The 72,089-nt window shown below is 39.5% G+C and overlaps 1 long non-coding RNA gene across 1 annotated transcript; it reads right to left on the reverse strand.

Moving 5' to 3' along the window:
* Positions 1–36,004: 36,004 nt before the first annotated feature.
* Positions 36,005–59,986, reverse strand: LOC106148674. The gene is made up of 4 exons (XR_001234317.1): positions 59,687–59,986; positions 58,724–58,918; positions 41,546–41,688; positions 36,005–36,101 (listed from the first exon to the last, which is right to left on the reverse strand). It is a non-coding gene; the product is annotated as an uncharacterized LOC106148674 (long non-coding RNA).
* Positions 59,987–72,089: the final 12,103 nt, after the last annotated feature.

Raw genomic sequence — 72,089 nt, forward strand, 5'->3', positions numbered from 1 at the left:
TGTCCTCATTTTACACATGAAAAATATGAAATTTGCCCAAACTAACAGCTTACCAATGGAAGGTGTCATGGTTTAGATCAAGAATGACCCCAAAACTCATCAGTCAGAGATGGAGCTTTTGGAAGGTGATTGGATCACTGGGGCACTGTAGCTGTCTTGCTGTGAGGAGGTAGGGCCTGGTTAGAGGGGAGTGACTGAGGACGTGACAGGAAAGTGTATATCTGCGTTCTCCCTCTACTTCCTGGCAACTACATGTGAACAGCTCTTCATCTACCATGCCTTTTTGCCATGTGATTTTTGCACTGGAACCAGCTGACTACGGTGGAAAACCTCTAAAAACCGTGAGTCCAAATTAATCTGTTCAGGGCTGGGGATTTAGCTCAGGGGCACAGCGCCTGCCTGGCAATCATAAGGTTGTGAGTTCGATTCCCGGTACTGGAAAAAAAAACAAAAACAAAAAAAAGAACAAACAAATTAATCTCTTCTCTGCTAAGACAAAAGGTGACCCTAGGGCAAAATCCAAGAATCTTTTGTTTTGTTTTTTTTTTTTTTTTTTTTTGGTTTTTCTCCGGTACCAGGAACCGAACTCACGACCTTGCGCTTGCCAGGCAGGCGCTTTTGCCGCTGAGCTAAATCCCCAGCCCCAGTCCAAGAATCTTTTGACCCATTCAAGTTGAATGTGCTTGACAGTCCAAGGTAAGACTTCCTTCTACTGAAGGAGTTTCTTCTATCTTTCTAACAGTTGAAGGAACTTTGAGATGATATACACTAACATTTATATTTGTGTTTCTTACTTACAAGGCTAAAAATTCTTTAGGAGCAGAATCCTGCTCTAGTCTGATTCATCTTTAAATCTTTGGGCTTTGTAAATAGCAGGCACTTAATACATAGTACACATTTGTGAATGATGAGCAAGTGTGCCGTTTTTATGAAAGTCATTATTACATTTTGATCATTCCCCAATATTCTATATAGTTATTATGTTCTGATATACAATCTCAAGCCACATCTAACAGCTTTCAGGAATATACTCTGATAACTCTGGGCTACCTATAAAGCAAATCTGAGGATATCAAAAGAAATGATGAAACAAATACCAAAAGTCATGTCATATTACCATATCTCTTGTGCTTATACCTTAGTGTCACACCATTTGTTTATCAAGTAGAAAAACATAGAAACTGATGGTATAAATAAACACTTGATATTTTCTTGGATAAATTAATTCACTGAATAAAACCCTGGATTCTCAACAAACAGAATATCTGGAAGAATCAGAGATTACTAAATTAAGAAATTCTGGGAAGCTATGTTGATCAGGAATATTGACCATTGAAAAACTATAGTGTATAATGCCTTCTTTTTATAAATTTGAAATTTTTTTAGATTGACCAAAAATATACAGTGATAACTAGTGAGGCTTATTTTGGTGTCTTGAATCAAATAAGTGCTCTTATTTGATTGCAGATGGTATTAAGAGGTGTACTGAGCTTTGAAAAATGTTTAGAATTTTGGGAAGGGGAAGAAAGCTATTAGGACTTAAATGTAAGAACAAGGGCTGAAATGTAAGAGCCACCCACTTTCCCACTGCCACACACCTATTCCTCTGTCCCTGTGTGAGTCTTGGCTCCCCTCCCACATTTACTCCCTCTGCCTAATTGTACCATGTTTTTCTTCTGTTGCTGTTCTTTTTCAGTCTAACGGGAGACGGAGATTAGCTGTCCATGGCAGATACTGCTGGTCAACCTGCTCTGTGTTCGATTCTATCTTGGAACAAATACTAAATGCGGCTCTCTAGGGTATAAACAGAAGTAGTGTGCACCTTCTGTATAATATCCTTCAGGGGAAATGGCTCATTCCACCCCCACCGCAATCTCCTTCCTGCTACTAGGATGATAGCATAAGGTCAAAGCTGGCTGTTGCTGAGAATAATAGAGCCCTAAGATTTACAAAACAGAAGTCTGACAGCAGGAGTGCTTGGGTGGGCCTGGACTATCCTCAGACTTCTTTCATGTGAAATAGAAAAAGGCTACTGTTAATTTTTTTTTCTTTTGCAGCTGGATCTAATGGTAATTTTACACTCTAGTCCTGGGACCAACTTCACACAAGGAAAATTAGTTTTGGTAATGAAAAATGATTATGCTTCTTAAAAATTTAAAAACTGCAAATAAATAGCATTGTAACACTAATTTATCTAACTTCCAAAAAGGAAAGAAAAATCTGATAAAACTCAATGACAATTAGGCTTCTGCAAAATTGGTAGCATGGATGACAAAGTCATAAATTGATATATAAGATAAAATAAGCCTTGTAGAAAACCATGTCCATTTAATTCATTTGCCTCAAATACATTTTTATACTGATATCAATAATCTAACTCACAGATTATAAAACATACCATAGTTAATAAACTCAAAGGTAAAAATTTGTAAAGATGTTAGTAAAGTTATTCTAACAGCAAAAAACCAAAACTGCTTAAATGTGGCACTATGGGGGAATGATAAATGCTGACCTGTTAAACTGATAGGGAATAATGCAGTCATTTAAAATAATACATGACACATACTGTGAAATAGCTTGCAAAGATATTTGTAAAATAATGTAAAAACATTTCAGAGAACTGAACTGAGATCGGGATGGTGGCTGTCAGTGCTGACAGTTCGCCTAACCTTGTGCCGCTACTCTCACTTCATCCATCCACATATCAGTGACAACTGACTGTCCAGATGTGTTCATTCCTAGTCCTGTGCTGTGCTGAACGTTCTCTTGGCATTTCTTTGCTTTTTCTTTCTTTCTTTTTGAACCTTATTGGTTCTTAAATTGGAGGTTCTGAGTTTTCCAAGGTGGTCCCTCGTAGCACATCTCAAGTAGCTCAAAGGGCTTCTAAAAAATCTTAAGGAGTTTCTTAATCAAGTATGAGGAAATAAAAGAGATGTCAGTGACAGAAAGAATTACACATGTGACTTGGAGGCATGTGGTAACTTGACTGAAAATAAGAGAAGATCCACATTTTAAAGAGAGTCTTATTGAAAAAACTACCTAGCCAGATGGTGTTAAAAGAGCTGAGATTTCACAAATGTAAAATGGCCTTTGGGGCCCTGATTTTGATGATAATGATGATGACGATGATGATGATGATGATGATGATTCTGAGTACGAAATACACTCAAAAAGCTATTCAGCTTCCAGTGAGAGCTACATCTTACAGAAGAAGAAACCTGTCTCAGGCAGCCTCTTCAGATGGCAAGGCCAAAAGCTGGGTGAAAGAGCGATCGTGACAGAAAAGAGTGGATTGAGGAGCCACCAGGGAACAGAGCTGAACCCCAGAGTAGAAAACCTGACAGCACATGTCTGGCAGGACTCCAAAACTCTTACGAATTCTGATTGCTCACTGCGCCTTCCTTTAACTCCCTTTAAAATGGAAATATTTATTGCTATTCTCCTGCCCCTGACTCACAGAGTCGAGCAAGTGCAGAGCATAGAGCTTGTGTCTTCGGTTTATAGGTCTCTGAGTCCTGAAGAGCTGCAGTCAAAGAGTGAGGGCCTCACTTCTTTGGGGCTGGATAACAGTCTCAGGGTCCTGAACTTTGAGCCTAATGCTATAACTGAATGCAAGTCCCAGAGCTGGTGTATACATTTTTCATACAAAGGTGCATGAATAATTGGAATTAGAGGGAAGGCTGTGGTCTACTTTTGTAGAGATGGTCGCCACTCTAGTAACCCCAACCCACACTGACTGTGTGTGTGACCAAGGCCTGACTTTGGCCAATGGAACATCACTAATTGGGATCCAAGCAGAGGTTAGGAATAAATACTGCCAATTGGCGCTTGGCCTCTTGCTGTTTCCATGGACCTCTTCCACTGCCACATAAACAAGCCCAGGCTAAAGTATTGGAGGATGAGTATCACGTGGAAAAAGAGCCCAAGCTATCTAAACCATTCCAGCTGAAGTTTTAAAGACATGAGTGAATTTCATTGCAGCCAACCAGTCCAGACTAGAAGAAAAAATTTTGTTATTCCATGGAATCATTTCCATGTATTAAATCTTTCAGTACATGTTATGGAACAAACCATAATAGGAAAGCTCAAAGAAGAATAAATCCAGTATCAAGATATGGGAGGTAACATTGAGGAAATAGAGAAATCTTTACAAAGAGTAGACCTGAGTGTACGGGAAGTTTCCCAAGACAAACTCAGGCAGTTCATAGGGAAAGATCATCTTGTATCCATTAGAGGGCTGGGAAGAGGGAAATGCCAGAAGTCAAGTCCAATAGGAAAGTTGAAGAGAGAAGGTAAAGCATGAGCCATGAGTTTAGGAATCTGTGGTATTAAAAAGAGGCAAAGTGCTGGCATGAATGAAAATATTTTGCCTTTTTTGTTATATTTTTATTTTTATTGCTATATCTTTGTAGTACATAATGATTACAGTCCTCATGGGGCATTGGTACATGTATGTAACATACCTTAATTCTGTTCTCAACCCTTCCCACTTCCCTCCCTCCACACCCTTCCATCTCTTAGTCCCCTTCTCTTTTGCAAAAGATTTATCTCCTTATTTCCCACTGGACTGCTACCTCGGTTCATGAACTTAATTATTCCCATGATTCTGGTTGCAAACAAAACTGGTGGAGAACTAAATCAAATTCAATGGTTAGATTCACTATGAACCTCAGGGGGTTGGTTGTCATCCAATTCAGTTTCTGACCAGAATCACGGAAAAAATTAAGTTCATGAACTAAAATACCACTATCTTTATTTTGCTCCATATTTATATTTGGGTTTCTAACATAAAAGAAACTATGTGACAGTTAAGCTTGTGTGGCTGATTTATTTCATTTTTAACATTACAGTTCTCAAGATGCAACTACTTTCCTACAAAAGACTCAAGTTTGTCCTTTTTATGGCAAAGTAATATTCTGTTCTGCATAAATACACTTTCTTTATCCATTCATCTGCTGATGGACATATAGGCTGCTTCCAACAGTTATCTACTATGAGTTGTACTGCTGCTATAAACATAGGTATGCATGTATCACTATAGTATGATCCCTTTAATTCTTTTGAAAAGATACCTAGAATGGGAATAGTGGGTTGAATGAATTTCTACTTTTAGAATTTGAGGAAACTCCATTCTGATTTCCACAGTGCTTATACTAGTTTACAGCACCCCCCAACAATGTATAAGGGTTCTTTTTCCCCTCACAAAATCACAAAGATTTGTTACTCTTTCATTTTAAAATAATTATTTTTTTAGTACATGTTTGCAATATATGCAGTTCACAACCATCTTGGGGAGGTTACATGGACAACACAGCTTTTAAAAAATTCCTTTTGCCTTTCTTCCCCCACTTGACCCTTTTCTGTACTTGCTTGCATTTTTTGTCTTAGCTCATGTTATGGCATACAGTGCTAGCACCAGTTGTGGTTATTATGTTCCTGTGCATGGCACATCTTTATTCTTTTTATTTCCTCTTCCCCTTCCTCACCCTTGTTCCCTTTGATCACTTCCCTATTGCAAGAGATCTGTCCATTTGTCCTTTCTATCCATCCTTTATCATTTCTTTGTTTGTACTTTGCCTCACTCAAATGAAAGATACCATACAGTTTTGAAGATTGTGAGTCTGGCTTATTGCACTCAATATTATAGTTTCCAGATACATCCATTTTCCTATAAATGTCTCAGTTGTTTCATTTTTATAGCTGAATAGTATTCCATTGTATATAGATACCACATTTTCTTTATCCAGTTGTCTGTTGATGGGTATACAGGCTGTTGCTAGGATCTAGCCATTATGAATTGTGCTGTTATAAACATTGGTGTGCATGTATCACTGCAGTATAATGACTTAAATTCTGTAGGAAAGATACCTACCAATTGGATAGCTGGGTCATGTGGAATTTCTAATTTCAGTTCTTTAAGAAACCTCCGTGCTGATTTCCATAATGGCTGTACTAGTTCCCACCAACAGTGCAGGAGGGTTCCTTTTCCACTACAGCCACACCAGCATTTCTTATTGTTTGATTTCCTAATGATTGTCATGTTTGTTTGTTGGTTGGTTGGTTGTTTTTTTTTGAGCCAGAGTCTTGCTATGCAGCCCAGGCTGGCCTGGAACTTGTTCTAATCCTTCTACCTTAGCCTCTGAGTGCTGGGGTTACAGGCATGCACCACCACACCCAGCATAATTGCCATTTTTTTCAGAGTAAGATGGAATCTAAATGTTTTTTTTAATTTGTATTTCTCTAACAGCCAAAAATGTTGAATATTTTTTCATATATATTTGTATTTCTCCCCCTGTATGGTGTCTGTTCATTTCTCTTGACATTTGACGTGCCTTCAATTCTATGTGGTTTAATTTTTTTATTATTTTGTATGGTCTAGATATTAGTCCTCTGTCTGAGGAGTAGCTGTTAAATTTTTTCCCTATTCTGTAGGTTGTCTTTTTATTCTACTGATTGATTCTTTTGCTATACAGAAGTTTTTAGTCTGATATAATTCCATTTATTGATTCTTGCTGTAATTTCTTGTGGGATTATGGTTCTGTTTAAGAAATCCTTTCCTACACCTATGTCATCAAGTGTTTTTCTACTTTATCTTCCAGAAGGTTTAATGTTTCTGTTTTAATATTTAGATCCTTGATCCATTTTGATTTTAATTTAGTGCACCGAGAGAAATAAGGCTCCAGTTTAATTCCTGTGCAAACAGATAACCGGCTTTCCCAACACCACTTGTTGAATAGGCTGTCTTTCCTCCAACATATGCTCTTGGCCTCTTTGTCAAAGATGAAATAGTTGAATGTGTCTGGAGAGGTTTTTATATCCTTTGTTCTGTTCCATTGATCCATGTGTCTGTTTTTGTTCCTGTACCATGCTATTTTTATCACTACTGCTTCGTAGTACAGCTTGAAGTTAGACATTGCTATGCTGCCTGCTTTGCTCTTATTGCCCAAAATTACTTTTGCTGTTCTGGGTCTCTTCTGGATCCATGTGAATCTTAGGATTGTTTTCCCTAGATCTATAAAGAATGTCATTGGTGTATTTATTGGGACTCAGTGAATCTGTATAACAGTTTTAGAGGTATGGCCATTTTGGCAATATTGGTTACGCCTATCTACAAGCAGGGAACGTCTTTCCATTTCCTGATGTCCTCTTCAATCTTCTTCTTCAGAGAACTGTAGCTTTCTTTGTAGAGATCTTTCACTTCCCCAGTCAGGTTAAATACTAAATATTTCTCTTTTCTTGGAACACGTATGAATGGCATCGTTTTCAGAATCTCCTTGTCATTCCTTGCATTGTTGGTGTACACAGATGCTAATGATTTTTTGTGTGTATCCTACTAACTGGCTGAAGTTAGTTATTAATTCTAAGAGGTTTTTCGTGGAGTTCTTTGTGTCTTCTGTGTAGTGTATCATGTCATCTGCAAATAATGATAAATTTAATTCTTTTTTCCTGTATGTATCCCTTTTATTGCCTACTTGCTCTGGCTAATGTTTCAAGTACTATGTTAAATAGAAGAGTGGACATCCTTGTCTTGTTACTGAATTTAGGGGGAGTGTTTTCAGTTTTTAGTGTGTTGCTGGCTCTTGGTTTGTCATAAATAGCCTTTATTGCATCCAGGTATGGTCCTTCACTACCTATTTTCCCCAGTGTTTTTATCATGAAGAGGTGCTGGATTCTGTCAAAAGCTTTTTCTGCATCTATTGACAGGAACATGTGGTTTCTTTTACCTTGCTCCTGTTTATGTGATGTATTATATTTGTTGACTTACTTATGTATATTGAACCATCCTTAAATTTCTGGGATGAAACCTACTTGATTATGATGCATCATCTTTTTGATAATGTGCTGCATTCTATTTGCTAATATCTTGTTGAGGATTCTTTGCATCTATATTCATTAAAGAGATAGGCCTATAGTTTTCCTTTTGGGTTGGGTCTTTATCTGGTTTGGGGATTAGTGTGATACTGGCTTCCATAAATGAATTTCTTTGAAGAGCTCGAGGAGTATTGGTGATATAACATCATGAAATGCATTTTAGAACTCAGCAAGAATTCACCAGGTCCTGGGCTTTTTTAGTTGGTAAGTCCTTTATTACTGAGTCAGTTTCATTGTTCTCTTGGTGAGTCTGGCTAAGGGCTTACCTATTTTATTTATTCTTTTAAAGATCCAGCTCTTCAATTCATGGATCTTTTTATAGTTTTTCAGTCTCAATTTCATCGATTTGCACTCTCATCTTAATAATTTCCTTTCTTACTCTTGCTTTGAGCTAGTTTGTTACTATTTTTGAAGTATTTTAAGATTTCTCATAAGGTTGTTTATTTGTGCTTGCTGTGTTCCTAAGGTGAGCACTGATCATAACAAGTTTTTCTCTTAAGACGGCTTTCCTGGTGTCCCAGAGGTTTTGTCGAGTTGTACAGTCATTGTTACTAATCTTTAACGTTTCAAAATTTCTTATGTGACCCATTGGTTTTCGGAGTATGTTGTTAATTTTCCAGGAGCTTTTTCCTTCTCCAAAATTTTTTCTGCCATTGATTTCTGTCTTCATTGCACAGTGGTCTGATAGTATATGTGATAGAAATTCTTTTATATTTACTTAAGTTGGCTTTGTGGACTAGTATGTGATCTATGGAAAAAGTACTATGTGCTGTTCAAAAGAATGTACACACTGTTGTAAAGGGGTGGAATACTCTGTGTATATTCGTTAAATCCTTATATTCAAGGGTGTGAAATTTCTGAAATTTCTTTATTTTTTAAAATTTAATTGATCTATTTCTTTGTGAAAGTGGGGTATTACTGTCCCCTACTGTGATTGTGTTAATATTTATTTGACCTTTTAATTTCAACAGTTTTTGTTTCAGAAAGATAAGTTATCCAGTATTCGGTGTATACATTTTTTTTTAATTTTCAAGAGAATAAAAAAATAATAAAATAACAACAACATAGAAACAAAACAAAGCAAAAACAATAAAAATGATACAGGGTTTCAAAGCAAAATGATAGGAATTAACAGTGGTTGTTATATTACATATTGTTATCTTCAACGAAGTTGCTCAGATTACCAGATATAAGAATGCAAGATTGATCAAACCATTAAAGAGAATTTTTAAAAAAGAAAAAAATTAGAAACCCTTGCTTACTTTTAGGGTTCTGGTGCATGGAATATTGTTTTTAATCTTTATTTTTTAGTCTATGCATATCTTTTTGGATTAGATGATTTATTTGAATGTAGCAGATCATTGAATTCTTTTTATTTGATCCAATCTGTTTGCTTTTTTTGGTTTTGTTTTCTTTTGGGGATTTTTTTTTTTGAGACAGTCTCATTATGCAGTTCATTCTGCTAGATATTTTCACATTATTGGCTTCATTGTCTCTTTCTGGAATATCCTTGAGAATATTTTGGGGTGCTGCTTTGGTAATCTACCTTATTTATCCATCAATTTTGAAAGATAATTTTGCAGGATGTACCAGTCTGGGTTGGAAGCTGTTTTCTTTTAGGATTTGAAACACTTCACTCCAAGCTCTCTTGGCCTTTAAGATTTGTATTAAGAAGTTTGCTATGATTCTAATGGGTTCCCCTTCATAAGTTATGTGCTGTTTTTCTCTAGCAGCTTTTAAGATTCTATTATTTTATGGGACTTGTGATATTGACTATGATGTATTGTGGAACTTTTTTTTGATAGTGGCTATTTGGGGTTCTATATGCATCACTTATCAGCGATGTTAAATTCTTTCCCTGGTTTTGGAAAGTTTTCCATTAGTTGTGTAAACAATTTTTATCTCATTTGTGCTGTCTTCTTAATTCCAATTTATCTTATATTTGTCTTTTTTGCATCATCTAGCAGGTATTAAATCTATTGCTCACGTTTTCATGTTGTGTGAAAGTATCCCTGAGTATATGGACATTGATATCATCCCTGTCTTCCAGTTCTAACACTCCATCCTCACACTGGTCACTTCTGCTGCCCATACTTTCAACACAATTTTTAATATCCTGGCTTTTAGTTTGGTTTCTTTTAGTGGACTCTAATTCTTTGCTAGCTGTTCACCTTTTGTATCATTTTGTTTAGCTCAGCTAGCTTCTTAGTATCTTCAGTAAACTTACTGATTATTTGCTCCCTAAATTCACTGCTGTTTATATCTTCTTGAGCTCACCAAACACCTTATTGATCTGTTGTTTTTAACCTTAGGATTTCAAGGTATTTTTACCCTAGGACTTCAAATATCATACATTGTAGTCAAAATCTCAAGTCCACCACAAGGAAAGAATCTTAAAAGCTGTCACAGAAAAGCAACAAATCACTTGCAAAGGTAAACTCATTAGAATTATGGCAAATTTCTCAATAGAATGGTGCCTCTGTTCATGAATTTAATTCATTTCATGATTGTGGGGACAACGGCATTCATGTTCATGTAGAGAAGATAGCTGAAGTTGTATTCATCACCTGATGTGGAGTTCATGAATGGAAGCAAAATTTTGCCAAACTTTTTTGTTTGTAAACTAAATTGTTTACAAACAAAAGCATTTGTGAGCCAAGTATTACCATAAAAACCTTAAATGCCAAGACAACTTGAAGTACAGTGTTTTATGTCCTAAAAGAAAACAACTTCTAACCCATTTCAAATATTTCAGCTGTGTGGCTTTTGATTTCCTCTCCCTGATACTCCATGGATTAGTTCTGCAGAGGAGAGTTGGGCGTTTTTGGAGGCATTTTGTTGCCCTGTCTTATTGTCTCATGTTTCTGTTGGTTGCATGTGTGTATGTATGTGAGTGTGTGTGTGTGTGTGTATGAATGCATGCTGAGGCATATAGGTCAGTTATAGCAGAAAGATATCATCGCAAGTATGGAGATCTCTTCAGTTAGTATGTGCTTTTCAGTAATGCTCTGTGGGTGTTGCTAAAGATAGGCCTTTGCCTCTGTCCTAGGATCTAATCACCACTGTGAATTTATGAGGCAAGGATAGTGTAATTGGTGCAGCTCCCAGTTATCCAGGAATGGACTTCAGAATTTTTAATGACACAAAGTCAATCTAGATATGGACATACAGAAAAAACAAATTAATAGCAACAACTGTGCCACCCTGTCAATAGCAATAAAACCTGCAATAGCATCAAAGACAAGCTAGATATCATCAAACTCTGAAAACAATAACATGCTGCCCCTAACCTTAGAAAAGAGATAATTATAGTATAAACACTAAGACAAACCAAATGTTGACATTTATTTGTCTACTAAATGAAATACAAATATCTACTAAATGAAACAACTATATCTCCTATAACATTAGAAAAAAAATTCAACAGTAATATCCAAAGAATAGTAAAGCTCAATGGATATAGCAGTAAACATAAGGAGGGTAAGGAACAGGCTGATGAAAGAAGTGAAATTTGAAAAATTAATGGAAAATGAGGAAGAGAGTAAAGTGAGATAGAACATTCTATTAAGTAAACAAATTGATAGAACTTGACAAAAGTAATAAAAACAGTAAATAAGAAAAAGGAGTGGAAAATGAAAAAATTGAAAGGAATAAAAAGAAAAAAAGGAAAAGCCCTAAATCAATGAATGGGAAAAAAAGGAAATACATACCAAAAAAAAATTTCTCTGTGTTTTCGAATGAATGATTTCTTACCAGGGTCTGCAGTTTTAGAATCCAGTAAGTTACAGTTTTCCTGACCTAGGCTTACCACCTGTGGGTTTTGAGGTGCTTCCCCTGCTCCAGAGACCCTTCTGTTTGTACACCCCAGGCTGCTGCAACCATTTAAGCCAAGGTGTGTCTTTTCTCACAATAGTAGATAGAGAAAGCAATCAAACCACTTGTCTCTGCTGGATGTAGGCAGACTGCTGGACTTAATGTCAGCACTGTCATATCCAGCCACCTCTGAAAGCTGCACATACTGGGCCTGGCTGCTAACCATGAAGGGTGGACCCCTATGTCCTTCTCAGGCTTAGCTTAAACTTCACATGTTCAGCTCGCACATTCTCCGTGATTATCTCTTGTGGCCACCTCCCACCCAGTCACTGTGGAGGAGTAACACTAGAAATCCTGAGATGAAGTTGTTCTTTAGTTATTCTGTGGCTCAGTCTTAAACAATTAACCCCTTCCCAAAATGGCTCCTAATTAAACCCTCTCAATTGTGGCAGATGCTGTACTGGACTTCTCCAATTTTAGTCTGTGCTGTGGAAGAAGCCAGTTTTGGAATAAAACTCCATGCTGCTTTTGAAGTTTATAGTAATGATGTGCTTTTCTTGGGGCAAGAGCTGCTGGCTTTATCTGTTGCTTTTCCTTGGAGCTGCTGATCCTCCAGGATTACCTTGTGTCTGTAGACGAGTCCCTTTCCCTGGAAGCCAGGATGAGCTTCCCAGACTGCTTTGTTCTTTTCTCTGCATTGAGCTCTGTTTCTCCAGGTTCTTTGTAGTTTCTAGTTTTCCTGTCAATTTTCTCCAAACTCCCAGAGATCCACTTTTTTTTTTCTCCTCACAAGTGTTGTTTTCCAGGTGACTCAATTCTGGGTCCAAGAAGGGTTATATTTTGCTGCTGATTGCTAATTTACCATTTTTTTCTCAAGAAATAATGTTTTGAATAAGAGAAAGCTGTAGGTCTTTTTCAAAGGGAAGTAGCTAACAAGTAATTAGTGTGGTGTGTAGTAAAAATATTGAGTAAACATTTATGAGGGTGTGTTCTTAAAGCTGTGTTACTAACAAGCACCCCTGGAAATTTTAATCTGTACTTTCTTTAGAGTAACCAACCCTACACATCAAAGGGTACTGGAAGGGATAAACTCTCTCAAGCCACTGAAGTTCCTGTTACACCCTTTTCCCTAAGGTGATGGGTGTTCAGTCGCCTCCAAAATAAAAGGAAGATCAGAAATTTTTCAAACTTAGGTTCACATTAAAATCATCTTGGAAGCCTTTAAAAATGCCTATACCATACTCCACAGCAATTAAATCTGAGTCTCTGGGAAGAGAGTCTAGGTATTTTTAAAGCACTCTGGGTGATTAGATTATAGAGTGAGGCAAGATTCTAGAAGAATCCCTAAACCAACAGCCAGTCTATCAAGTTTCTCTAAAGTAAGAAATAAATATAGAAAGACTCTTATTGTCTTCATTTTCATGTGTTTAGTGATTGATCTAAACTGTTATTAACCTCAAAGATCATCTTAGGACCTGGTGACTAATGGCTATGTCTGAGTCAAAAATGAAATAGCACTTATTTGCATGATGTAATAAAAGTTGACTCAGACCCCATGAATCAGCAAATATGATCAAATAATCTATGGAAATACATTTGCTTAAGTTGTCCCACAAGATTACAAGATTTGTTTGATGTATTTAAACTACTTTTTTAAAAGAAAGAAAACATTAATAGTTAAATGAGTAACGCCACCCTGATGTTTGAGACAATAAAATATAGTGAGGAACTATAAAAATTAGATTTAGTGGGAGAGGAAAATCTTTGTACCAGGCAAAAACTGTTAAAAAACTGAAGGCTAACTTAGCTTAGGTTTCCAGCTTACAAACCTCTGAGTTGTACTACAAACCATTATAACGAGAAATAAACATAGATACAGAATTACAATAGATAAAGAGCAAGAAGACTTTTAAAGAAGGGATGACCCTGGAAACATTTTAAAGGACATTTTTTGGACATCTTTTTTTTTTTGGACATCTTTTAATTTAATTGTAAAAAACCTTTTCATCTTGAAGTGATTTCAGAAACATAATGCAAACTTAATATGAATAGTTCTGATATATTCTACTAAAGTTTTCCAGATGCTTTATCTAAGATGACCTCCAAACAATGATTAAAATCAATAAATTTTCTCTGACAGAATACTGTCTTCTAAGTTATAGACATTTATTCAAATATCACCAATTATTTTTTTATTTTAATTCAGGACCTATTTCAGGATCACACTCTGCATTTGGTTCTGTCCTCTTAGTTTTCTTTAATCTGAGATGGTTTTTCTTTGTCATTTATTTTCAAAGAGTGTTTGTCAACTATTTTGTAGAATGGTCTTTAACTTGGGTTCAAGTTATTTATTTAACTTGGGTTCAAGATGTTTATTCATGATTTAAACTCAAGCTGTGCATTTTTTGAGTAAATACCACAGCATGATGTTGTGTCCATCTTAGTGCATCATTATCAAAGATATATGATAATGATTTGGACCATCGTAATTATAATAACTTTGATCACCAAATTAAGATGTGCCTACTATATTTCTCTATTGCAAAGTTGCTAGTTTGCCTTTGCAATTAATTTGAAACTTGTGTGTAGATATCTTAAGATTATGTAGATATCAGGTGTTTTAGTTACATTTCTTAATGTTGAGACAAATGCCTGACACCAAAGATAAAGGAGGAAATATTTATTATAGCTCACAGTTTGTATAGGTTTCAGTCCATAGTGGGCTGTTTCAAAGGAAGGGTGGTATAGCAGAGAGGCATCACAAATCAGGCAGGCAGAAGGCAGCAAACAGCAAGCAACAGGTGACAAGTGACCCTCTTTCTGTCCCTTATATTTTTTTCTAGGCTACACACCCTTAGGGGAGGTTGTACTCACACCTAGGGTGAGGCACCCTTAACCCTACCCAGAACTGTGCCACACCAATCATTGGACTAATTAAATAATCACACACCACTGATCCCAGCATCACACACTCTAGATCCAGCCACCTTTGAAAGTCCCCACCTATGACCACATGAGGCTTTTGTGGGACATCTAGACATAGCCATAATATCATGTTTCACACCATTTGTTCACCGACTGTAGCATTCATCGGTGAATCTTGCCAGAGACAATTATTTTGGTGTTTGCCAAACAATGCTTTTCTGACTTCATTATTGCTGTTATGTTTGTGAATTACAGTTCTGCTGTGTTTTTCCTCTTTGTCTCTCATTTATTTTATTTCAGTATAGTTTTATGGACTCTAACTTTATGGATTACAATTTATTACTAGCAATATTTGTTTTGTTACTTAAATTGTCTGAGATTTGGACTATTCAGAGTTACTTCAAGTACCTTACTACATCTTTTTGACATATCCCCAACACATTTTTGAGTAATTCTTTGTTTCTGGCATCATAAGACATTCCATTACCATCTGTATCTTCCGTCTTACATCTAAAATCAATCACTTCTCCATAGAAGTCTAACAAATTTTATTGGAGAATAATGTTCAAACACCAAAATCTGGGCAGGATGTTTTTTCATTGGTAATGGATGTCTGTTACGGTTTAGATAATATTCCCCAAAAGTCTCATGTTCAGAGGTGGGAGTTTTGGAAGCTTGCATTATGGGAGCATTACATTCATCAGTGATGAGTTCACAGATGGTTGTGCTGTTGGGAGGTGGGACCGGGCCAGAGAAAGCTGGCCATCTGGGGCATGACCTGGAAGGGCGTATTCTTATTCCTGGCTCCTCCATTCTCTTTCTGGTTCCTGGCCACCATGCACTGACAGTTTCTCTCTGCCATGTCTTTCCACTATGCCATTTCTTCTCCGGAGCCAGTTAACCGTGGACTGAAACTTCATGAGCCAAGATAAACCTCTCTTCTTTTAAATTGCAGGTGTGAGGTATTTTGGGAAATGGGAATGAATATAATGGGAAATGAATAATAATGTCAGTGCTTCTAGGCTTTCTCCACAGACAGAGCTAGGAAATATGAAAGTGAACACACATGCACGTATCTATATCTATTTCTGTATCGATCTGTATCAAAAGCCACCAGCTCCTGTTTATACCTCCAGTTCTAATCCAACATCATGGAATTTATTCTACCTTTACTCCTTTTCTTATTTTTTAACTCTTCTCTCTGATCATGAGAAAGCTAGTTTTCATTGCTTATAATATATTAACTCATTTTCTCAATCTCACACAGAAAGTAGAAAGTGTAACTTCTTGACTGCTCAACAATGATATATAATTATCTTCCCTAGAATTTCATACCTGCATAAATTATGTTCATTCTCTGTCCCTAAATAATCAAAGTATCACTCAATTTTTTCATTTTCATTTCTGTATGGATGTAGCTCTTCATAGATAAGCAAATTTATTCAGTACAGAATTTATTTCAATACGGATGTAGCTCTTTGTGGCTAAAGCAAATTTATTAATCACCACCACATTAAGTATACACCAGAAGAAAAAGAACGCAGATGACTGTAGTAAATATCAAATTATAAAGATCAGAAAATTGGAGACACACATCCACACACACACACACTGGACATCCATATAATCAAGACACAATTCTCGTATAAGTATTAGTACTGAGAATGAGAATATTACTTTAGCATTCTAGTTAGCATGAAACTGGAGACACTGAATAGGAAAAACTGATGCTGAAATTCTCTTTCTTTCTCTTAGCATCACGGTTTTGATAAAGCTAGCAGCAGAAGGACATCTCCATCAATTAATCTGGCAGCTTCAGGTTTTCTTCTCTGGGAGGCAACTCTTTGTTCCCTGACCTCTGTAACCAAATCTGGAAAAGTTTCCCTTTCCATGATATTCCCAAAGGGCCTGAGATTGCTTTCAGCTTACACAGTCATACATCATGGTTATCCAGGATTGAGATTTCTTTAACAATATAGTTCCTTTTCAAACTTAGTTATCATCAAGATATTTGACTAGTCACTTATATTGGTTATGAGAGCCTGTCTCCAGTGCTTAAGAATTTCTACTGTTTAAAAACAGGCCTGCATTCTATTATCATCCCTGAAGGCATTAGTGTAGTGGTTGCTACTATTATCTTGGTCTCTGTTTCTGAAAAGTTTCTGACAATAGCTTGGAGCATAATGACTTTCTCCCTATCTTCAAGTTCCCACACAGCTGCTCTAGTTTGCTTCGTCAGGTGGAACTGTTTAGGTAGAAAGTATTTAGGAGTGTCTGAAGCATTAGACTTGTCTTTTGCCCCAATCATACCTGCTTTTTTCTCTTGTACAAACTTTACCTTGGAATAGGGTACTTGGTGTTTACAGACTTCTAGAGTCTAGCCATTTCAGTTTATAGTCCATACCCAGACAGGCTTTTACTGAGTAAGGCTATAGTTTTTACTTTTCCGCTTTCATACAGGCTATTTCATTTTAACATTGCCCCTATATAGTAAGATCTTCCTATAAATCCATAATACTTGATTTTTCCCTGCCATTTTCTGGATATATCTTGTAGGTGTATGGCCTAAGGCTCAACAGTTCACTTCTTTTTACCTAGTTACTTCTGTTCAGACAGGTTCTCATTTTAGAGTTTATATTTTATTGCATCTCACTCTTAGAAACAAATTTTGTATCTGTTAGAGAATTCTTTGGTGGCAATAAACAAAAGTCTTTATTCAAGTGTCTTAATCAATGAAGAAATGTATTTACTTTTATAAGTCAAAGTCAGAAATGAAGCAAGCTTCAGAGTCAGCGTGCTTCTACGTGGGATTCGTTTAGCTGCATCTTTCCCTTTATGCCAGCTTCATAGTTCGGCTCATGCTGTGCTGTGGCCGAAATGCCTCCAAAGGTTTCTGTCTTTACAATACCATCCCCTAACTCTAAGAGGCAGAACAAGAAAAAAGAATTTTTTTTGATACCAACATCACATGCCAAAGTCCTGATGGGACTGTTTACGTTCCTTGGCAACCCTAAATCAATGGGAAATTGAGTATCTATGACTTAAGCCAACCAGTGGCCATTCCATGGGTGATTGCTTGGGGATGGTAGACATCTAACTGAGAAGACAATAGTATTAGAAAGAAGAAAGTGTGTTCTGTTTGGCAACTAGCAATATTCATTACTAATTGTTGTCAGACTTTTAAAATAGCTTCATATACTCTTTCTAGTAAAATGATATTAATTTATGTGAAATTATCTTATTTATGTTTCTCTTTGAAAAATTTGAAGCTCTGTGAGATTAGGAGCCTTATGTATATTATTCATTTCACTTGTGATGAAATGCCTGGCATTCAATAAGTATTTGTTTAAGAAATCATCAGGAACGCAAGAAACAATGAATGTTAGTGAGGATGCCAGGAAACAGGAACTTTCCTACATGGCTGCTGCGAATGTGACCAGTATGAAAATCAGCTTGGAGATTCCTCAAAACATTAAAAATAGATATGCCTTTTGAACCAGCTACTTATTTCCTGGGTATATTCCTGAAGGAATGGAATACATTATATTATACTGATATATGCGTACCCACGTATATAGCAGTAAAACTCACAATAGCTAAGCTGTGGAAATAGCCTAGCTACCTGTCAAGAGATAAACCAATAAAGAATATTATTCAGCAAAAAAAGAATGAAATCATGTCATTTGCTCAAAAATAGAGGGAATTTGAGGCTATCCTGCCATGCAAAATATGCTAGACTACGAATGCTAAAATTGCATTTTTTCTCTTATATGGCAAGTTGAAAATACAAATAAATAAATAATGATAGGAAACTAGAAAGTAGATTCTTGGAGATGGGAAAGGGGCCTTTGACAGGCAGGTAAAGGGATTAAAAATGATTAAGATGTGTTATATGCATGTGCCAATTTCCCAAAAGGAACATTATTATACTGTATTATAAACATGCACTAATAAAAAATTCCTTTCAAAATTTTGTTTAATTAATGAATTGTGCTTACCCTGAATCTATGGAGTCTTTAATCATAGTGTCCCAGATTTCCAGGACATGGATACTTTGTTTGCAGTGTTTGGAGTGAGAGCCTCACGACTGGTGAGTGGGTGGCTAAAACCTGGACTCAGACTTGCTGGCTCCACGTGTCCTGCAGTTGCAGTTATTCCAAGCTGCTCTAATGTATAAAAAAGAGCTCTCAGATTTTGTGTTCAAAATACAAGTAGGAATACATAAAACATTCTGACAGCTAGCATCCAAATAGTGATTTGGAAAATCAACAAGATATTTGCTTCTCTGGAGCTGTCAACAGAATTAGTGTTAAAATCTTAGCCTACCTAATAGTAGATGAAATAATGGAATTGATCAATTGCTAGTACAGTTTCTCATTTTGCTGTGCCAGTAATATTGGGCACATTATAATTTTCCTTATTGTGTATTGCTTGTATTGAAAATAAACATTTGTGAAGAGACTTGATTAATAGAGATGGGAACTATTATTAATGGATTGTCTGCCATGAGGTACTTCCTCCATTCATTTACATCTTATCATTTATATCAGTTTCTTTACTATTGAGTACCTTTGATATGGCAGCAATCAGGGTTGGGGTTAGGTATATAGCAATTTAGCACAACATAGGGAGACACCATACTGTATCACTTAAGATAGTGAACTCTGAAATCAGAAACGCCTGTGTTCAAATCCTGGCTTTCTCATAGTCTCACAGTTAGATTATCTGCTTCTTATTTTCTTCATCTGAGAGAATTGTTCTTTACGTCACATGCAGCTATTTTGTGAGGTTTAAGTAAAATAATATATTGTTGTACTTGCTGTGTCCAGTATAATACCTGACACACAGTAGTTACTCAATTCGATTTTACTTGTATTACCTGATGGTCCCTATCCTCAAGTTACTAAATTATAAAGTAAATCAAGTAGAGAAAACAGATATAAGTCCTGACATTTTTCTCCAAAATGCTCTGAGGTAAGTGTAATATCCCATTTTACAACAGGAAATTGAGAATTTCAACTGTTCACTCAAGGTCCCAATTAATGAGTGAATGAACCAAAATTCGAAAATCTCATGATACTGAGTCTGAAGCTATGTTCTTGCCTAACCTTCTGGATGAGAAGTTGTGAGACGAGAGTTCTGGTCTTGATTTTATTTATTGTCCCTTTTTATTAGTATATGTTTGCAATATGTAATAAATATTCCTTGTGGAGAATTGGTATACATACATGTTGCATCTTGATCTTATTCCTTCCCCTTCTTTTTTCCTCCCTCCCATCTCTTCCATCCCCAGGATCCCTTTCCATCTGCATAAAACTTATCTCCCTGTTTCTTATCATGTATCTTTTATTTTGCTCCTAAATTATTTACACTTTGAGTTTCTCATACAAGAGAAACCATACAATATTCAACCTTCTGTGTCTGGTTTATTTCCCTTAGCATTTTCTTAAGGTACATCCATTTTCCTACGAATGCCTCAAATTCATCCTTTATGGCTGAGTAGTACTCTATTTTGCAGTATAGCACGTTTTTTTTTTTTTTTCTTGAGACTAGAATAAAAGTTCTGAAGAGCTTTTACAGGTCATTAAATTTCAGGATGCTGTTCTCATTACTTAAATCAGAATTTCAGTGTCAAGGCATAAGCACTGGATATTTTCAAAATCTCCCCAACAGATTCTAATGGGCACCAAAATTTGAAAACCATTGCTCAAGACTCTTCAAGCTTTTACAATCTGAGTCTTTCATCAGTATCAGCAATTATCAGAATAAGACCAGGTTGCTGGCAGGGGGCATTCCAGGACTTTCCCTCAGTAGGTCTCCATTCTCAGCACTGTATCCTCGAGCAGAAAGGGCAGAGAAGGTAGTGTTGCCTCTACTGAAATCCATTTCTGTGGCGTTTCAAGACATACAAGAACATTTACACGGGATACCCAGCACTGCCTCAGCGCTTGTGAAGGAGAACGGTGGGAATCTGGTCTCCCTTGTCCGTGTTGGGTTGACAAACCAACAGCACTCTTCACAAGGAGGAAGGAACGGATTGGGAAACATCCCAAACAAATGCAGCTGTTCTTTGTTTCTGGAGAGGATGCCAGTAACATTTTGTTCCTTGGGGTTCTCGGGAATAAAAATGCGTGCAAAGCTATAAAAATAAACAAACTCATAGGGGTAATTACCATTATTAACCAAACTGTCATATTGATACTTGTTTAAGATCATTAAGTTATAGTATATATTTTGTCCTGCACTGTATCCCAAACTTTATGTTGAGATATTTATCAAAGGGAAGAAGAATCGTTCACCAGCCGCTGGATGCCCTATGGGGGCAAAGCTTCTGTGACACCTTAAATACTGATCATTTTAGGAACTCATCCAAAAGACCAGTTCACATAGATCTACAGACCCATTCTGTCTGGTGTCACTATCTCCATTCTACAGAGTTGAAAACTGACGCTTAGGAAGGTTAAGTAATTTGCTCTAGGACTAGAAAGCTATAACCTATGCTCAAGCATACATCTCTGGAACTTATATTCTCAATTTTTTTTGAGTCAGTAGGAAATGATGTTACTTGGCCATACCATAGACTAGAAACAATTCACACCAACTAAATAAAAGCAGACATTCCAATAAAACATGAGTATTGGGTTCTGATATTTGTTACTGATATGTTATGGCCTTAGCTACTTTACCCCCTCTCTGGGCTCTAAGAAAAATATACACAAGTTTGGCAGGCAGGACCCTCCTCTCAAATTGGATCAGCTCTTCCTCATGGTTTGTTGCTCCCCTCTCAGGCTGAAGCAGCAGGTTTTGCGGAGCCCTCCTACACCAAGCACTCGGGAAGGATACAATAACACCAGTGGTGTTTAGTTAGAGGGTGAATAGAATGGTACCCATGAAAGACAGTTGGGACAGAACCACCTTAGATGGGGAAGGGTTATAATAATAGATGGGGAAGTTTATAATAATATAATGCAAGCTTCATGTATAATTTTAAATATTTTAATGATATATTGTAACTAAAAATATAAAAATTAGTAAAATGTTAATTCATATTATTGTTAGTTTTCTTTTTGTAGGGAAGGTTCTATATCTTCAAAATCTGGTGTGCACTTTATACTTATAGTGTAATGTGATTGGGACTGCCACATATCAAGTGTTCATTAACCACATGTGCTTAATACGTTATTGGATATTGCAGGTCTAGACCATCTGAACACATGTATTAGATAGATGTACTTAATATATAGATGAATATATAACATATAAAAGTTTCTGATACTTTCTCATTATTTGGAGTTTAATTTTCAGCAAGCCAGTCTTGAATTTATCATGAGGAATAAGGTTTCAGTTGGTAAGGTAGTAGACTTTTTGCTGGGGACTATAATTGTGAGATACTGTTCTATGCTTGGATCTAGGAACACCAGGAGATCAAAGCAGGAGCTTGGAACCTGGAAATCTTCTGAAGGGAGATATTTAAGAAAAGGACCATGTTCATCCATTTGAAATCCTAGAAGTATAATTCTGATTATAAGTTTATGGGGATGTAGGCAGAACTGTTAAGTAAATGGAGATCTAAAGTAAAAAATCAGTTAAGTATTTGAGATCCTCTTGTGAGCTTTACAACTCCTATGTGTTTTAGGTGAAATAAGAAGTGAATGGTAGAATTTAAAAACTCTATCAAACATATAAAGAAACTATCTTGGTTTGGTTCCCTCGAAGTTCCCCATAAGGACTTGGATTTAAGCCATTTATGGCATTTGGAAAACATTCTTAGGAAACATAAGGAGATGAAGAAGTCAGAGAGGGAGAGCAGATAAGAAAAGACAGGAAGCATGAATGGGCTGCTGTTGTTGGCAACTTGAGTTCAATCTTGCTGGGGGTCCTCTGAAAGACTATGCGGAAGATGCCTCAGAAATAGACAAAAGGAGGGCAAAGGAACTGGGATCTTTATTGTCCACCTCTCATCCTTTGTCTATCAGTGATCTCTTCAGGTGTTAACTCACAGTGATACTGGACTGCCATGCATTTATGCTAAGATCATTCCTCTGGCCAGAGAACAACTCAGGAAGACAAGGAAGAGAAGAGAAGCCACAAGTGCCCGTGGAAATTATCATAGGCTATTCTAGGGTACACCAAGAAGTTACAACCTGGGCTCCTAAGACCAGGCACTCTCTTCAGCATGGATCATGCATTAACTCTCTTGATTCTCATAACAAATGTATGAGGTATGTACCTGTTACAAAAAGAAGAAATTGTGGAATGGAAAGGTTTTATCATTTGCGCAAGGTCATACAACTGGAAAAGACAAAGCCAGGCTGAGTTTGGTGTCTCGGTAAGTAACTGAACTTACCCTTCTAGGAAAAGTTTTCTCCATCTATTTTACAAACAGTAAATCTTATCTTCAACAGAAAAACCTTGCCTTTAGAGTCTCAATTTTGCATTCTGAACTATGTATGTAATTCTTAGTATCAAACTCTCTTTAGAGGAAAAAACTACAAATCCAAAAGCATACTAAGCAGGTGGTATGGTTTAAATATGAAGTGTTCCATCAAAGACACATATATTTGCTGTATAAGGCTCAGAGATGCAGCCTAGAGATATGACTGGATCACGACAGCACTGACCTCATCAATGGATCAGTCCATTGAAAAGTTCAGAGCTGAATGGGCTATCAGAAGGTCGGGCCCAACTGGAGGAAGTAGGTCACTCAGAGTATGTCTTCTTCCCAAACCTTTTTTGTCTCTTTCTCTCTGGCTTTTCTGCTTTCTTTCTGCTTCCTGGTTGACACAGTGTAAACAGTCACCTCCACAGGGCTCTTCTGCCATGATGTTTGTGCCACAGGCCTAAAAATGATAAAGCTTGCTAACCAGGCACTGAAACCACTAAAACCGTGAGCCAAAATTAACTTTTATTTTATTTATGCCATGTATTTTGTCCCAGCAATGGAAAGATGACCAATATAGTAGGGTTATCAAAGATAGAGGCTTGTTAAAAAACAGAAAGAGAGAGAATGAATGAATGAATGAAAGAGAGAGAGAAAGAATGAAAGAAAGAGTTATAGAAATGAAAGGAGCATTTTTATATATCAAGTGCCAAGCCTGCATAGCTCCAAAATTTTTCACAAAATCAGAGGGTCCAAAGACCTCTCTCCTTACAGTCATTGCTCCAGTAAATGAAATATTGAGTGGGCTGGACCCTGTAGGGGGCCTTCATGAAACTAGTGTTCATCTTTTCTGCTGATTTCTTGTGACTCTTTCCACCGGATCTCTGGTCTCTATACTTGAATACAATCTAGGCAAACCCTTTACCTTTCCAGTAACTGCCATGTATCACAAATGTCTCATTTTCAGGTATTAGTGATCCAATTTTTCCTAACTCCTAACTTTAATCTACCATGTACTTCAAAGCTCCTCTCCTCCCCTATTTCAGAAAGACCTAATGTCAGATATTTCCGTAATGGAAGAAGATGGGTACAAGTGGTTCTTTATTCACCCTGTAGCACCTTTTCTCCAACTTATTTTGCTGCCTCTAAATCCTCCAGAGCCCTGGGAAGGGAGGGAAAGAGGAAAAGGGACAGGAAGTTTTTTTGTTAAAAACACTACTGCAGCAAGATCTTGATGGCATTTACATGACAAATCCTGACTTTTCTTTCATCCTTCCCTTTTGTTTAGTGTTTCAGAGACTGCTGTGCAAGGGATAGCTTCCTGAGGAGAGCAACATCTTTTGTCTGAGTACTCCAAATCCCCTCCGCTCCTATATCGTAGCTTACCTATCTGTCTCTTTCTGCTATATTGTCTAGTTCCTACAGTACAGGCAAAATCTGACAGGGGTAGGTCTGTCAAAGCACGCAAAGCCTGGCTTTCCTTTAAGGATCTGCTCTGACCCATGGAGGGTGCTTACACTTACCCACCTCATGTAGAGATGCTATTGGCTTTCTCTTCAACTCTCCCTTCTAGTCTTGCTGGGAGGGTGATGAGGTGAAGATTGCTCCATCAGCCCGTCCCCTTTGGAGTTTTTCAAGCCTTGTACCTTTTCAACTCTGCAGAATATTCACTGAACTCCCAGGGATTCTATTTAATCCCAAAGCAGCCTTGGGTTTCTGCAGTTATGCACATAACTAGTTTAGGGCAGGTGAACAAGATGCACATTCATTATCCCTTCTTGGCTAACACTTCTACAGCCTTCCCCTGCTCCTTTTCCATCAAAAACTTTATTTAAGTAGGAAAAGGGGAAGAAACAATCTATTCGAGGAAATCCTCCCTCACCAACCTTCCGTGAGTGTTGCCCCAGCCTTCTTGTGGGCAGGTGAAGCGGGGTGGTGCTCCACCCCTTACAAAAGTGTTTCTGTCATCTTAGCGAAGTCCTGCTGCTGCTCTTACATCCATTGCCTTCCACTTCAGAGCTTGAAAGGACCAGCACCAGCCCTGTGTGACACACTGAGACAGAGGTCAGTGGATGGCCACCTCACAAGGCTGGAAAACAGCCCTGCCGAGACATACTTGAGAGTCACCGAATTCCCTCATGATATATTCCATTCGTTCTTAATTTTCAAAAACAACTTCTGCTTATTTTTTTCAACCATAAGACAATTCCTAAAGTACTTAAAAAGTGGGTAACATACTTTTCTTTCTTTTAGGGTTATGGAATAAAATAAGTCAACTGCTACATAGAAAAGAAATGCAAGGACCCTTTGCTCCACCATTATACCAGTCACTTAATAATAAGCCTTAACAAAAGTGTGATCAAAATATAAGGATTGGAGAACTGCCTCCCCCTCCTCCTAATGGTGGGTGCTTAGCCACAAGAAACTTGAAATGAATTAAGGTGAACTTCCACAACAAATGATTTCCATTTCCACCTCTGAGGAGACAAAGGGAGGGAAATGGCAGGAGAATATACCTTTAAATGCATAGTGAAACTTCACATTCAAAGCAGTATAACTCTCTCTCTTTCTCTCTCTCACAGCAAAGAGATCTCTAAGCCATTTTTACTGTGCTACCTTTTTCTCTTTACAGAGAATCTATATGAATCATCACAGCTATAAAACTATATGACTGAGCACTGATAATTACACTTTTAATTGGAAGAGAACAATGGCTTTAGTTCCCTGATGTAACTCTTACTCAGCCATAGATTTTCTGTCAGCATGAAGTCAAGACAGTCTGTTTCTTTGTCTTTGTCAAGAGTCAGGTCTGGTTCCTGATCAGATTCAGAGGGACAGCTGGCTACATCTTTCCTGGAGTTCAAATTGGGCTGCTGCCTGGGTGAGAGGGTCAGTCTTCTCCAGAGAGGGCACAGCCCAGACTCCCACACCCCCGAGGGCACTACCCCTTCGCAGAGCTGCATCCTTTTGAGCCAGCATAGTGGCAGGATGCCGAGCCATCTAAGGACAAACCTTCTCCTCTTCTGCTCTCACATGACATCAGTCAGCACAACAAGTGCCAAAACACAGGAGATTGGCTTAATAACTGTGATTTAGTCTTTCCCCTCAGCATAAAAATAATGTGCCTTCAAATTACAACGTGTTCCTTCAACAGTATTTAGCAAGCAGAATATTTATAGAACAGCAAACAGTCCCAGTGGTGGAACCCAGATCAGCATCTTCTTTCCGAATGCTTTCCCATGCATTCGCTCATTGTGCCCCTTGTCAGACAGAAACAAGAGGTATACTTCACTAATGTTACCCGGAGGCCATGGAAATGGAAGCTGCATTGAGTCACCTAGCCAGCCACTTGCAGGACCAGGACTAAGTGAAAATCAGGTTTCCTCACCCTCAGGGAGTCCTGCTGCTTTAAGTGAGGAGAGGAATGCCATGGTGTCATTTTTAAAAGAACTTTTATGTGATTATGGAAATAATTTGTGCTCACCATAAAAAATTAGAAAAATGCAGAAAGCATGGGACAAAAAGAAAAATTACCCATATTTTCAGACAGGCATAACTGTGGTGACCAATGGATGTATAATCTTATAAGCACCTATTCTTTATGATGTTTTCCATCCTCTTCTCAATTATAAAATTAATACACATTTATTATCATAAAGTATCAGGAAACACAATCTTAAAACACATCAAAAGAATTGTATAATGCCACCCAGTAAGAGGTAGCAATTAGAAAGTAATTTCATTGAATTTGACATTTAGAAAGTCTATGAAGTTGCAAATGCCTGTAAGTCAAGGATAAGAAACCACCGTCCTGGCATTATCCTCATTTAAGATCTGGGCTGATTTGTCTAGAAGGTCTCTGCTTCAGCTCCCTTGTTCATAAATATAGGCAAGATTCCAGTTATCTTTGCAAAAATATTTTGGGGATCAGTAATATGACATTGGTTAGGAATTTTAAATGTTTTGAAAGAAATCTGCAATCTCCAAGTCATGAACTACATTCATTCAGTTTGGGTTTCCTCTTGCCAGGCCAGACCACAAGGAATTGGGGCCATATGAATATAGTAGAAAGTGGTTTGGCCAGAGATGCACAATCCAGTTTTATCTAGGCCAGAGCATGAAAGGAGCTGACAAAACAGAGGAGGGTGTGGAAGCTCAGCGTCCCTCTGAACTGTCAAAACCATCCATACCACATCCAAGTGCAGGTGCTAAAGGCTTTGGCAGGAGAGAGATTTCTCTTCCAGGGAATTTGTACTGGCTATTTTTGGAAATTTTTTTAAAATTTGCTGTATCTCTAAAATACCTTAAAATGATAGTGGGCATGGGGAGTGGCCCACCATCTAACTTGGTAACTATCTTAATGATATTATTGTACCTACATCAGTAGAGCAGACAATCAGCCAATGAGCAGTACCAACTTTGAAAGTGTTCCGATACTATAAGATGTAAAATCTCAATGGTAACTTATAAAGACAGTAGAGTTTTTTGTCATGGCTTCAAAGAGGGGTCTACAAGCATTCAGGTATGTGCTACCTAGGTAAATATGCAAATCAATCAACCAGATGGAAACATTAGGTGCACTCTGGATGTGTCCCAATCCACTGCTATCTCAGGTTACTTTTGTGCCATGTGCTTCACAAAGCCTGTTTCCCCTGCATATCCCGTGTATACATAATAAATGACACCGCCCACTCACCTACCCCTAAGTCTAATTCCTCAGCCTCATTCTGGGCTCTGCCCTCTTTCTCATGTCTCATATCTAATCAAACACCAGGTCCTGCTGGTTTTACTCCCCAAGTACTTCTAAAATCCTCTATTTTTTCTATCCCAGTTAACCACCATACTCCAAGCCATAGTCCTCTCACTTGGCCCACTGTTAGATTCCTCATTGGTTTTCTAATTGTTATTCTGGTCATTCCCCAGGTAGGATGATCCTTTGAAAACCTCCCTGAGAGTGCTGTCCTCCTCTAAAACTTCTCCAATCATTTACCATAATTTGTTTAATTAAAGAGTAATATTTATGCAGTATGAACTACTCTTGAATTTAAGTTTCTGTATATTTTGGCAAACTCACAGTCATATAACCACGCCACCACATGAAAAATACTAAATAATTATTTTAAGTGGTTGTTATGGCTAGTGTCTAGCTGCCCCCTCCCCAAATCCTTATTGGTCATAGGTGGGGCATTTTCAAAGGTGGTTGGATCTAGAATGTGTGACACTGGGATTGATTCATGGTGCATTGCTAGCATTAAGACCACTAGCATTAAGGGTGTGAATACTACCTGCCCTAAGTAGCCTGAATAAGACATAAGGGACATAAAGAGTTGTGATCAACTGTTGCCTTGCTATCTTCTACTCTCCATGAGCTGTTCTTCATTCACAATGCCTGTCTGCCATACCACCTGCCTTGGAGCCAATGCCTGTCTCTATACCACCCTGACTTGGAGCCAGCCATTTATGGACTAAAACCTCTACAAGCTGTGAGCTAAACAAACCTTTCCCCCTTTCAGTTTGAGTGTCAGGTATTTTGCCTCAACAATGAGAGAAAAGTAACCAAGACAGTATTTGGTGCCAGAGAAGTGGGGTCATTACTCTGACTGTACCTGACCATGTATGTGGCTTAGGAGCCTTTGGAACTGACTTGTGGGAAGAGTTTGGATAGATTTGAAGATGACAGCTGAAAAAGTGGAGCTGGAACACCTTAGGCTGTACTTAACAGGAGATTCTGATCAGAGCTCAGAAGACCAGAATACTGATAGAAATTTTGCCAGTAAAGACCAGGTTTAGAAGATTTCTGCTGGGAAGAAGGACTACATTCACTGTTCAACTCAAGACAGTGTAGGTTATACCTTGGCAGAAAGTTTGTTTGCATTTTGCTCATGTCCAGATACTTTGTGTGAGACTGAGATTAAGGGTGGCAGACTAATTAACTTGCAGAAGAAATTTCAAGGCAGTCTAATGTTGAAGCCATGGCATGGCTCGGTTAGGGTACTTTTATCCAGGTTTATGATCAATGAAAAGCAAAGACCCCAGCAGAATGATTTCAAATGTTTTGAGTTTGGCTAGAAAAGAAGCTCCACTAGAGTTGTGGGTTGCAAAAATGGAGGAGAAGAAATCTTGATTGCTGAGAAAAAACAGGAGAATAGAAAAGATGGCCTAAGGGCATAATAAAAGCAGCAGCACTCCACCTTTTGCAGCCTCAAACCTACAAAAGTGAAAGACTTTGCTTTGAGATGGAAGGCCCAAAGCACCATGTTCCAGAATGGCAGCAGCCTGTGGAAATTGTCCCTCAGAATTTGTTACTGTCACTGGGCCCTATAGTTAAGAGAAAAGGAGCTCTGGTACTGCTTCAGCTGGCAGTAGACCTTGGCATCATCTACATGGTGCTGATTTTAGGCTCATGCAGAATGCAATAGTTGCAGGGCCAGGAAGGCTTCTACCCAAATTTCAGAAGAAGGCCTGGGAGGTCAGGCCAAATTTCAGAAGAAGGCCTGGAAGGTCAGGCCTGGGAGGTCAGTGCCCAGAGAGGGCATTGTGTGAAGCTGTGAGTGTGAAGCCAAAGGTGCAGTGAAGACCCCAGAAGGTTGCAGAAACTGGGAATGTGGATTGCCCAAGGAAAGCATTAAGGAGTGAGCCAAGCCAACCAAAGAAAGAAACCACAAGAGCTGCAATCACTGGAAGTGCTGGTGGTGGAGCCACCCAAGCCCTTTGGAGTTCACAACATGCCACAGATTTCCAAGGATGCTGGACATGGAACTGTGGAATTTAATGTTTTCTCTGCTGAATTTTGGTCCTGTTTTGTTTCCATTCCTTGCTGTCTCCTTGTTTGTAACTTTTGGAATGGAAATGTCTATTTTAAGTCATTGAACATTGGAAGTGTTTAACTTTCTTTTCATTGTACAGAGGCTTGTAGCTAAGAGTTTGCCTTAAATCTCAGGGGAGACTTGGGACACAGACTTTTCAGCAATACTGAAACTATTAGGACTTTGGCCACTCTTGGAGATGGACTAAATAAAAGGATGTGCTTGTGCCTTTGGAAAGCCAGGGGCAGAATGTTTTGATTTATGTCTGATGTCCTTCCAAATCCCCATGCAGTCATAGGTGGGGCATTTTCAGAGGTGGCTGAATCTAGGATGGTGACACCAGGATTGATTCATGGTGCAATCTAGAATCAAAGGTGTGAGTGTTACCTGCCCTAAATAGCCTGGATAAGACACAAGGGATAGAAAGAGCTGTGGTTGCCCCTTTTTGCTTTGCTACCTTTTTTCTCTCCTCCATGAACTATTTCTCCTCTGCGATGCTTATCTGTCATGCAACCCTACCTAGAGCCAGCCAATTATGGACTGAAACCTCTACAAATTGTGAGCTAAACAAACCTTTTCCTCTTTAACTTTGGGCTTTAGGTATTTTGTCTCAGCAATGAGAGAAAAGTAACTAAGATAGTGGTTAAGAATAAAACTATTATAAACATTCACATGGAGTTTTTTGTGTGAATGTAAATTTTTGTTTCACTTGAGTAAATACTCAGGAGAAATATTTCTAGTTATAAAGTAAGTGCAGATTTTACTTTATAAGAAACTGCCTAGTGATTTTCAAAGTAGCTTTACAACTTGTACAAAGTTAAGAGGATAAAGTCCAACCTCCTCCTTCATTCTTCTAGGGCTTTCTGCATTTGCCTCCCGCCTGTGCTTCCATCCACAGCCCTCTTCATCAATGTACCTTTCCACACTTTGTCACTTCACCACACTCAACTTCATTCATTCTTGGGAACAAGTGCTTTCTAATCTCCAAGACTTCCCACATGCCATGTCTTTTGCCAAAAATACTGTACTATTTCTCTCCTTTGCCTGTACAAATTCTTCACTTGACCAACTCATTGGCTTAAACATCTCTTCCAAGAAAGTCTCCCTGAACCTCAATGAGGTCCCCCCTGGTATTCCACACATTCATTCACTAAGTGTTTGATGAATAACAACCAAGCTACTGGCTCTTTTTCAGGCCCTGGATATATGAGAATGAACAAAACAGACAAATGTCCAGGCTCTTGCAAAACTTCCATTTTACTGGAGGAGAAAAACAATCACCAACAACAAAACAAATATATAATAGAATCTCTGATGACAGCAAATGCTATTGTAAAAAATAAAATAAAGCAAAACAAGACTAGAGTCATGGGTAAGACTAGAGGATTTGAGGCTGCTCATTTCTTAGAGGACACTCTAGGAGCATCCTTGCAAATATCTGGGGAAAGATGATTCCAGGCTGCCTTGGTTACTTTTCTCTTGTTGCTGGGACAAAATACCTGACACCCAAAATTAAAGGAAGAAAGGTTTATTTAACTCAAAGTTTGTGGAGGTTTCAGTCCATACTCAGCTGACTCCAAGCCAGGGTGGCACAAGGAAGAGGGCAACAGTTCATGGTGGCATGGCAGCATGGCGGTGGAGACAGCAAATGAAACAAGAGACAAAAGGGGAAAGCAAGCCTCTTTCTCTCCCTTATATATTGTATGCAGGCTACCCACCCTAGGGCTGGTGTAGCACTCAGACCATCAATCACAGCACTAGATGATGAACCAATCACAAACTCTAGATTGAGCTACCTCTGAAAAGCCCACTCTCCATGACCACATGAGGCTTTGACGGGACATCCAGATACAAAACATAACACAGGCAGAATGAATAGCAAAGGCAAAGATACTAAAGACAGAAAAGAGGTTGGCATGTGCAGATGTAGACTGGAGGTCAGTATGGCAGGAGTCCAGCCAGGGGAGAGATGAGGAAGATCAGAGCAGCTGGAAGTAAGAGACCAGATCACAAGTGGTTTCCATAGCACTTGACCTCCTCATTACAATTTTTAGCATGCTGCATTGTTACTGTCTTCTTCATGCTCTTCTTTTGCTTTTCATCTGTGTGCTCTTTGAGGCCCAGGTCTGTGTTTATTCTGCTCATTACTGAATTCAAGTGCTTGACATAATGTCTGCTACATAATAGATTCTTAATAAATACTTGAATGAATGAATGAATGAATGACTAGAGCAAGTCAATAACACTTGAATGACAAAAGCCTGAGAAGATGGCATGAGCCCATACATTAACAAGGAGAAAAGGAGGTTCAGATTGCTTAAGTAATCTTCCCAAAGGGAGAGATGAGTAATGTGGCTGTTATTCAGCTGCTTCTTGATCAAAGCTCCCTCTCACAATACCAGCATTGTCTTTCCTCAGCCAAGCAAAAGGTAAGGAAACAGACTCAGATATCCAAACATCTTTCAGCCCATCCTCACTCTCTAGCCCTCTGCTGGTCTTAAATTTGAAATAATATCGGTTATGGGATGAGTATTCATGTTTCCCCAAAATTCGTATGTTGAAACCCTACCCCCCAAATGCAGTGCTACTAGGACGAGTGTCTTTGGGATGTAATTCAGCTAAATGAGGTCAGGAGGGTGGAGTTTCCATGAATGGAGTGTCCTGATGAGCTTGCTTCTTCCCTTCTGCCATGTGAGGACACAAAGAGAATCTTACAGTCAGCAACCAGAAGAGGCCCTCTCTAGATCCCAGCCATGTCGGCACCCTAGCCCCAGACTGCCAACCCCCAGAACCATAAGCAATAAATGTTGTTTTATAAGCCACCTAGTCTTTGTTATAGAAGCCAGAATAAACCAAGACAATATCTTTAGGGCAGTGGTTGGGGAAAGAAATTTTTAAAGCAACCGCAGATGTTATTTTTTTTTTTTTATTTGACTTACAGAATGATTTTGAAAGCTAGGTCACATCATCTTTAAACAGTCAAAATTGATAGCTTATCTGAAATAACTGAAGATGTGGGAATTTTGGCTCCACAGTTCTTGTGAGAAACTCTCTGAGCTGGATAGTTACTGTCACTTTATATACAGGAACCCTCTCCAATTGCCACATCCCTAAATACTCTTTTGTGCTTTTCCCAGATCCACTTTACCAGGTTAGGTCCTATCTCTGTAGGGTGATAAAGTGTGGCTTCGTGTCTGATAAAACATGTGTTCAGGGTCCTCAGTGTATGGACTTTGAAGACAAGTCAGTCACGTGTGTGTTTCATTACTCTTTCAAGCACACGTAAGGGGCTGAAGTCAGAAGGGAATGACTATCCAGAGTAGTCTGGTAATTAGGAAGTCAGAAAACAGAGGTGATGTCTCAGGGCTGTGTTCCGCAATGGAGATTGGAAGAGGAAAGTAAGCAAGACAGTGCTGAGCACTGTATTCCTCCATTCTGTTCAGGTCCTCCTGTGTGTAAACCCCACACAGTTTGCAGGGCCAGCCGGCTGGGCCTTGCCTCTCCCTCAGTGACTAACTCAGAGCTGAGCCCTTATGCACAGTCTAGATTACTGTTCTGTACAAGATTTTGTCTACCATTGGTTTTGGTTTTGCAGGGTTTTTTTGTTGTTGTTTGTTTGTTTGTGCTGGGGATACAACCCAAGGCTTCATGCATTATAAGCAAGCACGCTGCCACTGAGCTACATCCTTAACCCCTCAAGTTGTTTATTAAAGATATTTAAGCATATTCAGAAGTACCAGTTGAAGAGAAATCTGGCTTGGAAAATCTCTCTGAGAAAGCTAGAAGAAATTTTCCATGGCAGATTATGTAACTGAAGGTCTACCACAAATCCTGGCACACAGTTGCTAAATAAATACTTCTTGACAATGAATGAACTTTGAGCAAGTTACTTCACCTCCTTCATCTATAAACTAAGAGCTTTTCACTTAGTTAATCTTTAAGATTCTATAGAGCTCCAAAATTCTGTGGATCTATGTGTTGCTAGGCAGTTGCACCATACAAGTCAGCAATAAATCCGAAAGGCCCAGCCATTTCCTGGAGCGTGATTAAAAAAGCACAATAACACAGGCTTCAATGATGATAGAAAACAATCAGGAAGGCTCCAATTTTTCACCACTGAACTGAGATAATGCCATTAGTCATAGCTGTGTTTCTCAGTGTTGATGTTAGGGAGATAGACTGAGTGTTTACATTTTGCACATGAGGGGAGTTTATCTGCCAAAAATGAATTCATCCAAAATTTGTCTCCAAAACTCAAAGGACATGGCTGTTGCTGGTGTGAAATACAGGGGAGGCCACAGACTGCCAGGGAGGACCAGGCACATGGACTGCCTGGACGGTATGATTTAAAGATCATTCATAGACACCCTGATCTCCTGTAATTTTCTCCTGCTAGCCTGTCCCAGTGCTGAAAATCCCTGCTGTCAGTCACACCTTTGAGACTGCCCTCAAGGACAGTCTCCACATGCTCGAGTAGGCCAAGAGGAATTTTAAATTAAGGCAATTGCATCATTGCCATGTTCAGAGAATAACCTTCTCAAACAATAATAACGTTTGTAACCATTACTGAGCAGTAACTCTAGGCCAGGACTTTTACATGATGTTGCATGTTTTATTAATTTCATTTAATACACAAAACACCTCTGTAGCAAGTATTCTGTTTCTATTTACAGAGGTCAGTACAAACTTAAGTGGATTCAAACCAAATTATAGTGCTTATAGGCCCTTACTTCTTTTTTTCTTGTTCTTACTCATATTTAAAGGAATAGTTTATACACAATGACATGAACAATCTTAAATGCACAGCTTGATAAATATTCGTGCATTCCTGCCTTTAAATAACCATCATGCTGATCAAGGATCAAGAGATGCATCCTTTCCATTGCCACGGGAGACTTTGCCATTCTCCTCCCAGCTCCTCCTGTTGCATCCCTTCTCTATAAAAAGAGCAGCCCTAAAGCCTAACTGTTTGGCTAAGCAAGGGAAGACATAGGTCAGGCAAGCTGGAGGAAGAAAGAAAATGGTCCAAGACAAAAATGGGGAGTGGGCTGGCTGAGGAGGTACCAGGAGGCGGGTTCATCTTAGATACCACAAAGACCATTCCTCAGGTGCCACCAGCCTCTGCAACATATGCAGCTACTGCCCACGTAACTGGAACAGTTCTCAACACCTCCCAAGCCACTGTACCAGCTTAAAGATCCAGGCCTGCAGAGACCCATGCAGAAGTCAGGTCCTGCATATCAAGCAGTGCTGGTCTCTCCCACTGCCGGGAATCCCAGTCTCTAACAAGAAACAGAATGCTGACAAATGAAAAGGAGATGTATTTGCTGGCACAGAGTCCACAGAGTGGGAAGACAGGCCAAGACTGGGATCCCACAGGAAGTTTCAAACCCACTTTCTGATTCTTAGTTTAGCTATCATCAACTCTTCCCAGATCCAATGTCCTGCTTGTACTTCGCCAAGTTTAAATAGAGCTTCTCCTATTGTCTTTCCTTCTCTCTTGCTGTTCAGCTGCTTGTTCAGGATTTTCTAAGCTCCTTCTGCATTAGTTGGTGCACAGCCCCCCTGCAAGCTGGCAAGTGGTGATGGTGGTAGCTTGTGTTGGATTATTTTTATCAGTTCTGTCTCAAGATCTAGGGTTCCAAATAGTTGGCTGGCTTTTGAAGCACATCTCATGAAAACCTTGAAAGTTGCAGGACAACTACAACCAAAGATCAAAAGCTGTGGGTGTAGATTTCTGCTGATGGGCCAAGAGGAGTGAGCATATTGCATAGGGAGTGAAGGCTGAAAAGGAGGAAGAAAGGAAAACGGGGATGAGGAGTGGAAAGGGATAGAAAGAAGGGAAATGGAAAGAAATAGTAGAAGGAGGTAAAGGAAGAGAAGAGAGAGGAGGATGTGAGGGGAAAACAGGCAAAGGAATTCAAGAGTGAGAAGTGAGCCAAATGGGAGAAGAAAGAAAAGTGGAATAAGTCATTCAAAGAAAGAGTGACAAGATGAAACTCATAATTTCAGAGCATGATAGAAGAATCTGCAGCACAGGGAAAATGGACTTTTGAAAACTTAACTGTCTATGTTAATTGTTAAAATAACTAAATAAATGCTAACAAACATCTGTATCAATAGGTACCTATAGAAAACTAGATACCAATAGTCACAAAGATTAAATATTCTGCCCAAAAGTGATGTCCACAGATACACTTACCTGCAGTAGATAATGGATCCTGATTTGATTTCAATTTGTGGCAACTCTGCACATAGGTCCAGAAATATGTTTAGACTTTCCAGCCATCTCCCACTTTACACACCTAAGAAGCAATTACACATGAAGGAAACAGAAGCAAAGAGAAATAAATCAGAAGTACCAACACCTTTTTTTTTTACATTTCTAGCTGGAGAGGTTCTGTAATCAACTATGCTAATACTGATCAGTGTTTTTCTGGAACATTCCAACAGAAAAGTTAAAAAAGCAGACCCAGGTAACACTGAACTACTAAGAATTATGCATCTAGAAGTTCCAGAAAGCCCAAGTTTTCCAATATATTTTCTGTCATGAGTGCCCTAACACCCACTAACGTCCACTTCCCTTTGGGGGAAGTCCTATATTTATTTATTGATTAATTCCAGAAACACTCTGAAATTTATGTATGCCAGATTCAGTACTAGTCTCTGAGGATACAAAGAGAGAGGAAAAGGTCCTTTAAATCACCCCTGGAGATCCTCACAGAATGTAACTAAACTGTAACTAAGTATTTCACAACGGATGGTATAATACCATCCCCCATGAACCTCTTCTCAGAAATCCTACTGGACTGGCATCAAAAGACATGGAATAAGGACACATATAATTGTGTACTTGAATATAAAATAAAATATTTCAGGTAAGAATTCATCATTTTATGCAATGTCTATTTAACATTTTGGTGTTTGCATGTGGACTGAAAGAAGTCTCTTGGAAGCTTTATGTTTCATCTTAAATTTATGGACTTTGAAGCCTACTCTGTTATAGACATTAATACTGTTCACCAAATACTTCTACTTATTCTGAACACATATAGTGACATAGGAGATTAACACAAGGTGAAGCTGGCTGGGGAAGTGGGCATGACCTATTAATTACAAGATCCCAGAACACACAATTCCCAAAGCCCTGAAAGTGAACTTCAGGAGAACTTGAGCAGTTTTTCAATAGGATGGCCTAGAGCTGACGTCAGCCTGAGGCGTGGGACCCCAGCACCACCTCTCAGGACCTACATGTAGACAGTCTCACAGCTTTCCTCCAGACTTGGACAGTATAAAGGACACAGCTGCCCAAAAGAGCTTGCTCTCATGTCTCCTCAGGATGGCCCACCTTGCTTTCTCCGGGATGCTCTTCTACTTGCTTATTCCTCTTTTACTCTGCCCAAGCTCACTCTGCAGAGCCGGTTTCTCCCTCACTCTTCACTTTTATTTTTTTGAGTAAACTTTGCCACTGCTTTTTGCTCATTTTATCCAGTTCTTTGTTCAAGATGAGAAGAACCTGGAATCCAACTCCAGAAGGAGAGCTGAGCAACCGAGAACCCAGTAACATTTATTTGGTGAGCCACCTGTAGAAGGAGCTGCCCTATAGCAGTAGATTTGCCCTTTCTTGGCCCTCTTTGAAGACAGGTGAGTCTCTACAACAAGCTTTGGCCAATGAAGTATGTGTGGAAATGGAAGTTGCCACTTCTAAGTGGCTGTATTAAGATCCAGTCCATGGTATAATACACTTGTCTTTTCTTCCACTAAGGCAATAGGCAATGTCCTAGATAAAGATTTTACCATCAGTCTAGACCCTGGAAAGAAGACAGCTTGGAATCCAGGACCCAGCTGAGCCTGATGGATACGCAACATAGAGGAGAAATTACCTATTATGTCACTAACATTGGAATTTTCTGGTTACCAGATCATTCATAATTCACAAAATATTTGTACCTGTTTACATGTATGAATGCATCCTTTCTTCCCCAGCTCCAAATTTTAAGATGCATTTAGCAGAAAGATGTGCCATAATTTAGCTGGGACTTTGCATACAGTCCACACCACTTTCCCAACAGGAAAAGCATAGAACCAGACATTCTCTAGGATCTCTTCAAATGCTAACACTATGTCATTCTGTGGATGAGGCAATAGCGGGCCTATGTCACTTATCTAAACTGAATAAAATTAAATTAATTTGATTGGAAAGCTGTTATATCTGATTACAGAGCAATTGATTAGATTGCTACAGAGTCAATCTGATTTGGTTATTGTTTTAGTTGTGTTAACGAGGCAATCAGATTGCACAGTGATCCAATTGGTTGTTTGGGTCATTGGCCTACCAACTGTTGGACATTTGGCCAGAACCACAGTTTGACCCTAGGACAGGATATGAAATTAATTAGCTTGAATGCTAAATTATTTTTTTCCTGTAAGCAGTTGGTTATGCATCAAGTACTGTCATGTAATAAATAATATTTATCAGCTGTAAATATTTAAAATTTAGACTCTTCCCTGTAAACATGCCACACCAAGAAGTTTAAATATTTTATGATGCAATAAACTTCTGGTTAAGTTTAAATTTTAAGAGTTATGTAGACCTCTACTTTCCTAAAGAGCTTCATTCCAACATGCCTTGAAGTAAAAATGGATCACTCCTTGCCAGTAACAACAATCGATTCTGATTTCATTATTCCAAATGAAAATATTTATCCCACAAGGAAGAATGGATTCCAGGCTGCAGGAGAACAGCAGTTCATGTGATCTGCTGGTTGTTGTACGCACTGAAACACCTGAGTTTGTGATAGGTGCTGGGTACCTCCAGTACCTGTAGACATCTGATGAATAAATAAGTGAACAATTAGCTCATGATTGAGAACACCAGTATTTCTTCATTTCATCTATTTCCTAGAACTGAAGGACACACTCTTCTGAATATATAAAGTGTATCACCTCATAATAGAATGCTTTTGCTTTGCAATGACTTGGGTCTGAATTTGATTTCTGGATTTGCTGTTGTTGCAAATTGCATTTTCCAGAGATGTTCACAGTGCTATTTTCCATTCCACATTCATACTCTTTCACAATGTGGACTTATCACTCTTCTGTATGTGTTAGTAAATTTCTACACAATATCAAATCTGGGTGAACGTTCTGACCAGTATGAGAAATACAAGTTAGCAGAGGTGATGATACCGTAGTCAGAAGCACACACAGCCTTTAAATGATCTTGCAACTTCTGCTTCCTACCTCTTGGAAGCCAGCTACCAGGCAAAGATCCGATGGAGATTTTTACTTTCAGACATCAAGGTTCTGGTTGGATTTTACTGAATGGATGAAAATGTGTATGTTTTGATGGAATACAGAATGGATTTGTTATAGAACATGTTGGATTTGCTTTGTCTTTGGAGCACAATCTTAGTAGGAAGTTGGTTATACAAATTTGAAACTCAGAAAAGCAATATGTGTTGGAGATGTAGACTTGGGAGTCAACAGCAAATGGGTGGTAACTGGAGACAGGTAACATCTAGAAAAAACAATAGGATGAGGAAAATGGGCTTGGGGATTAAACACAAGGAAAACCAGCATCTAAGGAAAAACCAAGAGAGAGAAACATCACAGAAGAAATTAACAAGACAGGGCCAGGATGGCAGGGGAAACCCAGGAGAGTTCCATACCACAGAAGTCAAAGGCGGGGCCTTCAACAGCGAGGGTGTGGTCAATTGTGTCAAACGTTGCTGAGATAACAAGGAAGTTGTAAGAATAGCAGCCGGACTCAGCTTTGCTTCCAAGAAATCAAATAGAGGGCTGAGAAAACCCCAGACTCGGCAGAGTGGTTGCTGCTGGAAGGTAAAAGTCCACACTTACTTTCACTGAATATAAATTACTTCTATTATGGGCCTTTTCTGTTGTTACAACTGGTGATAGTATTATAAAGAAATCTGGACTTTTCAAGTTGTTCTCACTTAATATTTTCACAACTTTCTTCTGAGAGAGGTAGGAAAGGAATAACAATTTTCATTTCTTCTTGAGTTAAAAAACTTTTTCGCTAGGTAAGATTAAAGGATTTCCTAAGATGATAAGCAGAAGCAACCTTAAAAGATTGACAGAAATTGAGCCAAGCATGGTGAGGCATGTACATCTGTCTGTGTGGGGACCTGGCCAAATCCCAACAGTCTGTATGAGGGGTGCAGGGAAGGATGAAATAAGAGACAGAGACAATTTAGTAATGCATGAAAAGGGGCGCTGGAAGTCAATGCCTCAGGATGGGCAAAGACAAAGACTCTCCAGCTTGCCACTGTTTGATTAGCCAGAATGTGGGGAGGAGCGGTGAGTGATTCCAGGGACAGTAATGGCAATTACAGTGAGCTAGTAAGAGCAAAGCGCGGGGCGTGGTGGCTCACACCTGTCATCCCAGCACTCAGGAGGATGAGGCAGGAGGACTGTTGTGAGTTCAAGACCAGACTGGGCTACAATGTGAGCTCAAGGCCAGCCTGAACTGCATAGGGAGACCCTGTCTCAAAAAGAAAAACAAACAAACAAACAAACAAACAAGAGGAACAAAGCAGTCTTACAGGGATGGGACAAGGTGCAATAAGGAAACTCTAGTTTCCCCAGGCGAAACTTTTACTATCGCTACTACATTAAAAATCCTTGTCATCCTCAGCAGGTCTGATCTTGCCCTGTGAGCACCATGGCATCACTAATGTAGGGCTTCAGCTATGACTGAGAGAAAGCAGAGAGTTTCCCAGTTCCAGTTTGGCTTACAGGGCAGGACAAAGACAGCCTCAGATGTCTAGATTCAGTTGATAATTTGTGGTCCCCAACAAATCCCAGAGACATGGGAGGTGGGGTGGGAGGACTGTTAGTTTGAGGCCAGTCTGGGCAACTTAACTATAACTTGATAGAAAGGAAAATTTAAAAGAAAGAAAAAGAAAGAGAGACAAGAGAAAGAAAGAAAGAAAGACAGAAAGACAGAAAGACAGAAAGACAGAAAGAAAGAAAGAAAGAAAGAAGGGGAGGAAGGGGAGGGGAGGGGAGAGGGTGGAGAAAAAAAGGCTGGGGTTGTAGAACAGTGTAGAGTGGTTGCTTAGCATAAGCAAGGACATGGGTTCAATTCTCAGGGCCACAAAAAATATGATTAACAGATTGCTAAACAATCCTTCCCAATATAGTCACACATCACTTTCTGAGAAGTGTATTTTTGGTTTTGTCCTGTGCAAGCATCGTAGTGTATGTTTCACAAGGATAAATGGTATGAGCCAATCATTCCATGTGGCCTCTTGACGTAATTGAGAGATACGATAAACACAAAGGTGTTTGAGGCTGCTGCCAGTGTAACAACATATTATTTTATAGCAAACATTTTAATGAGTAGAAGTACACCCAAACAAAAAGAACCACAATATAGAAACATATAAACCAGTAACACTATAATTTATTACAGTTATCTAGTATTATACACTATATGGTTGTATCTCTAATCTTTTATAGCACTGGCAGTAGAGCATGTTTGTTAATACAAACATGAATAATGTGTTGCTGCAATGTTAGCACCTTAGGATGATAGGAATTTTCAGCTCCATTATAATCTTACTGTACCACCATTGTTGATTAAAATATCAGGATGAGCTTGGTGCACAATACAGTTCTGCTTCATTTCATTCTTGCCACTCTATAAGGAAAGCTAAGAAAGTGTTTCTTTCTATATCCATGTGCCAGATGAGGAAACTGAAGTTTGGGAGTTTAGCCTAACCTGTTCATCTTCTCTCTCCTGGTCTGTGGATGGATTCTTGAGGTTGAGATTAGTGGGAATAAAGTTGGGGCTTGGGTAGTCGTTGAACAATGTATAATTCATGGAAGCATCAGAAATCACCAAGAAACACATTCTGGGGTAGCCTGAATTTCAGGGGGAAGAGAAATGGTACCTTTTAAAATCTAGCTCTGGAAATAACAGCTAATTTAATATACTATAGAAGACAATATGCAAACACAGTACTGTAATTAATGGCTCAGTATTTGTTATTACCAAAGCCAATTTGAACTACCTAAATTTCTTTGTGACCCAAGTTTTCCCAGTCTAAAGAGAGACCAACCTGGGAGCTGATCACACAAGTTTTTTTTAAAAAAAATGAACACTGCTATTCTCTGCCCACCCTCAACACCCACTCCAACTACAATGCACACAGTACAACACAGCTAAGAAGTGTGTGCGATCGTTTTTCATTACTTTTCCTCTGCCTCTACCAGAGACCAGTTTTGGCATTTTTATTGTGTCATTAATTTCCGTTATATTCTGAACACGGAGTGAGGAGGTCTTCGAGGCTATGGCTGACTGACAGTGTTTGGACAAGTCCAATTAAGTGTCTCATGTTTGGAGAATCTTGGGAAGATAAATAAATCACTGGGACTTTCATTATGAAAACCGCCATTTGGCAATGGCGACATTTCTCCTGGGAAAGCGATGCAGATTTATGACGGGAGGAAGGGTACAGCTAGTTAATCAAACCCTGCCAGGAGGGGCGTCGGAGTCATGAAATGAACTGGATGAAAGTCCAGCTCAGTGCTCTCCGCACATGTCATTGCTCTTCCTGTTTCCATCATCTTTCACAACCCCGCTCCTGGGGATGAGAATGTGAACGAAGATGTTTCCTTCTCTTGGGGAAGTGCAGTGAGAAGGCAGCCAGTTCATCAACGTCAGTCCTGTGCTACCCAGGGCCCTTACCACCCCCGCACCGCCTTTGCTGACCAAACTCCTCCCAGCATGCCTTCCTTCCCAGGTGAGGCCTGATCCAAATGAAAATTCTAGAGATTTTCTCGTTCTCTCAGAAATCTCATGAAGGCTACAACCACCCTCCTGTGACCCTGGTCCCCGCTCCTTCCCTACATCTGAAGAGCATCTGTGAATGATGTTGCTGTCATTAGAGAGATCAAGGAAATTTGTGTTCACACTCCTTATTAAATGACATTAAGGAGTTACCGTTAATTTAGTTTGGTCTATGATGCCATGATGGTTAAAATTCTTTAAAGTTCATATATGTTGGAGGCACACTCTGAGCCATTTAGAGTTAAGAAGTCATAATATGTGAATGAGCTTTTAAAATTCTTCAGGAAAAAAAAAGGGGGAGGGGTAGATCATTTGGTTCTGTTAGGAGACAGTGCTGATAGGGTTGCCAGACAAAAGCCAAGACAGCCAGTTAAACTGGAAAATCACATAAAGAACAAATAATTTGCTAGAACAAATACATCCCATGCAGCACTGAGGAGCACACTTATAACAGAGATGAATATTTGAACTGGGGATGTAGCTCAATGGTGGGGAACTTCCCCATCCTACAGAGACCCTGGGTTCAATCCCCAGCACCACCAAAACAAAAAGTGCAGATTTATTTTTCTAAAATTCAAGTTGAATTTGATGGCATGTACTTTTATTTGCTGAATCAGGCAACCTTACATGTTAATTGTTGAATATGAAAAGCTTAATCTGAGACTAAGACAGTGAGGAACTCATAGCTTAGTGAGGATCACAGGAAAACAGGCAATAGCAATGCAAGGTAGGAAATGCCACGGGGGTGGGCACAAATGCCCTCACTGCACAGGACACCTAATTTGTACCTGAAAGATACCTAACTTTTCTTCCCTAGAAATGCAATAGCAGGCACCCAGGTAAAGATGGGGAGTTGGCTTGAGCACAGCGCTGATTCAGGCAGAAGAAACAGATGTGGGAAGATCCTAGAGTAAAGAACATACCTGAAGAGGCCCAGGCTTGTGCGACGCAGACAAGAAAAAGAGTGACAAGTATACCAGTCGGGGATGTAGTGTGGCTGGACGATATAATGCGAGATTAGGAGGGCTTACTATGCCATTCTAGGAAACTGAGAACCTCCTGAGGACAATGGGTCCCCATCGGAGAGGAGTAATTTGAGCACCCTAATGTTGTGGAAAGAGAGGCTTTACAGGAACGTGGAGAATAGATGAAAGAGAAACAAGCCTGGGGACAAAGAGAAAAGTCAAGATTCTGAACAATCATCCAACAAAAACGGATGGCAACCTGAACTAAGATAATGGCAAAGGACCCAGAGAATTAGAAGGGCCCAAAAGATATTGAAAAGGTAGAACAATAGGATTTCTATTGTTCTGACATGGGTTAAAAGTGGTACAGTGAGAAAGGAAAGGAGAAATGACTCCCACATTCCTTGTTTGTGCAGCCAGTCACTGGCTGATGTTCTCACTCATCAGAGAAGCAAACACAGGAGGAAAAGTGGAGGAAGACCAGGCTGAGCTGGCTTAGGGATGCATGAGCAGGAGGCTTCTGAGGCCCCTCCCAGTGAAGGAACATAAGAAGCAGTTGAGTACAGGGTACTTGAGTGTAGGTTTTGAAGGATCTGGAGTGAAGACATAGATTGATCTTTTGGTTTTTGTAATTGTATTTGTTTTTATTTGCACAAAGACAAATAAATAAATTTGAACTGTAACAAGTTTAAGCAGTCCATATAAATGAATGTATCCCTTACATTAATGTATTCTGCTATTATCATTTTCATCTGTACTCTTCTAGAACCTTTCCTGTGCCTTACATACATACATGTATTGACAGATCCATGTTCTGTTTGTGAGTTGTTTTCTTGCTTTAGGGTGTCAGGCTTCCTTTGATAAGATTCCCCAGGAGATAAGGCTCTCAGAGGGAGATCTCTGTGCAGGAGATTTAACGGGGAGAATGGATTACCGAAACAACACCTGGGAAGGAGCAAGGGAGGCAGGACTGAACAGAACAAACTGAATATAATAAAATAGGGCTAATGTCTTAGCCACTGTCATAGGCACAGTAACTAGGAGAGGCCGTCAGAGTTGACTTGAAGAAAAAAGGCTGGATCATCGCATCCTCACATTAACCAGTCACCAAATGCGAGCTACCTCCGAGGAAGAAGCATGCTTTAGAAAATATGTCCTTGGCTGAGGACAATTCCTAGAGAAGGACTCTGCTGTGTCCTTCTGTAGCCAACGTTCATGACAGCTGGAGAGATGACTGTTGATGTTGAAGGAGGAGCCTGCCAGGCACCAAGGCATCCGATACACAGAATGCACGTCGGTGCAGAAGCTCCTGAGTATATGTCCTGGAGATCTGTCTCTTTTAGTAAAGTGACCGTTGTCCTTCCAACTGCTGCACAGTACTCCAGAGGATGTGCTGCCACAGCTTTTTAAAATCTTTTTTTTATTACTGCATGTTAGTAATACGTAGCAACAAGATTCATTTTGATATACTGGTACATCCATATAACATTTGATTTCTTGCATTTCCCATTACTCCTCTCTCCTTTTCTTCCTCTCTTTCCTGATCTTTTTCCCCATCTCTAAAACTCTACCTTCTAATTTCCTATTATCTCTCCTTTATTTAATTTATTCATTCATTCATTCATTCATTTTAGATTGTGCATATAAGAGAAAAAATGAGATAGTTAAATGAGTCTGGGTTATCTTGCTTAACACAATGGCCTCCAGCTCCATTTCTTTTTCTGCAAATGACATAATTTCATCCTTCTTTAAGGCTGAATAATATTCCACTGTGTGTATATACCATGTTTTTCTTATCCATTCATTTTTTTGACAGATGTCTAGGTTCTTTCCACAGCTTGGTTATTGTGAACTGCACCGCTACAAACATGGGTAGGCATGTGTTGCTATAGCAGGCTGTCTTTAATTCTTTTGGGAATATACCAAGGACTTCTATAGCTGGGTTTAGTGAAAATTCTGTTTTTAGTTACTTGAAGAAACTTCATAGTGATTTCCTTAGTCATTGTACTATTTTACATTCTCATCCTTGTCAGCATTTGTTGCTTTTGGCATTGTTGATGGTAGGCATCCTGAATAGAGTGAGACAGAATCTCAATGTAATTTTGATTCACATTGTATTAAAGGCTAATGATGTTGGACAATTCTCAGATACTTATTGGCCATTTGTACTTCCTTTGGCCTTTACTGCCTGGGTTGTTCAGGGGTTGGAGTTAATTTCTTTAGCTCCTTATATATTCTCTATACCAATTCCCTATCAGAAGAGTAACTCTCTCCCGTTCTGAAGGTTGCTTTTCACTTTGCTGATGTTTGCCTTTGTGGATCACTCCCTTCTTAATGTACATTCATGTTGTTTCCAACAGTTTACTGTTATCAACAATAGCACAGATCAAATGGACTTCTGGCTTTTGGTAATGATCGAATAAGTCCCTACCAGAGGGTGCCTCCCCCACAAAAAATGATAAAAGCTGGCTATGACACAAAAGGAACTACTTGAAGTTGCTGGAGAGTGGACAGAAGCAGAGACTCCTGTGGGCAGAGAACGTGTGAAGAGCAGCACTGTAATACAAGGTCCCCATTTTTGCAACTTTCACGCTGGGATTTATGTGGTCCATTTGTTACTTAGCAAGCAGCTCCAGAATGGAGACACTAATGGAAAAGCCCACAGTCTTCCTGGTCAGCAAAATCAGAGAAGTGAGGCTGAGAAACTGTTACTGAAGCAAGCAGGGGAGTGCTGGAAGGGAAGGGAAAAGAAAATAGAGGAGACCCTAAAACCTGTCTGCACACATCTCAGACTGACCTCTGCATGCATGGATCAGAAGAAAGCAGCCCAGCTAAGAAAATTATTTGGCTCCAGACCAGAGCTGCTGCCCAAAGAAACAGACTTTGCACTTCATGTCCAGCCAAAAAAATGTCTTGCTAATACTAAGGAAATAGCACCCATTAGAAAAAGTGAACAAATCAGAATCTTCATAACCTCGTATTCATAGTATACAGGCTATAACCCAAAACAACTTGACATAAAAATAAAGAAAATGCAGCATATACTCCAGAGAAAAGAAAGTCAACCCCATGTGACCCTGACATAAAGCAGATGTTAAAGCTGGCACACAAGAATTTCAAAGCTGTTATTTTAACTGTCTTCGGTAAAATAAAGCAAAGTGGGCTATCGATGAATAAAAATGTAAGAAAACTCAGAAGAGATATTTAAATAATCAAAAGAGCCAAATGGAAATCCTAGAACTAAACAAACACAATACCTGAAATTTTTAAATTATTGGATGAACTTAGTTATCAAGTGAGTATATCTGAAAAGAGGGAGAGAATACACACATTGGCAATAAATCAGTGAAATTGTCTGTGGAGATGAACAGAGAGCAAAGGACTTAGAAATGACTGAGGACCCTCTCAGGTAGTATCAGGTCACTCAACCTACAAGCAGTCCCAGCAGAAGAAGAGGACAGAAGACAGAAAGGATAATGGCCAAAAGCTTCCCCAGTTTGTTGAAAGAGAAATTTACAGGTTCAAGATGTTTTATCAACACCAGTTAGAATAAATAAACTTGAAGATGTTGACATTAAAACACATTACAGTTCAGTTATGGAGTCAAAAGTAAAGAAAAAACCTTGAAAGCAGTGAAAGAATAAAATTAAAATAGAGCTGGGTAGAGAGCTTGCCTAGTATGTGGGAGACCTTGGGTTTGATCCCCAGCACCACAAAACCAACAAAACAAAACAATACAAAACAAAACAAACCAAAACAAACCATTACTTAGAAGGGAACAGAATCTGACTGAGAATGCCGTTCTAGTCAGAAACCATGAAGGCCAGAAGAATGTGAGATTAAAAAAGAAAACTGTCAACACGGAGTCCTCAGTCCAGAAAAAAAGTCCTTCTAAAACAAAGACAAAATGAAAACAATTTCTGATAAAGACGACTAAGAAACTTCACTGCTAGCAGATCTGCATCGTGCACAAAGGTTAATGAGAGTTCCTCAGGCAGAAGGGAAAAGATTTTTGAGGGAAATTTGAATTCTCAGGAGAGAAAGAAGAACAGAAAGGACAAAAATTGCTGAGGAAATATAAAAGAGGTTTTTTGGTTTTGCTTCTTAATTTTTAAAATAAATCTGTAAAAAGTAAAATTATGGCATTGTCTTCTGAGATTTTACAATATCAGTATATTTAATGCATATAATAGCTATGGCACAATGAGGGGCAGTGATAGGTGTGGTGATATATGTTCATGAGTTTTCCACATTCTACAAAACTGTGAATAAGTTTATTATGTTAACTGTTAAACTATATACATATGTAATATGTATGTAATTTCTAGCCAATCACTGAAAAAAACATAAAGAGCATAGCTGAAAAGCCACTAAGAACATTTAAATGGAACTTAAAATATCCAGATATTTTTAAAGACAAAAAATGAAAAACATAGAGAACATAGAGGAGACAAGAAAAAAAAGACCAAAAAAACCCAGACTATAAAATGGTAGCCCACTCAAATATATAAATAACTGTATTAAGCAGTATCCAGTTAAATGATTCCATCAAAAGGCAACCAGAGTTGTGACACGTGTTGTAACCCTAGCAATCAGAGGATCCCAGCAAGTTCAAGGCTAACCTGGGCTAGAAAGTGCATTCAAGCCCACCCTGAAATACATAGTGAGAACTTGTCTTCAAAAACAAAGCAAACAATCAAAAGGCAGAGATTGTCAGAAAGGAGTTTAACATGTTAGTAAAACACTACTGCGTACAAAAGATAACTTACGTCTGAAGACACAAGCTCAGAGGAAATAAATGGAGAACATACAGTATATAATAGAAAGCATTGAAAAGCTAGAGTGGCTTATTCAAGCACTAGACAAAATAGATTTCAAGATACTGGTTGAATTTTGCACTCCAAAAATACATGTATACATCCTAATCCATGGTACCCACGAATATGACCTTATTTAGAAATAGACTCCTTGCCGATGTAATTATATTGGGAGAGATGATAGCATATCAGGGGGTGCTTTAATCCAGTGATTAGTGCCCATACCAGAAGAGGGGAATTTGGACACAGAGACACAGAAATAACCAGGGAGAAGCCTAAGTGATGATAGAGGCACAGACTGGACTGACTGATCTCAAGCCAAAGAGCACCAACGAGTGCAAGCAGCCAACAGGACCACTGGGAGAATTTTTCCCTAGAGACTTCAAAGGGAGAAAGGCCCTGTGGGCTCCCAGGTTTGGACTTCTGTATTCATTTCTGTTGGCATAGAACGCTCACTCTGTGTAACTTTTAATGGTAGCTCTAAGGGACTAATTCAGAAGGCAAACAGAGATTATCAGAGATAAAGAGGAATACTTCTTTGAAATAAAGGGGTCAATTAACTGAAGACATAACAATCATAAATGTGGGTGAGACTAATAAAGGACTTCAAAAACATGAGGGAAAACAGACATAACTGAAGGGAGAAACTGACATTTCAATATTCAGAGATTTCTCTCAGCAATTAATACAGTAACTAGACAAAAAATCCCAGCAGAGACATAGAAGACTTGAAAAGAAAACCGCTACCATCCACACAAATACATAAAGGAAAGAACAGTTGTTAGTTTTAGAACATTCCTTTGTACTTTCTGCAATTTTCCTGATGTCCTCAATTACAGTCTTCATCTTTCTTTTGATATACAACATATTTGCCCTATTTCCCCCTCAAATTTGTGGTTGCAAATGTCTTTAATTTGCCTTTAAAATACCTCTCATCTTATGTCACTTATGCAGTTATCTTTTCTTTACTCTTTCTTCCTGACAATCATTTCAAAGTCCTATTTTCTTACCAATGTATAGTTTCCATACGTTTCTTCTTTCTGTTCTTTTCAAAATTCATATTTCTTCTCTTACACACTTTTGGTTTCCTTTATAATAGCTAACATTTCTAATGCCTTGAATACATTTATTGTTTTAACAATTAAACACAACCTAGTAAAGTCCTTGTATTATTCCTATATGAAAGATGAGGATACTGAGGCACAGAAAAGTCAATGAATTTGGGCATATTAAACAGACTAAGTGGTGGAGACAGACTCTAACCAACTAGGTTCCAGTGTTTGTACTCTTTACTACTGGGATACATGGTCTACCATCTTAGACAGTCAAAATATTGTGTTCTTTCTAAAATTTACTTTTACTCCCTTTTAATCAAATTCCTCATTTTCAAAGGTTTTGATCATTCTGTTGGTTATATATTATTTCTTATCAAATTACTTCTTGTTAACTTCTTTGTCATTATGAATTTTTGGCTTTTAAGCCTCCTATGGGAGACTAAAAAGTGAGCCCCAAAAGTATCCATGTTCTAATCCCTGATAGTTGAAAGTGGATTTGCTATTGCAAGATATCTATGTTATCAGGTAATTCCTTTTAGAAATGTCTTGCCAGTTAAGTATATTCCATATCTTTCTCTCTTTAAACAAAGAACTGAATGAGACAAGCTAAAAGTGGTGGCAAAGTTTATTTGAAAAATGGGGGGTGAGGGAGAAACTGGCTTTGCAGGGCAAACTTGGGCCAGAGAAAGGAAAAGAAAAAAGAAAAATCACAAGTACACCATGGCATGGAAGACAGGGTGGACTACTGTTGTGGTTTGTGTCTAGAGGTCCCCCCGAAGCCTCATGCAGTTATGGGGCAGGCTTCTAGAGTTTGTGATTGATTTATGGTCCAATGCTGGGATTATGGGTTTGAGGGCTACATTCACCCTAGAGTGAGTAGTCTGGCTACAATACAACGGACACAAAGAGTCTTCTCTCTGCTCCTCCCTCTTTGCTCTTGTTGCTTTTGCTGTTTTCTACCACTGTGAACTGTTGCCCTCTGCCATGTGCCACCCTGCCTTGGAGCCAATTGATTATAGACTGAAACCTCCACAAACTGTAAGCTAAATAAACCTTTCCCCCTTTAATTTTGGGCATTGGGTATTTTGTCTCAGCAATGAGGAAAAAATAACTAAGACAGCTACCAAGAAGAGTCACAATAGGAGAGTCTCATGGTGTCCTGTCTTTTTTATGCCATGCACATCTTGTGGGAACCCACAAGAAGTTCTACTTATGGGGTCCAGAGAGGCAATACTATGTAGATCTTGGGGTCTTGCCATGCCTCTCTTCCCAACCAGTCTAAGCTATGTCCTCTCCTATCTCATTTCCAGATGTGATTAAGTATCTGATGTTGGGAAGGTCAACCTGAATTACCTGGGTAGGCCCTAAATAAATCATACGAATCCTTAAGAAAGAGGCAGGGAGTGATGTAATGCGCGCACACACACACACACACACACACACACACACACACACACACGGGGAAAGCAATGTGAAGACATAGCAGAGAGAGATTTGGAGATGCTGACTTTGAAGTTTGGAGTGAGTCAGCCACAAATTAAGGCAAACTACCAGAGGCAAGAAACAGATCCCCACGGAGAGCCCCCTGCTAACACTACTCGGTGTCAATTTCTGCCCAGCGACTCTGATGTGCACTCTTGGTGCCCAGAACTGTGAGCAAATAACTTTCTTTTTTTTTAAGACAGAGTCTTGCTTTGTAGTATAACTGGTTTTGAACTCACTATGTAGTTCAGGCTGACCTGGAACTCACAAAAGTCCTTTTGCCTCAGTCTCCTGAGTGCACCACAACACCTGGCTTAACTTTCTGATCTTTAAAGTCGCTGAGTTGGTGGTAATTTGTTGCAGGAGCCACAGAAAATTAGTGCATTCTGCCTTTTGGCTACACATTTCACTTTAACATTATAATCTTTCATTTAAAAATACTGACTATAAGCCTACTGTGTACAAGCCTCGGAAACAAGTGGACAATGTCTTTACTCTGGTACAGTTTAAGTGGGTAAGGCGTTGCTAGGCAGGACCACTTCACACAAAATATGATGAAGTGTATGTTATGAGACTAGGGAAGACCACAGGATCACACAGGAGGGCATGACCTTGACAGAACCAAGAGTGGCTTCCACTACTCTTAGCTAATGGGTTCTGTTATTAGACACTGTCCACTGTCTTCATCAACATCATTGCAGCCATGTGATTTGTGTTATATTTAAAGAGCAATACAAAAATCTGGAGACTGTGTCTTGTGTTTGCTTTGAACTTGCCAAACAACTTTGAAGGTCAGAAGAACAGTTTGATAACAAGGAAATCAAGAGTAGGAATACATTTTTAAACTTTGTTGCTCACTTGAAAGCAATCAAAGAAGGATGCAGAGGCTCAGGATATGGCTACCTGTGTAGACAAGATGCAGTTGTTTCAGAGTACAGCTGAATATACAGAGCAAAGCCCCTTTTCCTCCCTCATTTAGCAAACGTTTAGTTGCCAGAGTTATACAGCTTCCAGCTCTGCTTCAGAAGGTCTTTGTTTATCTTCACAAGGACAATTAAGTGGCAGCAATGTGTAATATAACGAAGCACTGCCAAAACAAACAGCTCTCTTAAAATGTTGTGTAGAAGTGGCCATTGTTGCTGGTCCTTCTACAACAGTCTCAAACTGCTTGCTAATAGCTTAATTCTATTTCTCTGCAGACAGGCTGGTCCTATTGCAGAAGATGGACCATGTGCTCTGTTGGTTAGGAGACATCCTGGAAGCCAGAATGGACACACATTTTATAACATAGACAAGCAACTGACTCACTCCATAACCTAAGGTTATATCACTTAACCTCATGGGGCTTGTTGTCCATCCAGCTGGAAAAGTTAGTAATATGTGAGGTTATACTGAAAACTATTTGCAGTGCCACCAAGTTACTTTCAGGGATACAAAAGGAGACTGATAGCCCTGAGTTTAAAAAAAAAAATCCCTGTGGACAGTGCTTGCTAAAGATAAGCCTTACAAGATGCAAGAAGAGTTTGCTCAGAACAGCAAGAACATTCTCTAAAGGACAGAGACTGCTCTGTGCTGAGCTGAGAGCTAAATATCTCTGTCCCCAGCTGGCCGCAGTCAATAATCGTGGCTCTCTGTACAATGGATCTTGCTTCAACGATGATCCCAAAGTTACTCTCACTCAGTGACTCTTGCCAAGCAGACCAAGAAATCTGCAGTATCTGATGTCTTTCCCGCTTCAGAACTTAGGGTTAGATCAACTTTACTGAGTAAGTTGAGGGAAATGAAGAGAAAACAGTTTCTTTGCCTTAAGGGAGAAATATTTCTCATAGAATATGTGCTCCTGAGTATAAGGTTGGTTGATAGATCAATTGTAACTTAAAAGAGAAAACACTTTAAGCAAACAAATGTTTATAATCGTAGGAAATTGACATTGGTATTGGCTTTGCGATTTTGAGGACTAAAATATGCTCCAGGAATGTTGGCTTCAGATCCAGGATCTGGAATTGATATTTTGGTGGTGAAGATTGGCCTTTGAAGGTGAGACTTCTGATAAAACCTACAAATATTCATGTGGTCATTTAAATCATACAAGGCATTTCCAAAAAGCATGGGAAACTGATAATTGTGATTGAATGAACTATTTTATTCACAAGATCAGTAATGCTTGCTTTAAATACCTTTGGTGTTTTAAATACCTTTTTGTTAGCTCAACACAAAATAAGTCACAGGAGAATTGTGGCAAATAAACTCAAAGTGGGAACCAGAAATAACACATGAATATTTATTGTTCATAGATCTACAGATGCCAGCTGATACTGTTGAGCATATTTATCTCTTCACATATCTCAAATGGCAACTCTGTCATCTCTGTAAAAAGTGGCTAAGAAGACTCTCCAAACCTACATGAAGTCTGTACTCTGTTTATGATTCTGGACAAGTGTTCTGAACCTGGCTCAAGTTGGAAGCCTGTGGGTATTTGGCTTTGCCATTACTTCCAAAGAATTGATAGCAAAACATTGCTGGTCTCCTAGAGTGAATGAGACTAATGATATAATAAAAATCAACCCAACCAAGAAAGAAAACTACAGGCCAATCTCCCTAATGAATATTGATGCAAAAATCCTTAATAAGATATGGGCAAAGAGAATGCAACAAATCATCAAGAAGATTATACATCATGGCCAGTAGAATTCACACCAGGGATGCGAGGATGGTTCAACATATGCAAAAGAATAAATGTAATACACCATACTAACAGAACCAAAGACAAAAATCACATGATCATCTCAATAGATGAAGAAAAAGCTTTTGATAAAGTCTAACACCCATTTATGATAAAAATCCTACAGAAAATTGGAATAGATGGTCTTTACCTCAATCTTATAAAAGCCATCTATGACAAACCAACAGTTAAAATCATATTAAATGGTCAGAAACTGAAAGCTTTCACTCAAAAATCAGGAACAGGGCCTGGGGATTTAGCTCAGCGGCACAGCGCCTGCCCGGCAAGTGCAAGGTTGTGAGTTCAATTCTGGGTACCAAAAAAAAAAAAAAAAAAAAAAATCAGGAACAAGACAAGGACTTCCACTATCACTACTCCTATTCAATATACATCTTGAAACATTAGCCAGAGCAATTAGACAAGAGAAAAACAGAAGAAATAAAGATAGAAAAGGAAGAAGTTAAATTATCATTATTTTCAGGTGATATGATACTCTACATAGAAGACCCCAAAAACTTCACAAAAAACTTGTAGATTTAGTATCCAAATTCAGTAGTGTAGCAGGATACAAAGTCAACACTCAAAAGTCAATAACATTGCTGTACACAAGCAAGAAACTCACAGAGAGAGAAATTAGGGAAAGCTCACCCTTTAGGATAACATCCAAAAAAATGAGATATTAGGAATCAATCTAACAAAGGATATAAAAGATGTGTACAGTGAAAATTACAGTACCACAAAAAGGGGATTGAAGGGAATATCAGAAAATGGAAAGACATCCCTTGTTCTTGGACAGGAAGAACAAACCTAGTAAAAATGGCCATACTCCCAAAACTGCTTTATAGATTTAATGCAATCCCAATCAAAATACCATTAACACACCTCATAGATGTAGAGAAAACATTCTTAAAATTCATTTGGATCCAGGAGAGACCTAGAATAGTAAAAGCAATTCTGGGTAACAAAGGCAAGTCAGGGGGCATCACAATTCCGACCTGAAATTATACCACAAAGTTACTCTGATAAAATCAGCATGGTATTAGCAACAAACAAACAAACAAAAAAACCAGGCCTAAGGATCATTGGAAGAGGATAGAAGATGCAGATGCATCCCCAAATACACTCAGCCACCTTATCTTTGACAAAGGAGCCAAACATGTCACTAAAAGAAAGATAAGTCTCTTTAATAAATGTTGCTGGTAAAACTGGCTTGCCACATGCAGAAGACTAAAACCAGATCCATGTCTATCACCATGCACTAAACTAAAGTCAAAATGGATCAGGGATCTAAATATTAAAATAGAAACACTAAATTTAGTGGAAGAGAAAATAGAAATCTCGAAGACATAAGTGTAGGCAGAGCCTTCATGAACAAAACCTAGACTGCAAGAGAAATATTACAAAGAATCAACCAATGGGATTTCACCTTATTAAAAAGTTTTGCACAACAAAAGAAATCTCCAACAGAGTGAAAAGACAACCCACAGAATGGGAAGAAATTATAGCTAGCTGTCTCACAGACAGAGGACTTATATCTAGAACATATAAAAAGTTGAGGGGCTTGGGATTTAGCTCAGCGGTACAGTGCCTGTCTGGCAAGCGTGAGGTCATGAGTCCAATTCCCGGTACAGGAAGAAAATAAAAAAAAAAATAGAAAAAATCAGACCCTCCAAAATCAAAGACCCAATCCAAAAATAGCCATCTGAGATGAATATTCACTTCTCAGATGAAGAAATACAAATGGCAAATACACGAAAAATGTTCAACATCACTGGTCATTTGAAGGATGCAAATTAGAACAATGCTGAGATTCAATCTCACACCAGCAAGAATGGCTATTATCAACAAATCAACCAATAACAAAGGCTGGCAAGGCTCTGGGGAGAAAGAAACTCTCCTCCACTGTTAGTAGGAATGTAAACTGGGGCAACTACTGTGGAAATCAACGTGCAGATTCCTTAAAATACTGGGATTAGGGCAAGGGATTTAGCTCAGTAGTGCAGTGCCTGACTGGCAAGTGTGAGGTCCTGAGTTTGATTCCCGTTATCAAAAAAAAAGAGTGAGACGAAAACTGGGATTAGAGGTCCTGTTCAACCCAACTATTCCCCTTCTGGGTATCTTCCCAGAAGAGTTAAAAACATCATACCACAACAATATATGTGCACCCATGTTTATAGCAGCACAATTTGTAATAGCTAAATCTTGGAAGCAACCTAGATGCCCATCAACTGAAGAATGGATAAAAAAAAAATGTGGGGTTTTTAAATAATGGAATACTACTCAGGTATAAAGAAGGATAGACTGGAGACTTTTATAAGTAAGTGGATGCAATTCGAGACTATACTCATAAGTGAAATAAATCAGACCCATATGTGTAAACATCATATTGTCTCATTAATGTAAGAAATAGAACAAGGAAATAGAATCTGAAATATACAATAGATATTAATGAACTGGTCAAAAACTGTTCAAAGGAGAAGACAAACTGAGATGGGGGAAAGGGGAAAAGAAATGGAAAAAATATATATAAGTATACACAAGATAGTTAAGATAGTTATACAGATAGCTTCTCTTAGTTATTTGAAAAGAATGTTTTGTGCTAATACTGTTTAGACAAGACATCGTGCCTAAATCCTGTACTCTGAATAACTACTACAAATACAACAATACACAATGTATCAATTATTGTAACTGTCCTAACCTGTTTCAAAACTCGGTTTCATTATCTTTTTTCTCTCTAAAATAACAAATAAAATAATAAAATAATAAAAATTAAGGGGAAGAATAAGAGTATAAATTCAAAGCCTAAGAATAAATCTTTAGTTGTAATATACTGACCTAACCTCTCTGGATGGAGAAATCCGGGTCATACCAAAGGACATCCTAAGAACCTGGAACTCACAGATTAACAACAACTGGCCATTCACACATTCATCTATAAAGCATTTGCATATTGTTATCCACTTGCGTACACTGCACGGGGTCTGAAGTGGATGCACAGTGGGGTAAACTGAAATGCATAGCTAGCGTCTGAGCATCCACCCAAAATATTTATGGTGCGTGTTAGTATATACAGGCAAGTCAGCCATTTACAGAAATATGTTGTGGTCATTTTGAGCTTTAAAACAGAATGTGGGGGGTCATTTACTTAAATGAAATTGAGTAGAGAAGGATAGAAAGACTGTACTTATTACAAAAAGAACAAGAGCAGAGGGCTGAGGATGAAGGATATATTGTGCAAATATTGGGTTCTATAATAAGGGCAGCTCCACTTATGGGAAAATAGAATACAGACAGTTGTGTTTTAAGTAGTAGGCTTTCTTCTAAAGATGATGGGAATAACTGAGTTCTTTAGTCATTTGTTTACTGATTCGTGGAGCAACTACTGCCAGAGTAATTTACTTGTGTTAGGTCCTTTACTTGGCTTAGAAAATTTAAGGAAAATAAGAGTATGTTCCTGCCTTCAAAGCTCTTATATTTTAGTGGAGAAACATCTATAAACAAATAATTGGTCTGGCAAACATGTACCAACAAAAAATAAAATTGAAAAAACTGGTCAAAAGTACTAAAGTAGAGGTATACCTTTAGATTAAAGATGATAAGACTTGTAAATAAATATATAAATGTAGCTAATTGAATCGCCATCATTCAGTGGGTGAGCAATTTAACTGTTTTAACTATATTTAAACAAGTACAAGAGGTAATCAAATATGTGATGAAGTTTTACATTTTAAAATTTACTATATTAAAAGACATTGCCATTAATTCCCCTAAAAACCACCCCCCCAACACACTTCAAACACACTTATCCAAATTTTCTTGCCACATTCTGAAGCAAATCTGGAAGTCCTCTTTCCTGATTGTCTTCATGGGGTGTTATAAAAAACACAGTGAATGTCACTGCTGAGTGCCATACAGCAAAAAGGCAGGCTCTTAAAAACATTCTAGCCGGGTGTGGTGGCGCATGACTGAAATCCCAGCACTCGGGAAGCTGAGGCAGGAGGATCATTGCGAGTTCGAGATCAGCCTGGGCTACAAAGTGAGCTCAAGGACAGCCTGAACTGCATAGTGAGACCCTGTCTCAAAAAGACAAAAAAAAAAAACAACAAACAAACAAAACATTCTAGTGTGTCCTCACCCACCTTATTCACTGGATCTGGCTCCATGCAACTTCTGGCTCCTCCCCCAAATCAAAATGACTGTGAAAGTTTTGTATCAATTCAGACATCAAGGCAGTAAGAATAGTGTAACTAAAGACACTCATGAAAGAGGACTTCCAGAATTGCTTCAGGAAATGGCAAGAATGGTGGGATAAGTGTGTTTGAAGCAAGGTGGGGGGATTTTGAAAGGGATTGATGGTAATGTGTCTTTTACTGTAATAAATTTTTAAAACTTAAGTATTCAGCATATTTTTCAATCACAGCTTATAAATAATAGACAGATTTCTCAATGCCACAGGAAGATACAAATATGTTGCATTAGAATTGGGGTTATCAGTATGAACTTATGGTTTAATTTATACCTATGTTGTTATGGTTTATGTCCAGATGTTCTCCTAATGCCTCATGCAGTCATGAGGGGCAGGCTTTTCAGAGGGGGCTGAATCTACAGTTTGTGACTGATTCACGGTCCAGTGCTAGGATTAAAGGCGTGAGTGCTTCACCCAAGGAAGCATTCATGCAGTATAGCGTGCATGCAATGTAAGGGACAGGAAGAGGCTTGTCCCCCCCACTTCCCTTGTTGCTTTTGCCAGCTTCTGCCACCATGAACTGTTGCCCCTCTGCCACACAAACCTACATTGGAGCCAACCGATTATGGATTGAAACCTCTATAAACAGTGAGCTAAATAAACCTTTCGTCCCTTTAACTTTGGGTGTTGGGTATTTTGTCTCAGCAATGAGATAAGTAACTAAGATATAGATAAAGATATAGAGATATAGAGATGTAGATATAGATAGATATTACAGATTTAAATTTTCTAAGTAAAGCAAAGAACTAGATATATTTTACTCATATATCTGTAGGTTTACAGGTATATATATTTAAATATGTACATGTATGCATACCAGTGTCTATTTCTGATGTCCATTGGGAAGGCCTAGCAGCCATGATACCCCAGTATCAATGAACATGTCTTGTGCTCAGTTCTTGGTTTCTGACTATGACATGATTCTCCACTAAAGAAAACAAGATCACTTGGAGAACAGCTGATTTCATGGCCAGGGCGGGAAAAATTCAAGATGCGTCTGGAACATATTCTTCTGCAATAAAGTAAGAAAATAAAATTCTTAGAGAATAAGGACTTAAGGGAACATTTAAGAATCTCCTGCTTTCAAATTTGGTATAATTTAACATCAAAATAAATAATATTTGTAAATTATCTATTCAATAAAATTGGACATGAATGAATGCTCCCTTTATAAAATTACATGCAGTATAGAAGGAATAGAGGTTTTAAAATTTATTTTATGAATATTGTAATAATTGATTCATCAGGAAGTTGCCCAGGTTGACAAAATACATATTAATAACAGAGCAATGGTGTATTTAAAGAGGACACTCTGGCAGACACCTCTTCACTCACGTAATGCAGGTGTCACTTTACCATCAATGAGACAAACCGATACCATGCGCCTGCAGAGGAGATGCACTAGAAGGAGCCATCAAGACCTCTGTGATGCTCTTGAAAATGTGCTTCAGTTTATTCTCATCACAGGCAAACATTACAGATCCTTAGGACAGATTTCCCCCTCTGGTACCCCAATATTTCTCTGTGCATATTTCTAGTACTGCATTTACTATGTGAACTAAAAAAATGCATTATTTGGGTCTGCTTCCTCCTGGATTGTGGTTCTCAGGGAAGGAAGAGAATGTCATTTATCATTTTATACCTCTAAGTATATGCCTTCACATGCATGGCTCTATAGTCATTTTTATGACACTGTATTTCAGATACTTATTTGCATGACTTTATCTCTCGCTTTGTTAGAAAAACAACCAGCAGCTTAAACACGAAAGGCACTGATTACCTTAATCAATGCCTTATAGGAAGCTAAGTCTGGACATAGACAGCTGCAAGTTGGGTCAGCAGCTCCGTGACGTTGGTACTGGCGAGCATCTCAATGACAGGCCTGTCTCTCCATCTCCAGAAGGCTGCCACAGCTCCACACATCTTCATGGCCCATATAACAAGGCTCCAAGAAGTAAGGAGGTATGTTATCCGTTCCTACTTTTTATCATCAGGAAAATCCTTTTCCAAATTCCCATTAGGACTTGCAGTCAATTGGTAGACACACGCTCACTCCTAGACACATTAGAGATCCCCCTTGGGTTAGACACATCACTGTCTGAACAAAACAGAGGTTCTGTTAACAAGAAAATTGAGGCGGCTCACCGAGCAGGCAGCATGTGCTCCTGCCATGCTCCTCTAATAGACTGTGAAGTCTGTGATGGCAAAAACTAACTCTTGTTCTTTCATTTTCCTTTTTCACTTCCAGGGTCTAGCTTACTACATGGCAATGAGGAACTCAATAAATATTTGTCGAATGAGTGAAAATGACAAAATAGGCATATTTTTAAATAGGAAGCACAAGAAGGTCATGAAGATATAGAACTATACAGATTCTTACCAACTTGGATCCTGGCTGCTGACTCTCAATGCCCTTCACTCAACAAAACTAGAAGTGTGAAGTCATAAAGGGTTTCCGCGCTTGGGGTGGCTGATCTGGCATGAGTAAGATGGGAAGTGTGACTCTTACAGGCAAAGACATCAGTGTATCTGTAAGAGAACTTTTTACTTTTGTATTTTGAAATATCAGCAGTCAACACTGAACATAGCGTAACTGCAAGGAGGGCGGGCTCCAGGTCAACACTGAATATCTCAAGAACTACAGAGGAGGGCGGGCACCGGGTGCTGCACGTGAGGAATGGTCACTGGAGACTCTGCTGTTGCATGCGGAGGAAGCAGAGAAACCAGCTCCTCTGGTTTCCAGAAGCAAGAAAGTCATTCTGCAGGGCTCGCGGTAAATGTCTTGTCACACTTCCTACGACAGTTTTGGGTCACATGCCCTTCCCTATTCAGTCACTGGAAAGGAAGGCAAGATCCATTATCAGTTCAGACTAACCAGGGGGTAGAGGCTGGGGAGGAAATCTGTCTGGTACTGGTCCAGGAGTTATTGCCACACAGTAGGTTAAAAGGTTTCAAAACCCAAACTTGTTTTACTGATGATGGCAAAAATAGTTATGAAAGCATGATCTAAGCGATATTCTGAAGAAAGAACAATCATTAACTAAATATCAGGGAGGGGAATCAGGTGAGAGAAAGAAATCAGAGAAGGTTTGAGGTTGAATTTCATTTCCAAACTGATCTATAACAATAACAGAAAAATGGGGAGCCACTCACTGACCCATGATTTCCAGAAATGTGGAAGCTGTTCCCAAACTTAAAGTTCAGTTGTGGGTAATAATGAACAAACAAATAAAACTCAAAGTAACCAGCAGAATGCAGGACTCAGAGCACTTTATTATGTGGTAAGGAAGGGACAAGCCCAGCTAAGCACAACATATGAAATACATTCCCCAGGGGACTTACAACCACTCCAGGTCCCTGAAGCCTGAAAAAGTGATAAGGACAACAATTATCCTGCTCTGAAATTCTGATCAGTAGCAACAAACTAGTTAGCTAAGAAAACAGCAACGAGGAAAAACAGTGGCCATTTAAATTTTTGCGAAAGCAAAGAGTAGAAGCATCAGCTCAGTTGGACATCATCTTTCAACACAAGGAGCAAGCTTTTCAAAGTTCAGGAAAAAAGGAGGCTGGGATACTCCCCTGAAGACTGAGGACAATTCTGCCTGATGCTGTTGACCCAACACTAGGAGGGAGAGATGACCATAAGAAGTTAGGCAGTGCTCCAAGTTGCACTCTGATGACTTCAAATTTTAATAGGGTGTCCATTAAAAGATGGAAGGCATTATCATGACGTAGCAAACCAAATCTTGGCAATGGAGTCACAGAAAACTGGTAGTAAATCCATTATTCTTGATAGCTGTGTAGCTTCAGACAAATTCCATAACTGCTCTGTGCTTCATGTCCTTATCCTTAAATCCCATGTAAGAAGTCCCTCTCCATCTTGGTTAAGGAACAAAAATGATAATATATGTAGAGCACGTCAGCATGATGCCTGGCACAAAGTGATTGCTTCTTTTGTTGCTGGTATAGAAACAACAAAAAAGTAGCACCACTGTTTAAAACATTGTTTAGTGAGGTAGAAGAAATAGGAAAAGACAGCAGCATTTTTCATAATCTGGTTGTCCAGATAATCTCTTTGGTGTGCTTACAGAATGCAACCAGGAGAGAAAAATCCCAAAGGAAAACCTGAAATCTGTCCCCACAAGCCTGCTTCAGCTCCTCTCCCCAAATGTGATTGCTATTAAAAGTTCGTTAGGATTATTTCCAGAATAACATGTTTAAAGTTCTATTTTTAGTTAAATGTTAAATGAGATGCACCCAAAAATTAGAGCCTGTCAAATAGAGTGTGTGTGGTATAGATTTGAGACAGAATCAAAGGCACCCACATTTAATTTTCTTCTCTCTCTCTCTCCCCTTGCTCTTGTTCCCTCTTGTCTTTCCTCCCTTTCTCCCTGTCTCCTCCTTTCTTTTGCTTTTTTTCCTGTCAAGTTGGAATACAGAAGTTCACCAGCTAGGAAAACTGAAAATCTATTCTGGAGAGATCTATACGAGAGCAAGCCTGGGCCATGTAAAATTTTATCTCAGGGAAATGGGAGGAGCCAGGGATGAATTCCCAGAAACACTGTTGCTCATTGTGCTAAAGGACTCAGCAATAGGAGATAAAGGATTCCAGTTTCAAGATGTGGAACAATATGGGTGCCCAACATAATAGTCACTGTGTTATGAAGTTGAGCAACCTCCTTTGCACACATACACAAAATACCTACCTTATACATCTTCCTTATATATCTTATACATACTATAGATACATTCTTTTTCATACATCCTTTGCAACAAGGTGGGCTATGTCTCTGTCCTCTGAATCTAATGTGGTCTTGTGATTGCTGTGGTCAATAAAATGTGACATAAGTGACAGTATATCAGTTCCAAACCTGAGTATTCTGTGGCCACACATGGTCCCACTCTGTGTTTCTGTCAGCATCATGTGAACAAGTGCAGGTTGGTATGCTGTATGACAAGAAGCACACCACCTTCACACCCCACTGACGGCCACCCTGTGAGAGAGGCCAGCCGAGACCAGCCAGCCCCTGTTACCAGACCATGGCCAATAGTGATAAGTAGGACTCAGTAGCTGACTGAGTGACTCATGAGCAGTAATAACACATAGTGTCTGAAAACACTGGATTTCAAACCGGGTTTGTTACGTAGCAAAAACTCCCTCACTGCAGCCCACACATCTCTGTCTGGCTTTATCTCTTGCTGCTCTGGCATTCACATTCCAGGCTTCAGCATGCTGTGAACAAATCAGTTTCCCCTTACTTTCAAAAACACAAAACCTTTGCAGCTCTACCTGCCCTTCCCTCACCCATCTTTCTTCATGAGACTAATTCTTCCTCGCCCACTTCTTCCTCTTCCTCCTCCTCCTCCTCTTCTAAGACTCACTTACCTCAAACACTTTCTATGCATTTTGTCCCCAAACCATTTCCAAGTCCAGGCTCGGTGCTTCTTCTCTCATATATGAAGAGGATTCTTGTGTTAGTCAGCTTTCCACTGCTCTGACTACACACCTGAGAAAATCCACTTAGAGGAGGAAGTTTATTGTGGCTCATGGTTTCGGAGGGTTTTGTACATGGCCAGCTGGTTCCATTGCTTTAAGACTGTGGCAAGGCAGGAGCATTGCGGAAGAAGGGCATGGCAAGGGAAAGCCACTCACCTCAATGCACCCAGAAACAGAGAGATGGGGGAGGGGAGCAACAGACAGAGGAAGGGGGAGGGGACAAGATACAGTACCAAGGTCATGCCTTTCTGACCTACTTCCTTCAACTAGGCCCCTCCTCCTGAGATTACATCATGTCCCAAGAATAGCATCAAATTATGGCTCCATCAATGGACTTAACCCACTGTGAGGCTAAAGCCCTCAGGATCAATCACTTTCTAAGAGTCCCACCTCTGAGCACATGAGGGTTTTGAGGCACAGTTTAGATCCCCAGCATACTAGTCCTTACCTGTGTCTTTGTCCTATCACTTATCCAAGGTTACTGTCATACATCTGTTCAGCTTTCTGTTCTGTTTCACTATAAATTCTTTTAACAAGATAAAGAATTTGAATAAATTCTTTGAAAGTAAAAATTTTGTCCTCTACCTGTTATTCCAACAGTTGTATAAATCTTCACAAGTAATCACTTCTCTCAATGTTTATTAAGTGATATGAATTAAATTATTTAAGAAATATAAACATATATTTAGCCTAGAAAAAAATAGAAAGGGGCTACCAACTTTAATAGGTATACCATTAACTTGAGGACAGCCAGAGGTTACCAATTCAACTTTCCTCTATTTCCACTCCTTTAGCCATTCACCCTAGTAGGTGTCACCACTGATGAAAACCGTTGTGTCAGTAAAGAACAGTAAAAGAGACATGGAGCACACACATCAGTCTTTCTTTTTGGTGGGGACCAAGATCATTCAGCACAGGAGGGGTCTATCTTCCATCCACAACTGAGTTACTGACTGCATTTTTAAGGAATCTGAGACGACTTATTGGTAATCTCGGGGGGGGGGAGGGAACTTCACAGCAATGTAATCTCATTCTTTATTCTTGAAGGTTATCATATAGAAGAGAAACTTACTGTGGGTCCAAAAGGAGGACCTCAGACCAACAGAGGTGGAATTCCATTCAGACACATGGATGGACTGCCTTATGAGTAGATATATTTAAAATTGGAGTGAACTTCTTTTGGTAAATAGTCCTTTTACTGTCTCTGCAGATGTTCAAAAAGGGACTGACTGACAATATATCAGCAACATTGCAAGAAAGCTTCCTGCTATGGGAACAGATGGGGTTCCCTTGAGTGTGCTCCTCATTAAAATGGCTTTATTTGGGAATTACCATGTGCCACTTCCCACAAGCTGCCTGCACCAGCCACAAATACCTGTCCAATTGCCAACACATGCAAGAGTATCAGTCTAACCCCCAAAATTCTCTTTTCATGCAAATAGTACCCCTGTCACAATCACATAAAATGTGATCAAAATATATAATGTTTAAATTTTTAAAATTTAGTATAGTAAAAGATGCATTGCCATCAGTCTCTCTCAAGATATTGCCCTTCACTTCAAACACTCTTACCTCATCATTCCTACCACTTTCTGAAGCAGTTCTGGAAACCCTCTTTTGCATTTTGTAATCCTTGTATTTCTCAGGAAGTCCCACCCCCAACCAGAGTAGACTGACCAAGGGTGGGCGTTCGATAGCAGCTTGAAGTTTGAAGATGGAAATTTGGGTATTGTAGGGGTCTGGTTTCCGGATGCCCACGAGGAATATAGGAACTGCTTCTCAGAGGCGCACAGTAATGAAATGCTGTTGAGCAACTGCTGTGTGCTGGACATGGTTCTGGGAATGCATCAGCCTGCAGGAAACAAAGCTGACAAACTCATTGTGTTTGTGAAATTCATGTTAGGTAAGAGCCAAGAAACAAATATAAGCAGAAGAGCACGGCCCCTGAGGCTGCCTCTGGGATAAGAAAGTTATGGTGCTGTGTTGCTCTCCCTGCCTTGCTAATACCCCTGAAGTTGGTTTCTGCTGCTTAGAACCCCAACTGTGCTAATTACAACCCCTCAGAAAGGAGACCAACTCAGTTTCCATTCTCACCACCATTGTAAGGTTAAGGAGCCATGGGACCTTCTTAAAATCAATAGGTGAAAAGCTCGTAGGAAAGAGGGGTGAAAATCTTCCTCACCGTCATTCCCTGTGTGAGTTCCCTAATTTAGGGTCTCTGGGCTTTTAGTTCTCATAATAAGGAAAACCAAGAGAAGCTGTTTCCCCAGATACTCCGGATGACAGAGCAAAGGTTATACGATAGGCAGCATTTTATGATCTCTACTGCATCCAGGTATTATTATTATTGAATATTTCTACATTACTGCTTGATAAGCATGGAAGTACAGTACATTCTCCACCCTGACTTACAATAATAAACAAAATCACTCCAAAACAGGGGAAAAAAAATAACCCTCTTTCCCTCTAGAGCTCAGAGGAGAGAAGCAAGTGAAACAGTACAATACAATACAATGCAATACAATACAATACAGAGATGTGGCCTGAGAGGAGTTCAGGAATTTTTAAATAGACCGTGTCAGAGCATGGTTGGGTTTCCAGGGGCTTTCAGCAAAGCCAAGGGAGAGTCACTTGCATGGGATGGGGTAGAGGTCCTAGGACAGAGTGTACCCTGTCCCACAAGGAACCCGTGCTCCTCCAGCTTTTAGCTCTGGAATGTGCAACTTATTAAATAGAGGGTAGGAAAGAGATTAAAAAAAAAAACCCTAGCCATTTTGCCAAATTTGCTTTTATTTTAATGACTGCTGCTGCTAGATGCAGATCTTCTTTCAATTTTCTACTTGCTGATTAATTTCCTGTTGACCCTGAAGGTAATTGAAAACCTTTTGGATGAAACAGAAATAGTCTTAATGCAAGTGATTCTTGGGAATGGGACTGAGTCACTTGGGATCAGCTTTTGGGGACCTTCTCCAAGTTCTGGGTGACTGGGTAGGTGGGTGGGTGGTTTTTGGCACTTGTTAATTTAGAACGTGTTTATTTGTGAATGTATTTACCTTCAAGTTGTTCTTCTTCTTCTCCCAGCGTGTCCCAGGCAGACAAGCCTCGTGCTCTCCTGTGTGTGTAACAAGTTTGCTGAATTGTTGAGTGCTAATAAGGGGGTTATTGGACAACACAGGCATCCATTTAAGATCTGAAGATCAGACATCACCATCTTAAAGTCCAGCAACCACAGAAAATTCCAGTCACATAAAATTATTTTTTCCTTTTTGGGACACGTCCATTCAAGGGACTATTTCGGACTGTCTCTGGCTGTCAGATTCTATTCCCCCAATCTTCTAACCATTGTTCTACGCAGGGAAATTCAGCTTTCCACATCCAAGGTTAAACTAGCCTTTGGCTGACTTTGCACAACCCTCTGCTTATTTGTTTGCATAAGTAGAAGGCCAAAAGCACAGAGAGGAGAGTGACAGTCAAGGTTACATTGCCCCGTTAGCCTGGTCCCACTTGTAAGCGGGACAGCCTTCCTGGGCCATGACTTCCACTTGTCTGCTTTTTTTGTCTGATACTTCCATTCTAGTCTAAAATCAATTCCTTGATTTAACAACCAACCCGGGGCCTAGCAGCACCAGCCCACTTACATGTGATATTTTTTCTAAGTGCTGGTGGGCAGCAGAACTGTATAACATCAGAACTGGGAGGAAGCCAAGGAGAATTCTCTGCTTGCTGATGAATAAAATCCAGCTCAGCCTCATGTTAGCCACGGGTGTAGGTATCTCAGGTCTCCTAGGTTCTCATTCCTAAGCATAGCGCTACGACCTTGGACAAATTACTGAACTTCTCCATGTTATTATTACCTCTGAGGTTTCATAGGACCCATCTCATCGGGTTGATGGAATAAATGAACTAATGCATGCAAAATATTTGGAACAGTACATAGTACATCCTCGATCTTATTATGAGTCTCATAGGCAGTTAGTTTAAAGAACTGATAGAGAACTCAGGACTTTTGGCTTCTCATTCCCTGTGCCTCTTACTCTGCCAGGTTCCAAGGATTTGTGATCTGGTTGGTCAAACAAAACCAATATACCAGAAACAACTGGATCAAACATTCAGGAGCAGGTAAAGGGACAAAGCAATGATTCCCAAGCTTGGCTATATATTAGCATCAACTAGAGAATTTCTTAGAATCTGATGCCTGAGTCATACCCTAGAATAAATCCAAATTGCTGGGGGTGGGGTCCAAGTACGAGTATCTTCTGAATCTCCCCCAATTAGTTCCACTATCAGCCAAGGAGAAAATCACTGGCTGGCACAATCTTAATGGGTAATTTCAGATCAAAAAGATATAGCAGTTTGCTCCTGATGGTTATAGATACTTTGAAAAACCAAAGCTTGACCAAATCCTAGGACTCTGCGTCCAATCAGCATTTTTAAAAGTTATCATTGATGAGGTGTTCAGTATATATCTCATGCATTACCTCACTGACCCAACACAGTAACCATATTAATCAATATTATAATGAGTCCTATTTTACAGGTATGGAAATTAAGGTCTGGAAAGATGAAGTCATTGAGCCAAGGTAACCCCGGTAACATGTGTTAGATCTGGGACTCAATACGGGCCTTTGAACCCAGAGCCCACAGAGCCAGGCTTGGCACGGTCTCACTACTCTGCTCCTTGAAGTGTCCTTTCTCTGAAGAATGCTTTTCTGCATCCACAAGTTGAGGGCAAACAATCCCTGGGTTACAGTGACGTAGACTAGAAAGATTATTTTTCTCTCATGTTTAAGAGGTCTGGAGAGAGCAAAAACTTGATCTTTATTCTACAATTGCCATGTATAATCTCCATTTCCTGGAAAACATAGTCCAAATGCTGGAGAGCCTGTCATTCTGTCTGCCTTCCACTCAGTAGGAAAGAAAAAGGAGATAAGAAAAGCACCTCTCCCTTCCCTCAAGAACACACTGTGGAAGTTTCACACACACACGCTTCTGCTAACATCCTATACCCCAGAAGAGAAAGTCACACAGCCACACCTAGGGAAGTAGGGGCTGAGAAGTATAGTCCTTATTTATAGCTAAATAAAAATAAAAATAAAAATGGGGAACAGGGGTGGTGGATGTGAAGATGCAACATCCAGCTTCCACCAGAAACAAGGACTCACTGCCTCCACTGTCCGGGAGACTTCAGAGCTACAGAGAGCCACTTGCCCCAGGACTGTCCTTCTGTAGATGAGTGACGGAAGTGGGGCACTGAGCTGACCATTCAGGACATTCAAGCTCCGGAGCTCCTGTTGGAGTTGGCTGGGTTTGCTCCAGGATAACTTCAAAGATCTACTTCTCCTGTATCCCACTTCTGCTCTGCTCTCTCCTTTCACAGAAGTTGACCCCCAAGGACACTACCTATTTGACACCCTGTCCCTTAAACTCTGTCTCAGAGTCTGCCTCTCAGAAAGCCCCTGAGAATAACACAAGGGCTGAGAATTAGTGACAACCGTAGGCAGTGAAGAGGGAAGAGAGTGAAATTAGGAAATAAGGGCAAGTCTAAGGGACGCCATGTTATTCAGAACCCTCCAGAGAAACAGATGCTATCCGGTGTGTTGTGGCTGGAGGAGAGGATCCAAATCTGCAGTATGAGCAACAGGTTCAAGACCCAAGACAGCTCATGGCAGGGATGCAGTCCGCCGGTGGTCTGCTGAGGAACCCCTATTTGTGGAATCTTTTCCTTTTGTTCCAGTCTTTTTGTTGCTCCACCTTCAACTTCAGTTGTCTGAGGCCCGCCCTCCTTATGGGAGACAATTTTCTTGCATGAGAAGCTCATTAGTTTTAACATTAATCTTATCTGGAAGGACCTTCCAAGTTGACACACACATAACTATCACAGGCACCCTCCTAAGATCCAAGCAGCACCTTGTGCAACCTCCACAAATCACATGCCACAAACACATGCAACACGCGCTCAAACACACATGTATGTGCGCAGGTCCAGGTGCTGGGCGTTTGCACCTAAGGTGGGATAAGAACACAGGCTGTCTGATTTCATCTCACCACCCCCTCCCATACCTTGTGAAGCTGGCACAGAATCCTTGGGCAAGAAGCCCTTTCAAGGACTGCGTATGAAATTCAGGAGAGCTAAGAGAGTTTGGGACCCAAAGCCAAATAAGGCAGTGGCTCCCTCCATCAGGACAGGACATGGCAGCAGCTGTTCAGTGGGTCCCTGGGCCATCAAGCATATATGTACAATAATAGCTATGCTGGAAATGGTCATCCTTCCCTAGCTTTCATGTCCAGTGAAAGAAAGCCTGGGCCGGGATATAGCTCAGTGGCACAAGCACCTGCCTGGCAAGTGCGAGGTCCTGAGTTTGATTCCCGGTGTCAAAAAAAAAGAAGAAGCCACTAGTCAGGCTTCACAGCAGCAGCACCTGCCCACCAAACATGTACTCCTTGCTCAAGGCCCGGCACAGCTCCAGCAGCTTCCTTTACATCTTCTCTCCTCCAGCGATCCATCCTTATGTACTTAGTCCCTTAAAATCTCTTCTTAAGCCGGGTGTGGTAGCGCACGCCTGTAATCCCAGCACTTGGGAGGCAGAGGCAGGAGGATCTGCAAGTTTGATAGCAGAAAAAAAAGCCTGGGCTACGAAATGAGCTCAAGGTCAGCCTGAACTGCATAGCAAGACCTTGTCTCAAAAAAAAAAAAAATCTCTTCTGTTCTGAACAAATCTGAAGTAGATGTATATCACAGTCATTTTTGCCTTTTCTGTTAGATTACTGGCAACTCAACTTCAAGGATGATTCTGCTCTTTAATATGAGTAATAGTAGTAATAATAATAATAATAATAATAATAACTTACCAAGGTTAACGATCTCTCTATGTTTTGCATGAATCCCCCAAGGTCAAAGCCAAGACTGTCTCATTAGAAACACAGATTCTACCACAAGCACATGGGTAATGTCCTTGCCCCCCAAATACATCTTCATGCATTTGTTTCACATCTTTCATATTAGCGTACATTGGTTATACAGATTAAAGCATTTTACTTTGGCAGTTTCATACACGCACATAACATGTTTCAAACATTTTCACACCCCATAGCCTCTGTTGATTCGTTCTTCCCCTTAGTTTCACATTTAGGAGTCTGAGTTCAATGCATATAATGTTTTGATCCTATTCATCCCATTACCCACCTTAACATAGTTTATATATAATATGTATATATTCTATATGCTATAAGTGACAGTGGGAGATTTGGAAAAATCCATTATTTGCCTTCCATTTCCTGTGAGGATATATCTAAACCACAATGAAAGACAATGAGAGGACTTGGAAGATAGTTGAGAGCTGAGTGGACTTTCAGTGATAAAAGGGCCCAGTTCTCCTGGGAAACAAAGACTCGGAAAAACAACCCGACTTGCCCGTGCCCTGACAGCTAGTGCGTTGTGGACCTGGGTTTGAACACAAGCCTTGACTCCTATGACACATCATAAACACGACTCAGCTTTTCTTGGCACCTCACTTCTAGTCAGTAAAGCCATCATTTTTATAAAAACAGTATCACATGCATGTGGGACTTTCCAGTGTTTGCTGACAGGCTGGAAGATGGTACTGAGATTGTCACTGAAACCCAGTTTTTCTTCTCACATCACATGCATGGCAGGATCATCCATGCCCTTGCAAGGCGCACAGGAGGAAAAGGGATTCTGCTAATGCTTTCAATTCCTTTGGTCAAAATTGCCGGGACCTTTAGACATGTGCAGTACTGGATGTTGTATAGAATTATACAGCGGTCATCATTTCCCCTCCTCTGTCCCCCATGAAAATGCAATAAGGCACATCAAGATGATGTTAAGAAGAATTTCAGTGTACTGTCTTGAGACAAATAGAGTTATGCTTCTGGTATTGCCAACCAACAAAGGGCCTCACGGCCCCTCCTTCCAAGAACATTAATAATACATGAGAATTTTCAGGAATTGCTAGAAGTAGGACACCCACTCTTCCCAGATTTCCTGGAAGAACACTGATTTCTCTCTGACAAATAAGTTCATTAAGCACGTAATGAAAATTGGATTTGATTTTTAGACCTCTGAAAATGTTTCCTATTCATCAAATCACTCATGTGAAAAAAATAATCCTGTGTTGGATCTTGTGCCTGGCTGCTGTGGGTGGTCACGCTGGGGTTGTAACTTGGTAGAAACAGTGACATGAGAAAGGAGAAAGAGGCCTGAGGGTCCCACACAGGCCAGCCATGGGGTGCCCCTACCCTACCCCATCCCCATGGGCACAGAGGGCAGGTGTCTAAAAATCTACACGCAACTCCAACACAGGCAGGGGGGAGGGCAGACTTTCTCCCCACAACGCAAATTTTATGGCACGTTTGCTGAAGATGAATCTGACTCATTTTCCCCTCCAAGGGTTCTGAGACGCCCTGCTACACGCTGCAGATTCAACTGAGTCATGAAAGCAGAACTGTCAGTTGTACTCAATCCTGTTTAATAGCCATGACACCTGACACAAAAGCAGCTTGACTTCAGGGACCGAACTGGACCAGCAGCAGAACGGCCTTCACTGCCCCTTCCCTGGCCCTCTGCTCTCACTCTGGCCAAGCTCTCCTTCATTCCTCCCTCCTTTCCACACTTCCCTCTCCCTGAATTTCCAGTCTGGTCAATTTGAGTTTAAATGTACAGCATCAC

Source organism: Chinchilla lanigera, unplaced genomic scaffold, assembly GCF_000276665.1.
Source record: "Chinchilla lanigera isolate Chin_1 unplaced genomic scaffold, ChiLan1.0 scaffold00025, whole genome shotgun sequence".
Taxonomy (NCBI): domain Eukaryota; kingdom Metazoa; phylum Chordata; class Mammalia; order Rodentia; family Chinchillidae; genus Chinchilla; species Chinchilla lanigera.